This window comes from Gorilla gorilla, chromosome 3, assembly GCF_029281585.2.
Source record: "Gorilla gorilla gorilla isolate KB3781 chromosome 3, NHGRI_mGorGor1-v2.1_pri, whole genome shotgun sequence".
Taxonomy (NCBI): domain Eukaryota; kingdom Metazoa; phylum Chordata; class Mammalia; order Primates; family Hominidae; genus Gorilla; species Gorilla gorilla.
In genome coordinates this window covers 131,335,166-131,407,254 of record NC_073227.2, presented here as the reverse complement: position 1 = coordinate 131,407,254, position 72,089 = coordinate 131,335,166, and the positions used below count along the sequence as shown (strand labels likewise).

At 34.2% G+C, this 72,089-nt stretch overlaps 1 long non-coding RNA gene and 1 pseudogene across 1 annotated transcript; both read left to right on the top strand.

Moving 5' to 3' along the window:
- The first annotated feature begins 15,707 nt into the window (after positions 1–15,707).
- Positions 15,708–48,587, top strand: LOC109026585 (uncharacterized). The gene is made up of 3 exons (XR_002005598.3): positions 15,708–15,824; positions 42,189–42,286; positions 48,303–48,587. It is a non-coding gene; the product is annotated as an uncharacterized lncRNA (long non-coding RNA).
- Positions 48,588–64,830: 16,243 nt separating this feature from the next.
- LOC101124566 (acyl-protein thioesterase 1-like) lies at positions 64,831–65,601 on the top strand (annotated as a pseudogene).
- The last annotated feature ends 6,488 nt before the right edge of the window (positions 65,602–72,089 follow it).

Here is a 72,089-nt window from a genome sequence, read left to right as displayed (position 1 = left end):
AAACCATTAAAATGAAATAATTTTCTTCAACTTCACAAAAACCTTTTAATGGAAAACTGAATTTTGGCATTTATTGTTGAAAGTATTGATGAGTTACTTCTACTTTATTATTTTAAAAAAGTCTCCTTTTTTTTTTCTTTTTAGTATGCCACACTTGGTTGACAAATGCAAATACTTTGAGAGGATATCCCAGCAGACCCCACTGTGGTTTGAGGGTTTTCTCGTCATCTTGCATTAGAGAAAATGATGCTGAATCACATACACTTAACAAATCAAAAAGCAACAAACATATGTAAGTAATGAAAATGTCCCGTAGTAAGTAATCATCATGATGCCACCAAAGGAAAACAAGACTTTTTTTCTTCTCCTTAACACATTTTGCCATGTTCCATAGAGAAAGAAACTTTTATCAAATACTGTGGAACTGAAATCTTGCCCATTCAATTTCATCTTTATACCTATTTTTAATACTAACCATTGTAAACACTGTTTTCTGCATGAAAATGAATTTCCATTAGACTAGCGGTCCCCAACCTTTTTTGGCACCAGGGATGGGATTTGTGGAATACAATTTTCCCATGGACAAGGGGTGCGGGGTGGGGGATGGTCTGGAGATGAAACTGTTCTACCTCATAGGGAGGGCACAACCTAGATCCCTCGCATGTGGAGTTCACAATAGGGTTCACGCTTGTAATGCCTCCACTGATAAGACAGGAAGCGGAGCTCAGATGGTAATGCTGGTTCACCCACTGCTCACCTCCTGCTGTGCAGCCTGGTTCCTAACAGGCTATGGTGGACCAGTGTTAGTCCATGGCCCGGGGTTAGAGACTCCTGCATTAGACACAAGTAACATTGGTATTGTAATTGATATAGATGAAGTGAATAGCCCTTCCAGAATTTGGGAGAAAAAAATTAAGGAAATTTTATGTTCATCAAAATGGAAAACCCACAGAGAAAATATGATGATCTCATTAAATAGCACAAACTCTGCAACAGATGGACAGGTAAAGTTGTTTCTTCCATGTCACTAACCTGGTCATGCCTACTAAGCTGTAGAACTATAAACAATAAAAATAAAAAATTTATAACCAGAAGGAGAAATTAAAGTAAGGAAATTGAGTCGTCAGTAGAGAAAACACTTTAATTCACTTCTGAAAGTAAAAGAAGCATGAAAGCTAATGGATGGCTGAAACTATACAAAACAGTTTAAGTTCAAGATGTGCTGTGAGGGATTATAATGAAGTTATGTCAAGAACAAATGAGGATGAAAAAAAGATGTTAAATGAAGATCTGTATATGGTACAGTTCACCAATCAGTACCCCCAGTTGGCAGCAATGAAAAATCCAGAGTGTTTCTCCTCTGGGTAAAATCCCGAGGGGATTCTTTTCTGAAGAGTTTGAGTAGACCTACTTGGTTAAATCAAGGTTTCTGCTGTGAATGCGTCTGCCAAGAATAAAGCCCTTTGTTTGGAATTCTGGGAGACCTGAGACCTAATAGCTCTCCTCTGCTCATTCAATTTAAAGTTAAGCCTCCCAGTCAATAAACTATGTCCAGCCACACACTGAGCTCCAAGTCTACCATTCATGGGACACACCTAACATTTACCTATTAGCAGAGAAAATGCACACTAGTTAACTAATACTTCTTGATTGACTATAAACAGACAACCAAGATTTTTCAGACAAAAAAGGACAGCATAAAGGAGAAAGATCTATATAAATTAAACCGAAAATTGATCATAGAATAAACAGGCAATTAAAAATAGAAAAAAAAAGAATTCACGAATTCACATTTATGTAGTTTCAAGAAAGCATCATATTTACAAAATGAGAATAGAATGCTATACAAAGAAACTATACAGGTTTCTGAGAAAGCTTGTAGAAAGTGAAACTAAGATCTCTGAAATTAAAATTTTTAATTAATGGACAAGAAAATAAAGCCAAGGAAATATCCAAGATTATAGAGAAAAATACAATGACACCAAATATGAAAGAAACAAAACATGAAGGAACAAGCTAAGATTTCTAGCATCTTACTATTAGAGAGAAGGCAAGAAATTCTCAAAGAAATAATAGAAATGTAAAGCCATTGGGGTTTTAAGCAGGAAAAAAACAGTCTGTGACTTATATTTTAATCGAATATTTTTTGCTTCAAAAAGAGACTATAGAGAAATTGGGGTGGAACAAAGAAAAAAACATGACTTAGACAACTGAAAGCATTCAGGTAAGAGATAACACTACCTTGGACTAAGATACTAGAGATGGAGATAGTGAGAATTGGTGAGATTCTAAACAAAACTTGAAGGTAAAATCAACAGAACTGTGTTAGATTGTGTGAGGGGGAAAAGAAGAGTCAAAAAAGCCTCATTTTTTTTTTTTTTTTGACCCAAGCAACTGGATGAATAGAATTCTGGTTTACTGAGATGGTAGTACTGCAGGAGGAGGAGGTTTTAGCAGTGGGATTTGGGAGAAAATATGTAACTTGGACTTGGACAAGTTAGAGTTGAAGTTCGTATGAGACATCCAACTAGACATGTTAGATAGGCAGTAAGATATTAGAATCTGGAATTCAAAGGAAGTGATTCTGGAAATAGTGTATAAATGACATTTAAAGCTAAACTAACTGAATTAGTTCACCAAAAACTGAGTATAGAAAGAGAGAGTACAGAAGGTACATAGACTGAACCCTGGATATCTACCATGTTCAGATGTGAAGATAAAGAGGAACAAGCCCAGAAGGAGCATCTAATGAGGTAAAAGGATCATGAAAGGAGAGTGGTATTCCAGAGGTCAAGCATGTCTCAAGGAGGAAATCGTCAGCTGTGTCAAAACCTGCTTCCCAGTAAGTGAAATAAGAAAATAAAAGTGCCCACTGGATTTTGCTATATGGAGCCCTTTCACAACATGACAAAAGCTGTGCCTGTGAAGTGGTTGGAGGTGAAACCAGAACGAAGTATGTTAAAGAGAGAATGGGTGTAAAAGTGGAGAGAGATTAAATACAATCTTTTGAGGTCATTTTTTATAAAAGTTAGCAGAAAACTGGGGAGGTATCTGGAAGTATATTGAGGCCAAATGACTTTCTTCTATAATGTGTGATATTAAAGCATAGATGTATAATATTGGGAATGTTCCTGCAGATGGATATAATCTGATACGGGATAGACAAAGCAAACGTAGAAACAGTGTCCCTAAGATATGATGGGGAACACAATGCATGAAAGAGGGGCTAGCCTTAGAGGGAGCAAAGGCAATGTATAGTTTCTACCTGGAGGGAAGGTAGAATGTTTAGGGACTGATGTGCGCAGGTTGCTAGATTTGTTGCAGAAGCACACTGAAATTGCCTTTTGATTGTTTCCATTATTTCAATGAAATAAGAAAAAAGGTCATATTTTGAAAGATGGCAGAAGAAAGACGTGGGAAATTAGAGAGGTTTTTTTTTTTTTTAAGGTGTGAAATAATCTTCTAGGAGAGGAGTACAGAACCTAAGGATAAAGAGGAGTGTTACAGGGCAGCACTAAGAGCTCACCTGAGATTAGTGGTCATGAACTTAATGAGAGACACAAGAACCTGGTTGTATGGTTTTCTTCAGCTCAAGTCAGCTGCTTGGGCAGCTGAATAGTGAGTTAGGAGTTGAATTTAATAAGCTTGAGATTTTTCTAAGCCAAGATAATGGATGAGCAAATAGCTGAGGTGGTATGCAGGAAAGTTAGTATAATGATGGACTCCACAGCATCTAAGCTGGGTGAGAATAAGGATATGATGGACAATGGAAAAATAGGAACTAGAAAGAAAGGCATTTTGGAATTAAAGTACTAGAGAGAGTGAGAATGAAGTAGGCATGCAAAAGTCTGAGACTGGAGTGCTTAAAGTTGAGATTATGAAAAGGTGCAATAATTCATAACACCAAGATCTAAGCATAGCTACAGCGACTAAGGTACACTGGAAGACAAGTTAATCAGATGAGGAGGTCAAGGACCTGAGCAGTCAGGATGCTAGAAAGGTTTGTCTGCATAGATATTGAAATCACAATGATTTATGACAGGAGTTGTGTTGGAGCAGGATAAATGGTAAAGTAGGATCTACTTATGATTGTAAGTTGACGAGATGAGGAAGTAGTGTCTCAGAAATCTGGTGATTATTATGGCAAGAATGAATAGAAGGTAGAATAATCAAGCAGCATATGTTTCTGAGAAGGAATGTTTGAAACGAAAGGATGGTTGTCACAATGGTCTGCAGGCAGCAATGAGATCTAGGAAGACTCTTACCCTTACCTCCAGGCATGGTGATATGAAGGTTGTAGAACGAAAAAATCATCGTTAATGGGGACAACACATAGAGGTGTGCTCAGGGATCAGTGCTTGGGGAGAGCCAGGGTCCACATAAACCAACAGGCGGAAGAGAAAGTTTTGTGAGGAAACTGAAGATACAGAGCAGGGGTCGCCAAGCTGTGGTCAGACAGCCAAACTCCTGTTTTTATGTCCAGGTGCTAAGAATAGGTTTTATATTTTTAAATGGTTACATTTTTAATTGTTATAGAAATACCTCCACGATATCCTTCGTTTTGTCTCTCAGCTCCCAAAGCCTAAAATATTTTCTATCTGGCCCTTTAAAAATAATGTTTTCCACCTCTGACATCGAAGATTTTGCTAATGACTGAAAGTGTTTGGGTGAGTCAAATTATGGAATACACAGAACCATATAGGCATGGAAGTCTAAGGCATAAAAGATGACTTGGGAGTTTTGGGGTATCTTATGTTGACTGAGGTAAACACGGACACAGACCATGACCAAATTACTCCTAAGGGTCTTTTAATCAAACTGCAGTGAAAGACTATGAATCAGATGGTGGGAGGAAGACAAGGACCTTTCCAGGAGAAGATACAATTCCTTATATACATGGTCCAGCCACTACAGTCTAGGCTGTAGAGAGAAGTTTAAGAACACATAGAGCTCTGGTTGTGCTATCTAATGGCTCCCTCGAGTCTATGTTTATATTAGCCCATATTTGCATAGCATTTATTTATCCTTACCACTCTATGACGAAGATAACATAACTTCTATTTTACACATTAGAAAACCAAGGCTTGGGAAAAATAAGTAATTTAATCAGAGTCACACGGATAATACAATCTAAAGGCTGGTCTGGAACCTAGGTCTTCTGAATACTAAGCAAAGTACTTTTTTCTCACAGTTACCCGCATGTTGCCTCAAGACTATTCAGAAGCAGTACATGATAGCCATAGGGAAGTACTTCTTACAAACCAGAAAACATAAAAAGAGGATATTCTCCACAAAGAGCTCGATTATTAAGTAAAAATACTGGTTTATCAGGCAATTCTACCATCTGATGGGCAAGAATGTTTTCTTCAAACATAACGGAAACATGAGTACATCAAAAGAAAAAATACATACGCCATATAAATGAGAAAAGGTGACCCAGCTTGAACATGGACTTCAGATAGTGACGTTGGTGGAAAAGGGAAGAACAGTGATGAATCTAACAAATGCATTCTACCGCTACCTATTATTTAATACAGGACAAAGACATTTCATTACTTCCAACTGGGACCTCAATAAAATGGCCACATGATATGTACTTCTCATTAAAAATCTCAAACAACCAGTTCCAACTGTATGTACTTCCAAGTCCCTGGCTTTTCCTGAATAAGAGTACCAGGAGTAAGGATCATGAACATAGCTATTCTCTTCTATAAATAAATAACTTGGCATCCTCAATCATACTTCAGTTGGTATAACTATAATTCTTTTCAATCTATCAGCCAATAGAAAATTAAACCTAATTTTCTCACATCAAGGGTGAGGGTCAGCCTCAGAAATGTAGTAAATATCCTGAGGTTACCAGCAAAGCTTCCCATTCGAAACCTCCCCTACTTTAGTTTTAAAGTAATTCTTTTCTTGAAAATATGTACAATAAGTGCCGTATTAGGCAGTCTTCAGTAGTGCAAGTTAAAAGTGTGATGCTTTATATTTATAATTTCAACAATATATTTATAGTTTTTAATTGCACACTGTGCCTTCAGATGTCTCATTAAAGAACGCAAGTATCGTTTGTTTTACTATCAGAAACAGATGAATTGATTGATAATTACCATAGACTTGTCAATATGGAAATATTTATGTTAATTGCACTTTCTTTGACATGTTTGATTCACTCACAGTTACTACAATGGAGCATATGTTGAGTCATTCATTCACTGGTTAACCTTGACACATTTTAAAATTCTTTATTTCAGAGGTTTACAGTTTAAATGGTGGATCAAACAACAACAAAAAAATGAGATATTAAAGTTATTCTCAAGGGACATATAATTTAGGTAAATAAGATTTAAAAACACTATATAAAAAATGCAAAGGCCATACAAATATTGACTGACCTCCAAGATAAACAATCATGTCAATGACAATGTATACTTCTCAGCTTAGGCTAAACAATGCCATGATAACAAGCAATCTCAAAAATCTCAGCGACTTACAAAATAAAGGTGGATTTTTCACTCACATTGCATGTCCACCTGGGATCCAACATGATATCTGTTCCAGGTTCTTTTTATTCCCTACCTAAAACTTTGCGGTTTTATGGCAAATGGAAAAGATAACACGGTGGAGCCACAAGAGAGCTCTTAAAGCTATTGTTCAGAAATAGCACATGTTCTTTTCACTCCTTTTCCTTGGACAAGGGAAATTGGGACTGGGAAGAATAGTCTTCTCATAGGAAGAGGCAGCACAGTGATTCTTCATAAATGTTTACTATTTTTAATAGTTTTTAAAAGCTAATGTGCATTTACCAGAGACAGATACTTAGCTAAAATTATTTCAGAAATTGTTTAGGATCCCCTAAAGACCCAAATAGGAATGACACTCCAGGGATAAGGAAGGGCACTTTCTTGATGAATGGATCCATGGTTGAATTATATAATAATATACAGGTGACATATGATTGCTCTTAATTTTTCTCTATTTACTTCTTGTGCTATTTGCCTCTCACTTGGAAACAGATCCTATGTTGACAATGCGTGATCCAGCTCCTGGCCCATTCCTGGCTTCATGCAGCATTCCCACTCATCTCTGGCAATCACACACTTCCAGTCATCAGCTCGCTCTCTCTCTGTCCAAGCCCTAATCCACACTGCTCTGCTCTGCTAAGGAGTCCGAGGACTTCAGCCTCTGTGTCCTCCAAACACCTGTACCACATCTGCTCACATTCACTCAGTCCAAATCCCAGACCTGGCTCTTCTCATCAAATTTGGCAGATCAATGCCACTATTGTCTACTGCTGGTTAATAGTACCCATAAAATAGAAACTGAAGAAACAAATGACGAAGTAAATGCATCTTTGCTAAATAAAATCTGGAAGCATAGGTAGGGTCTACAAAAGGTAAAAATTAACTTGCTTCATAGCAAAATGTTTAGAAACGACTGTTCTTTGAGTTTTTTACAAAAAGGAGACTTCTATGGACTAGACTGGTCAGGAAAGGATGCAAAATAATAGTGAGGCTTGGGCTAGGTAGAGTTTGAAAGAAAGAGAAAGAAATTAAGCTTATCATACTTATTTAGCAACTTTTAAAATATGTGAAAAAATATACACAATTACCACTTAAAGGTCACACATACTTTAAATTTCACTGATTTTGTCTGTAACATTTATACATACAAACCATCAACTTGTAATAAGTTAAAATTAATAACAGCATCGGTATAACTATGAAACACATTCAAAGTCAAAGTGAGAATTACACAAATTTAATTTACACATAAACTGCATGTTGTTAATAAGTGGAGACAGTAAACAAATACTGATTTGGTCACATTTTCATAGTCAACTCTTTACAAAATATTACTGTTTCTTTGATTATTGCACTGCCAAATTGTTTTGTTTCACTTTTAGGATGAAAAGGCAGAAGTGTGGGTTTTGGATAAAGGATCCTATCTATTTAGGCTTTGGGTGCTGCCCAACACAGAAGGAGGCTTAGAGATAAGAGAGATAAATCTCTCCCATTTCTCCCCTTCTCTCTTGGACACAAGTGGCTGAATCTAAACCTGATGGCACTTTACAGAAGCTATGTTTGAAAGCAGCATCTGATGCAACTGATCTTTCTTTTCTGCAAAAATGGGAAACTTTGTTTACAATCTTTCAGTTTAGAGGCAATAAGTAATTTTTCCTGCCTAACATATGAGAGCTATTTTACATAATCTTTTCCAACTTTTCTTAGAGCACCCTCCGGGGATCAGCAATTCAGGTTAGCTGATGAGATTTTGTCTTTCATTATTTTCTTTTTAAATAGGCTGGCCTTGACAGCTCTACCACTGGCTGGTTCCAGCAGGCCCTGGGTTGTGTGTGTTGGGGCTCCTCCCCAGAGAGATGAAGAGATGGACCGACAGTAACAGAAGGCCCTCGAAGCTGATGTGTGATGAAGGTACTTAGCTTTTAGTAGACTTGCCTCAGTTTTCCATGTGGGAATCTGTCCAGGAAAAAAGTTCAAGCACTGAACTCACATTCTCTATTCTTGTTTTAAGGTCTAAGAGGGGATGGAAGGCGATTAATTTTTTGTAGGAATTAAAGATGACTCTAACAATATGTTTCCTTACAAGGTTAATAAACAGGAAAAGGCAAGTGATCAAGATGTAACCATAATTATTACTAGATTTACTTCAGACTGCTACTTAAAGCTACAAGACACTATCATTATAGGCAATCCTTTTTAATGTCAACATCAATTTAAAATTACCCAGGATTTTTCAATAAGTGGTCTAAGCTTATTCAAGTTTAAAATGACATCATAATAGTGGTGACATATTTTTACCATTCAATCATGGTAAAAATAGTAAGATTATAATAAAATGCCTTCTAGTATCCAGCTATTGTTTTGCATAGCTGGTAAACGCCAAAAACCACATAATAGACCAATAATTACAAATGTAAAATCAATTTCAGATTAAAGGTAAAGATTAAGTCATGAAGGAAGTCTGCGATGTGGTGCTGGGTGCTGATTGCAATAATTCTAAAGATTAGCAGAATATTCATTATTGCCCACCAGTAGTAAAGACACATTAATTTACTCAATACTGTATGTTTTGACTTAGGACTGATTTTCTTGGAGATCACTTACTTGTTAAGTGGTATAACCACACACACAAAAATATGTCAATAACATAATTTTCTATAGTTCACTTAGTTTACTAACCTACACATTTATTCAAAAGAAGTTGACCTAAAGGCTCAAAATAATGGAGAGATGAACATCTCAAAGTGCTTGCCTTCTCATATCTTTGTGTCCTTATTTTCCATTGCTTTAATCACAATCCTTTGTTGTTGAGAATAAATCATATCAATAGAATATGTTTAATATCTATATTAATATATCAAAACTATGAAAAACAAAAAAAGACAATATGTTTATATCAATAGCTGTGTTTCAAGGGGTGACACTTAGGTTTTTTATTATTAATTTTCTTATTTTTAATTTTTATGGGTACATAGTAGGTTTATATATTTATAGGGTACATGAGATGTTTTTATACAGGCATACAGTGCTTAATAACCACATCACAGAGAAGTGGGTGCCCATCCGCTCAAGCATTTATCCTTTTGTTACAAACAATCCAGTTATACTCTTTTAGTTATTTTGAAATATACAATTAAGTTATCGTTGACTATAGTCACCCTGTTGTGCTATCAAATAGTAGGTCTTATTCATTCTGTAACTATTTTTTATGTATGCAGACACTTAGGTTTTGACGGCAAAAGCTTGGATTTGGGAGGTAAGGTTTCCTACCTTGGATCTATGGCTCTATAATGTATTCCCATAGCTTCATGGTAAAGAGTACAGATTGTGAGGCCTGAAATCCTAATTTTGAATCCTAATTCTACCATTTACTAGATTTGTGACTTGGGAAAGCAACTTAATCTTTCCAGGCCTCAACTTAATTATCTATAAAAACGAGAATAATCATAGTAATCATAGAACCTACCTCACAGGGTTGCTGTGGGTTTAAACTTTTTAGTATATATTGATCACTTAGCAGTAGGATGCCCTCAGTAAGTTCTGTGCAACTGTTTGCTTTATCATGATAAGTATTCTTATTATTGTCTGCTGAATGATTTTATCAAAGTTATTTAACCTCACCAAACCTATTGGTTAATAGTCTCTATCTCACAGAATTGTGATGAGGATTGAAAGACATACATCATGTCAAGCACTTGGCAAATTTATGGCACATAAGAAGTGCTCAGGATTTGTTGGTGATTTGCAGTCACTGATTTGGGGGATTTCTCAGTTCTCTAGTAGTAGGGCTACAGTGAATTCTCTAGTAACAGGATTCTCATTGATTTTTTAATTGTCTCTAACTCTCTCTGTCCCATTACACATGAGAAGGATGATAAGCTAGAAAGGACCAAACTACTCTGCAAAATACGAGATGTGTATGAAAGAACCTCTTCCGTCATGGCAGCCCCCAAAAATGTGGATGTGCTTATTTTCATCTTATTTTGCCAATTTCCAACAGTCTGGCCTGCTACCTTGTAAAAACAGAGTGTTTGCAATTATGATGGGAAAATGTTATATTAGCAATATTCAAATTCATGATGACACTTGGAGGTAAATATCAGCCCTGTCAAGAATTGGATCTTCCTTACTAACTCCTTATCCTTCACAAATCTCTTCTGTGAGCTTTCTTGTCAACATTGTTGTAATGGGGCATGACCTAAAACATAACATTGCCATATACAGAAATAGCCCCCCAGGATTCTATCCTGAAGAGGATTCTATCTCCAGTATCATGTCCTTTGTTGTAGAGAAAAACTGTTGTATGGCCCATTTTTAAACCAAAGTCCTGTTAGCCAGGACCCAGATGCATACAGAGAACATCTTTATTGTTTGGTTTTAATTATCTCTTCCAATTCAGAAAGAGTCTGAGATGGAGCATAAGGAGAAAGTTAAGTGTGCTTTCCACTCTTCAAATTCTCCAGCTCTCTTCCCCAGTTCATCTGATACAGGTTCCTAAAATTGGGGAGCTGACACTCTCATCTCTTTATCTTCTCCCCAGGATTCCAACAGTCTCCACATTAGGTTGCATCATCAATGGGTGCTTCTGTAATCCGATTCTTGGTGTAGGCTGTGCCCAGGAAAATCACCAGGAAGAAGTGGGGAAAAAAACAAAAAATCACCCTGCCACATTTTTTAAAAAGATAAACTCAATTCACCTTGATGCACAACGGCTTAAAAGATAAAATATTCTTTTGTGGTGTAAACAGATGATTTCTATAACATCAGAAACTCTTTCCTCATCAAGAGAGAAATAGGGTCTTGATTTTTTTTCAGGTAAAAATTCCACTATATGTTCTATTCCTTGCACTGCTAGTTTTATTTAGGTGATCAAATCTTTCCTAAAGTGTCATATTCTCTCATTTTATGTGGTTAGAAGCAGGATGTATAATTTAATTGGGTATTGAGAAAGCTGGTTTGATATCTTGAACTAAACTGTTTTTTTCCCAATGTATCCATGGCATGTTTTCAAAATAAGCCTGTTTCACAATGATATCATGTGCAAAATGACTAGAAGTTTTAGCACATGTACTGTACCAAAACATCCCTGAAAGGCTTTGAACACAAGTAATAAGGGAAAATAGTGGCGCAACAGAACTGAGAAATCAGTAATAGGATCTTGTGTTCAGAGGAAAACATTAATTTTGATTTTAGAAAGGCTGAATTTGAGATAATAACATAGTTTCTAAAGAAAGGTAGTTAGAGGTACAACTGTTGTATATGAAAAACGTCAAAGTTATAATGAACATTTTGGAGACATCAAATAGTACCAATTTTTCAAATTTTAAAAAGAGTATTTTATGATAAACTACCAAGTTGCATATCAGATACATCATTCTAAGTAATGCTTGACATTCTGAGGTAAGCATTAGAAACATTTCTGTATTTGATTATATCTTTGTACACCACACCTACAAAGAGGTAGCACAGAATAACTGTTCATATATATCTGAGCCTGAGACCAGCTCTTGGCTTGTCAGTCTCTGGAATTATGTGCATCTATTACTAAACCATTTGCTGATTGTTGGGTTAAGCATCAGTCATATATCATCAGCCTGGGAATTCCATTATGTTGACATGAATTTGAATTTATCTTTGTCTTTCTGTGTGTCATTTTTTCTTTAGTGTGGCTATATAATGCAGATGACACAAAGAACCAGATGTCATTTTACACCCAAGAGATGATTATACCTCACAGTTGGCTAAATTGATTTCTATATTTAGTTTACACAAAACCCCAGGATGCTTCTGGACCCAAGATGTTGGTAAAATGAATGCAAGACTGGTTACTGAGAATTGTGCAAGGAGAAACAAAAATGTAACTTGACTTCAAAGTCAGTAGCCAGACCAAATATAGAATAAAAACTTAGTTCTTGATTTTATCTTCATTCTTTTTTTTTACATCAAGGAAGGCAAAAATTTATATTTTTATATTATGTATTTATAAAATACATGTCTGAGTTTTCATATTTTAAGGGACATTTTAAGATAAAATTCCCATCTATAAAAAAGTCCTCTTTCCTATGTGATTTTTAAAAATACAGTGGAACTTCAAGTTAATATTCTCACTTAAAAGACCTAGGCAAGGCCAGGTGGTGTGGCTTATGCCTGTAGTCCCAGCACTTTGGGAGGCCAAAGCAGGAAGGTCACTTGAGGCCAGGAGTTCAAGACCAGCCTGGGCAACATAGCATCTCTGCAAAAAAAATTTTAAAATTAACTGAGCATGGTGGCATGTGTCTGTAGTTCTAGCTACTTGGGACACTGAGGCAGGAAGCTTGCCTCAGCCCAGAAGTTAGAGATTATAGTGAACTATCAAAGCAAGGCTTTGTCTCTAAAAAAAAAAAAAGGCAAAAATGAAGATAACTCAAACTATGTAATAACAAATTACATAATTTTGACTTTTTTAAAAGAAATCCCAAGCCCAATGTTTCAACTTATTTTTTAGTAAAATCTCCAATTTTACATATGTGTAACATATTTATATCACATATGTTACACAACCTACACACACACACACACACACACACATATAAAACATAACATGGTCTAACTTGCCAAAACCCTTATTATGAAAATTAAGCTTTGTATTAATTGCCATTCATTATTCTAAATTAATGGTTCCAAATTCTAATGTGTCAAAGAAAAACTTGGAGCTATTTCTAAACCCATAGAGACTCTTACATAATGAGTCTGGGCAAAGGCCTAGGAATCTAACTTTTTCATAAATATATCAAGTGATTCTAAGTCTTGAAATCTTCAGACAACTCTTTGAGAGTTGTATAATAGCTCTAGAGATTTTTTTTTTTCTTGAGATGGAGTCTCACTCTGTTGCCCAGGCTGGAGTGCAGTGGCACGATCTCAGCACACTGAAACCTCCAGCACCTGGGTTCAAGCGATTCTCCTGCCTCAGCCTCCTGAGTAGCTGAGAATACAGGCACGTGCCACCTCACCCAGCTAAGTTTTGTATTTTTAGTAGAGACGGGGTTTCACCATTTTGGCCAGGATGGTCTCAATCTCTTGACCTCATGATCTGCCCGCCTCGGCCTCCCAAAGTGCTGGGATTACAGGCATGAGCTACCACGCCCGGCCCAGCTCTAGAGATCTTTAAAAAACTAGAGGAAATGTTATAGCATTATGGCAATAACCATATCATAGTAGTCACTTTAGGCTGTTCCTTGCAAGGAGTCATAGCATGTCTTCATAAATACAAATAATTTTTTGTAGCCTTATACAGATTCTTATACCAAATGATATATAAGGTATATATCTAACTAGGGCCCAGGTGCGGTGGCTCATGCTTGTAGTTCCAGCCGTTTAGGAGGCCAAGGCATGCAATCACTTGAGCCCAGGGATTCGAGACCAGCCTGGACAACATGGCCAAACCATGTATCTACTAAAAATACAAAAATAAGCTGGGCATGGTGGCGTGTGCCTGTAATCCCAGCCACTCGGAAGGCTAAGGCACAAGAATCACTTGAACCTGGGAGGTGGAAGTTGCAGTGAGCTGAGATAGCACCACTGCTCTCCAGCCTGGGTGACAGACTGAGACTCTGTCTCACAAAACCAACCAACCAACCAACCAACCAACCAAACAAACAAACAAAAACCGAGATATTTATCTAATTGGAAGAGTTTGAACTTTGGGAGTCCTGGCACTCTTACATAAGTTTTATATCAAATATAATCACCAAGAAATAATCTTTTTGAGGTACAACTCTAAGACCCTACAAATGCATATTGAGATTTAGAATACTCTGTTATGAACAATGAAAATACTATATAATATGAAGCAAACAAAACAGAATCTTCACTGCAGCCTATCAAAAGACGCTAAGCATTTAAGAGCCTAAATCCTTTGGGAAAAGCTGTGTTGCAAGAAGAGGGGATCTTGAGTAGGAGGTGACAGACCCAAAGAGTGGGGTTTTAAGGACTTTCTTCTTTCTTCCTACTTTCCTTCTTACAACTCTCATCTCTGTAAAAATGTAATTATTTATGGAAAACCCTAGAATTTACAGATTCAAGGGGTGTCCTGGGACTTCTGTGGTACTGAAAACTGATCTATAAAAGATAAGCCATCATCTTGAATGAATATTTAGAACTCAAGGTAAGAACGCTTGTGTACAAACAACATTTTTTATGTCAAGATAGCTTTATTTTGGATGGCAATTGTTCTGGACACTTTCTCCAAGCAAGCATGACAAATGTCTTAAATAGCTCACATGTAATTTCACTGTGAACAAAATTAATCTTATAAAATTATTGTTTCAATTAATGCAAGAAAATACTGCATGAAACTAAATTACCAAGAAAATCAATTACCAATAAACTGACAGCATATTTGTATTATAATTCGTCCTTTAAATAACCAAATGTTCCTTCATAAGCTTTAGCTTATTTCCCCAAAAGGGTTGACACGGCATTTTGTCTCATATTTGAAAGCTATCTTTTGCTGTTAATTTGCATTAAACAAACAACAAAAAGACAAGAAAATCAAAGGAAGTACCCCTATATGGTTCTCCCACACATATTCAGCTATGTGAGCAAGCAGTTAAAACATGCAAATCCAGTTTGGAGGAAATTCGACATCTCTATTATAGATGAAAGGTAAACAAAGCAGATGAAGGATTAGTGCAATTCCAAATTTAAGATATTGCTCTCAGTGACTTATAATAAAGTGGTGTTGCATACGGTGGCATGTTTTAGATGACATTTCAATTGTACGAGCAATTTGCATTCTATCTGACATTAAATAACGTTCTTAGTATTATGAATTCCAGCAGCATCCTCATCTCCACAGCATAAAGATATGAACTATGAGGCACATCTTAATGAAGGGAGTAAGTTTTCCTGTCAATCTGAAATGCGAGACAAGGCAGTACCTCGGCTAAAACGCCAGCAACATTATTGTGAGTTGCCCACTCCTGGCATAGTACAAATCTTCAGCTAAGGCATTCTTCTTATTAAATAAAGATCTATAACTGAACACATGTATCTGTAATATCACTACAATCCAAAGAAAATTAAAAGACAGATTATGTCCAGGATATTACATGCACCACCACAGAGCACTGCTAGAATCTGGTATGGTCTTGTTGCTAAGATACCTGGCTAATGCCACGGAAACGAGCCCCTCTTACTAATCTAGTACAATCCATGCATGCTTCCACATATTTTGGCAGGAGAAAGTAGGAGTCCACTGACAATGGTTTGGGATATTACTAGCCAGTGTTCCTGAATTTATACATTTTTTATCTCTTTCTGGTAAGCTTCAACAATCTTAGTGAAATAAGAAATGTAACACTCTGTTAATGGCATTTGGTTGCTTTATGCCATTTAAAACAAGTAAGATTACTTTTTATCCTGCTGCATAGTCAATAAAAGTTGCTTAAAAAGGTAATTATTTAAGTGCTTTTAGTTGCAAAATTGTGATCCTCCCCAAAATGATTCCCCTTAATCTTTACAATTTATATTGTTATATGCACATAAATGACTACCTGCATTTTCTCTCTCTATGGCTTTCTTCAAGGAGAATGCAATATACCAGTTTCCCTGAGTGCAAACTGAATAAGAAATCAGGACACTAAAATGAAATAGTTTATCAGAAATTACTCACAAACCTATGATGCACAAAGCTGGGTTTCAGTGTTCATGTTCCGAAGATTTTTGTTTTATTCATTTAAGAAAAAGTAGACAGAGATAGAGAAGATTAAAAGCTGTTTCCTGCATAACAGTAATATATAAAATTCCAGAATGAAAAATAGAGACTTTGAGACTTCCCCTGTACAGAATGCAAATTCACTTCCCACCTTCAGGTAACATTTTCAAAAAAAAATTTGAAACAGTCTACCTTTGTTAAAGCAAACTAAGCAAAGATTCCCACTGAAAAATCAAATAAATTTTTAATGTAAGTGTGTTCATACTCTGCAGTGCAATATGATCTTTAGAGCATCAGTGACGGTAGTTCCATTGAGCTCAAGTTATGATAACAATAACTTTTGCAGATGTTCATAGCTGTCAAATATTATTCACTAAAATGTCAGAAAATGTGATAAAAAGTTAAACCAGAAAAATTATTCTAAAGTAATTGGTTCAAGTCAAGAAGGCAAGGAGAGGTCAAACATTAATCCCTATCCATAAACAGTGAATGAACTATAGCGGAATCACAGCCATATTGATTTTTTTTTTGGAGGAAACAATTGTATACTGTATAGGTGAACACACAGAGTAAAGTGGATGTTTATACATGCACTAGTGGGAAAATTTATAGATGCATATCTCAAAGATATTTATTGATTTAAACAAAAGTTTTTCTTCAGGTTTACTAGATTTTTTCACTCAGATTTGCTTTCTTATCAACAGAGACTTAGCCAATCTCTGATAGTAATAAATTATAACCCGAGTACGCTAAGCTTATGTTATTCACACTCTTTTCTGTTTTCCAGTCCATGGATTCCCAAGGTCATATTGGAGGGTTTATTTGACCAAAAGCCATGGGGACTTCATGGATTTAGAATTCCATTTGCGATGTTATGACAATAGCTCATCATGATATTGTGTCTTTTATTAGTGCTAAAAACAAATATTGCAAATATCAATGTACTAAAAACACCTAGATAACACCTAGAAAAGGTTTACACATGTTTATTCTTTTATTCATATACTTCCAATATTTTGAGCCCCTCAGGACATTGTTGCAATGAAAATTATTTCTAAATTACTGCCTAGGAACAGTATACAAGAGTAACTGTATTATAAAACAGGAGATGGTTCACGACAAAGAAGAAATAAATCAATAACAAGTGCAAGTACCTCACAAACTGTTACTTCAACATAAATTGTCCCTGTAAGAAGGACAGAAAAATGTTTTTACCAACCTTTTACTTTTTTCAATTCTCACTGGAATCCCATGTCAGAAGAGAAAATGGCTGTTTGCTTAGAATAAAGTGTCTTAGCTATCTGCGTGGACCTGACAGTAATGGCAAAGGATGGTGCCGATCAATATCCATCTTCTTCATTCCTGAAGTAATAACTTTCAATAGGAAAATCTATTTACTTTTACTTACCTTTATTTTATTTCATTTTGCTTTAAAGAAGTTCATTCCAGAGGGAGGGTTTACCTTGCAAACAGCAGTTAACAAACTGATGATTTAACTAAGGACTCTGGGCCAGTCGGCGTGTTACCATTTGCTGTACCTGTGTGTTAATGCTAAGAAAAAACATATTTCTCTAGATTCTACATTTATTATTCAAATAACAGTCACTAGAAGCCTTGCAAGGCCCACAGCTACTTTATATGGAAGGCATATCAGCAAGGTCAGTCAGAAATAAGGGTCAACATTCACATTCTTATATGTAGGGCTTCTTGAATTTTTTACATTCTGTTTGCTGAAGACACCATATGATATTGTACTGTATGATAAGTAAAACATCACTGGATGAGGATTTAAAAAGGAAACCCCAAACTCTTTCTTGGGAAGACCTGTAATAAAAACTATAGCTAGGAAAGGCCCATGTATCCTCTGTCCAGGTATACAATACAGAAGGAACTTTCACCCCAAGTTGTCACAACAGTTAGTATTTTAAATTGCACTTCAAAATGAAGCACTCTACATATACGATTATAAGCACTAAAATAAAGCATTTTTCAATGTTCGAAACATTTTTACTTCTCTTTACCTCTTCTGTCTCCCTTCCAGCACTGTGACTGTTTTATAATCATAATAGATTTTATTCCTATTGAGCTAGAATTGGTTTAAAAGTTACAGTTTTTTTCTTTTCTGTTTCCTAAACAGACTTGTTTTACAAATTATCTTTTTCAAGGGGATGACAATTGATATTTCAAATGTCAGATGTCTAATAACATTCAATGACAATTCTTGTCAGTGAATCTATTGAGTGATTTTTATCTTATTAATTTTTATTTGTGAAACTGTAATTAAAAGTCACTATTTTAATATACACAAAAATTCATGTAACTGTCTTTATAGAACTCTGGAAGTAACATCATGAAAAACAAATATTTTTATAAATATTTAGATTTTAATTTTCCACATAAATTTTTTTTAATTCTTCACATACATATATATACACACAGTGATTTCAGACTATGAATATTAGAGAACCTGTTTACCCTAGAAATGTTGCTCAAAAATGCTAATATTAATATCAATAATTTAAAGTTTAAAATAACAGGAATGAATTAAATAGCAATCTGAGACTACTAATTCTCAATGTGAATTTTTAAGCTAATAATTGGTAATTTATTTTAAATCAAAAGGAATAATAAAAACCCATTTCTGAATTCTGGGTTCATACACAAATCTCAGAACACTCACTATGTGTATTTGTTACTAAGAAAGGAGATCACTGGTATTAAACCCCTGCTTAAATTAACTGCAAGATGGGAAATAAATTAAAGTCAGTACTCTCCTTAGAATTTGTAAGAAAACATATATTAACATAGATGTAATATAGCAAGAGAATTAATTGCAAATAAAGTAAAATATACACAATGATGAAGATAAATTACATTTCATTTCTACTATCTAAGCATTCATTAGTAAGAGGATATCAGCAAAGAAAAATGCATGTACGCTTTATTCGTCTGATATTTGCACCAGACATAAAGGATCACATTTTACATGAAGGTGATCAGCATTTCACTTTGGTGAACTTCTCTGCATGCATTTTCATGTGTGAGCATGTGTACTAGGAAAATAATACATGAGAAAGCTTTTTATACTGTTAAAACACAAAAGACAGTTACTCTAGCTAAATGGGGCTCCCAATAAATCTGAAAAAACAGCCATTGACAATCTTATTTTAAAAAAAATAGTTTCACTTGTTAAAAGGCACGAAGGGATTAGAAAAAAATATCCAAGGTCTTAAATATTTTAGAAAGCTTTTGGTTGTTGTTGTTCAGTGACAGTAATTTTTATTCATTGGTTTGTACCTGCAACATATTTTGTGGTAGAAATTCATCCACTATCTTATGTTCTATATATTGTCATTAAACTATATATAATATACTTTTCAAAAATTATTACATTTATTTTAGGAAAATCACAATACATAATAAATATTGCTCTTTATGCATATACATTATAAAGGAATCTTTTTTATACCATTAATTCTCCTATAAGGAAGAATAGATATTATTGAAAATATACACAAATATTAGGGAAGACAAAATTTAAGGCATAATAAGTTGAAATCTCAAATTTAGAGATAATAAACACCACTATTTGTCCCTCAGAGAGTACCCATTTTAATACTCTAATTAAAATTGAGTAACTGCAAACTTACATTGTCAATAACTATTCAATACATGTTAATTGAATACGTAAAAAAGAGAAGTCAGCTTACACTTAATAACATTTTCGGCTTTGAAGCTTTACTACAGGCATAAATAGTAAAGCTGCACCTGGCCTTACCTAGGTCTTTTAAGTGCGAATATTAACTTGAAGTCCCACTGTATTTTTAAAAATTATATGGGAAGGAAGACTTTTTTTTATAGATGGGAATTTTATCTTAAAACGTCCCTTAAAATATGAATGTCCCTTCAAAAGAAGACAAACTTATTTCTATCACCTGTTCATCAGGTTTTACAAAATCAGAACTCAAAATCTTGAATACTTTTATAATTACATGATTTAAAAAAAACTTGGTACCAATATGTTAGATGCATTGCATTTGTGAGTTAATTTTCATATCTTCCTGTGAAGAACTGCAGACTACCAGATATTCATAGTGCACTAGACTGAGGCATATAGGAAAAAGCAAGATAAAGAAACTCGCACAGGCCACTCCTTCTACACACATTCTACAAATGGAAATTTAGAATTATATTTTATTTGGTGAATTACATTTTAAAATGTTCTCAGCAGGAAATTGTTATTATGTACAAAACTTCAGATTATCATTTTTTTCTAAATGACATCAAATAAAACACTCATCTATTAAAATTATCATTAAGTGGAATAGTGATTGCCAGGGTTTGGGGGTAGGGGAAATGGGGAGATGTTGTTCAGGGAGTATTGATAAGATTTTAAAAATATAGCCATTAAAAATAAATATTTAGGGCACCTAGAAAGCTATAACCATCATAAAGTCATAGAGCCCATGGAAGAAGCTCAATAAATATTTTCCTGATATATTTGCTTATTATAGATATGTGCGTGCATTTATCTATGTTTATATCTGTGTGTGTATATATATATATACGTATATATAACAATTATACAACTAGCTAGATACATGTGCAGTTCCAGACAAGTGCTTATACTCTGTTACTCCTCTGTGTCACTCTACTGATTTCCTCCTCAAATATTTATTTTCTAAGGTTTTAAAGAAGTGAACATTTGCATGGTTTATGATCATATTTTAGATCCCAACAAAGGACATGGCCATAATAAGGCATCTAGGCCATAATCTTAGGATCAAAATTACACACAGTTGTAATAACTGGAACACAAGGCAATTTGCCTTGCTCAGATTTCTCCATAGTTGCATTATTTGTTTTTATGTTTAACCAGACAGATATACCTCATCTCTATTTTAGAAGATTCTCAGGCTTTATACCTGAATTCCCTCAAATCTGGACCCCAAAAAACAAAATTAGTTTACAAACACACTTAAATTGTTCAATAACTGATTACAGCTTTGGCACTGCAAGAATAATACAGTCACAACAATAGAGTTGCTAATCTGTAGGAAGTAATTGTACAAATGCCTTTTTATATGACACAGCACTAGTGGAGGCCTACATATCATAGTCACTGGTGTTCATCTACATCAAAACTTTCTATCACTCTGTATTTATTTGATTTTGACATATTTATAAAAAGTCCATGTATGTGTGCGCAGTGAATTTCTAAATTATTAAACTCACTTGTATCAATGACTTTTTTAACAAACAAAAATAATTCTGCCTACTTCAATGTTACAGTAAGAGATAATTTCAGAAATGTAAAACAGCCAGCAAATGATGGAGTGAATAGTACAAGAGTAGCTACATTAGTCTCCCCTTCTTACGTGCAGGAGCTCTAAAAATGCTGTTGGACACAGAGCTTTATTCGAAGAGGTTTCACACATGCATTTTTAATCAGGATTATATTTCACAGAGATCTGTCACCGCTCACAAGTGCAGCTGGCCAGTCCTCCTTGAAATGTATCAGCTCTCAGTCTCAGCCCTGAACTAGTTTTTCTTTGTACAAATCTGGACGTGGTGATCCACAGGGCGGTGTTTTTCTTAAAAGGAAATAATAATCCCCTAGAATTGCATAGGACTCCTATGCACATTGTTTTTAGTTCAAACATACAACTACTTTAACCTGAAACTGTCTTCAGAGCCACTATCTCCACAAAGTTAACAGTCTAAACATTTGCCTTTCAGGTATTTGCTAAACGTAGAAGATCTAGTAAGTGGTTATTTTAAATTCAGTCATTTACATGAATGTTTGTGTTGAATTAATCCTATGCTACTCTTCTTGATCTATTATATTATTAACCTATTCTCTCTCCTATAATAACTAAGACCACATAATAAACAAAATACAGTGAAAAAATGTTTACATGGATATGTTTCTCGAATGTGCTTCATATGTTGGACATATAATGTGGTGATACTATAAAAGTATGTTTTTACTATGTATAAACTATGTATAAAACTATGTATAAACTATGTATAAAATATCCTACAGAAATTTATAAATGCAGAAGAATGACTCATGTGTGTATGTATAGCTATATTCCCAATACTGCCTAAATTGGCAAAATTTATTTAAGTATCAACAGAGGAGATTAAAGGTTGTAATTACTATAAAAGTATATGTTGTTTTGAAATTATATTCTTTCACTAAAAATATATTTTAGAATAATTATATTTTGAACTTTTCAGGTTGTAGCAACAAAATTTACTCTTAGATATTCAAATTGATACAAAAATGGAAGGTTTTTTAAGAGCTTAATTTTATACATAGTATGTTTAATGTCTAATGAATACCGAATGGCTATTAAAGCACACCCAGCACACATTATATATCTAGTAACTAATACTTGTCTCAAAATATGTTTCCAAAAGCATGTGTGGAGAAATATTTTTCAGTTACAAAAGTTTCTAAATCTGTAACAATGCAAAGCACTAGAGCCAGTTTAGAATCTATAAGTCGGGAACTACTGTACAACAGCATATGTCCAGAAAAATACACTAACGCCAACAGCACAGGAACACTCACATGAAGTAACTATATCTATATGTTGTCAAGCAACTGGTCATAAAAGCACTGAATAAAAGGGCATTTGAAATTGGATACTTCTGAAAATACCACAGCTGATTTTTTATATTCTCTGACAGTTAAGAACAAAAAGACCTTCAGACAAAAATTTTAGATACTCCCTGTGATATTTGACTTCCTCAAAGTTTATGCATAAGATTACCAAAGGTCCGGGAGTCCCAAATAAAAGTCAATATTAAGCCACTTGATTCTTGATTCTCAATTGCTTCATGTTCATAAAATTACTCTCCAACATCATCATAAACACTATACATTTTAACATCCGTAATAGCATTTCAAAACCCAGAGCTTACATCTACAACACTGGGATGAAGAAGGCAGCTTAGGATATTACAGTGTCCTTTTTAGAAATTTTATATTTTTCATAGTTAACATTCTCTTTAATTTTACCACAATCAAAAGGTTTGGAAATTACATTTCAAAATTCTATTACATGTAATTAGCAGCAATACCAATGACTCAACATTTTCCGGAGCTTAAAAGATAAAATTGTCTTACAGATCCGAATTGTTGTCTAGTTTAAGTACAAGTAAAAAGGCGGGATTAAAGAAATCATACTTTTTTTATCTATTGCTTTAGCATTTAGTTAACAAGAAATCCTGGCTTTTGAGTTGCTTAGCCAACAACCTTGAATAGCACAATTATATTCCCCAAATGGTTTCATGTTTCCAAAATGAAATTTTACAAGGTATTAGTTTAAAATATTTATTTCTGTTTAGGAAAATCTCTGTCTGTAGTCTCAAAAAACCATTGAATAAACAACTTTCTCTGAGCAAATATTAATATTTAACATAAAATATGGAATAACAGTAGTAAAATAAAATCATTTAAAACATGATATTAAAACACATAATTTCTCACAACCTAATAGAATGTCATTACAGAAGACTGACTGATAATATAAAGATTTACATTTTTCCCAAAAATGTAGTTAACATCCACTATAAACTAACAATTATATTTACAAAAAAAAAAAGTGCAAACCTAATCTTCCTGGATCCTGTTGAAATCTAAGAGATTCTAACTCCTGCATGTTTATAATTGTATTTGTTTTTGAATATATAGGATGATTTTTGAAAAGAATTATAAGCATTTTCAATTTATTGTACATGCATTTTTCTGGTATCATAAAGAAAGCAGTAAACTCAAAGCCAAAACATCTGTATTTCAATATTCCTTTTACAACTTGATGCCCAAAATCCTTGAATCTGCATTTTCTCATCTGAAAAGTGGGAATGATTTCTGTCTTGTTCCACCTGTCTCACAAATTTGTGAGGGTGAGAGATAATTACTCTCAGTGATCAGAACACATTCCGTTTCTGGAGCATATAGGCCTCATATGTAACAAATTTCAATCTCAAAGGAATGAGGTCAGTGTCTTTATCACATCTCCCTATTTTTTTAATGACAAGCGTCACCAGAAAATGTCTTATTTATTTATTCATCTTTCTATCCATCATCTCCCTCCATTAGAATGTAAGACCCTTACTGGAAGCGACTTTGTCTTTTTCATCACTGTATTCCCAGTGCCCAAGTCAGTGCTTGGCTCATCAAAGATGCTTCAATATTTGTTGCTGGTCTAGTTAAATAAAAGGTATGTGTTCAGATAAGTATGTGGGAATATAGGCCCCTGCTGCCTTCCCCATCAGTGTCTGAGGTCCACATGCTAATAGATCTGTCAGATGTAGGTGACACAACCATCTCATTCAGTAAAAGTGACTCAACTAAATAGAAGCCTTTATGTTTATAAGCAGTTTCACATTTACAAAGGGCTTTCCCATGGCCTACCTGACCTAATACTCTGAACAGCAGGTATACAGGATTGGTATTATTCTTTCTATTTATGCCAGACATAAGTGATGTCATTGTCATATCAAAGGCCAAACTATTCATTGTAATTTTTTCACCTTTCTACCTATCTTGTTTCTGCAACTGTTCCTTTCTCTCGCACATCATGGCTTCTCCCCACTCTACTGGATCATTCCACCAGCACACAAACCTTCTGTAATGTTATCTATCTAAAAACAAAACAAACCCTCTTTTGATCCCTCATTGAGCTGTAGCTACCCCTCCCTTTCTCTGCCCCTCTTTCTAACAAACCTACTCTAAAGGATGTCTATTCACTCTCTCTACTTCCTATCTTCCATTCCCCCATGAACCAACTTCAATCAAGCTTTCACCTCTACCACTCCACTGAAACCTTTTCATCGAAGTCACCAAGGACATCCACATTTGTCAATTCTGGTAGTATCCAGTTCTCAGTTTTTAATCTAATGAAGCTTCTTAGCGGCATTTAACAACTAATCACGTTCACCTTTTTTGAGACATATCCTTCCTTTAGCTTTCAGGACATCACTGGACACACCTTCTCAGCCTCCATTGATAGATACTTTTCATTTCCCATTCTCTAGCTGCTGGAGTAACCCAAGGCTCAGTTCATTGACCTATCTCCTTTTCTCTATCTCCCCACTCCCTAGGTGCTCAACTGCAATCACTTGACTTTAAATACCAACTATAAACTAACAACTTCCATATTTACATGTGTGTGTGCTAGACTCATCTAGCTCAAATAGAATGTTTACTAGGCATTTCAAACTTAATATATCAAAAGTTGGACTCTTGATTTTTTTTCTTCAATTCTGCTCTTCCTGTTTTGTTTTGGATCACAGTAAATGACACCAGGGTTCTGCACTAGATAACAAGCAAACAAACAAACAAACAAACAAACCTGGACACAATCTTTGATGCCTTTTTTTTTGCATAGCTTTCCTCTAATCCTTGAGCAAAATTTTCAGCTCAATTTTGAAATTATAACCAGAATCCAATCATGTCTCATCATATCCACCTCTACTTAGTAAAAGCATCTATCATCTCTTGCCTGGACTACTATTATAGTTTTCTAACTCATCTGCTGGCTTCCACTTTTGTATCCCTAAGGTCTATCTATATTTAGAACCAAAATCAAATTGTATCACTTATCTGGTCAGAACCATCCAATGACTTTTCCTTCCACTTAGAATAAAACCTAAAGACCCAAGATCCCACATCATCTGCCCCTAACCACAACTTTCCTAATGTTGCCTCCTATTAATTTTCCAGTATCTCTTTGGGCTTCTGCTTTTCCTCAAGCCTGCCTATCACACTCTTGCTTCAGGGTCTTTACATTCATTATGCCCTCTACATGCAACACCCTTTACTGGATATTCTCATGACATGCTCTTGCTATTCACTTAGTCTTGGCTCAAAGTAATTAACTTTATTCTCTGACACTAGAATGTAAACTCCATGCAGGCAATGATTGTTTCTTTCTTTTTAACTGGTATATCCCAGTTACTTAGAGCAGTGCCTGGCATAGATTATGGTCTTGATATTGGTGGGAGGATGGGAGGAAAGAAGGAAAGAGGGAAGAAAGGAAGAAAGGAAGGAAGGGAAGGAGGAAGGAAGAGAGGTAGTAAAAGAGGAAGCAATTAGAAGAGAAAGAAGAATTAAGATGTTTTGGAGGTTGATTTTTCTGTAATATAATTCTAAAGATTCCTGTAATGTATCAAAAATGAGTATCATTGTGGATAAATTAAATGGACTGAACTGAATAGGGTACGAAAAGGAAGCGGTTTATTTTTCTCTTACCATTGTGTTAAAGATGCCCTCTTAAATCTCTCTTACTATGACTATATTTCTAGTCTATGCCAGTAGCTTTGCAGATGTTTCCAGCTAAAAAAAATATCTGTTCCAGCTAAAACAATAGTTGTTTTGGAAATTAAGACTCACCTTAGGTTTTCTAAAATTTTAAGTGAACTTAATTTAAAATTCTAACATCTATTCCAAATTATCTCCCCTCCCTGCCCTCAGGCTTGAGCCTGGCTCTGGGGAAAGAAGATGGCAGCTATCTGCATTGCCTTGCCTTCTCTCTTTCCCATTTCTAAGACTGGGCAGAGAATAGGGATTTTTAGGGAAGTGGAGGCAGTGTATTTTCACTTAAGTAGTACAGTTTGTAGTCTTTGCTAATAGTGGCCAGCACTGCCATGTCAGGGATCCATGAGCTGGTCTTTCAATAAGTGCATTTGTCACCTTTTTTGGGAGGCTCCCACAAGAACATTTACATTGAATTTCTCAGGAATACAGAAGCGTATCTTCTAAGAGTGCAGAGAAGTGATTGTAGGATTGAAAGCCTGAAAACTAAGGAGATGGCTTGAATCAACTACTTTTGGAAATAGACCATAGACTAGCATAAGAGGAATAAAAGTACTCAAACTTCATTTGAGGCTATGCCAACTTAATAGGATATTATCACAACCAAAGTATATATTAAAAATGTGCCAAGTAACTATATGTGTTTTTAAATCACATTTAAAATGTAATTAACACTTAAGTGTATATCTAAGTTTAGTAAATTACTCAGTTGACATATATAATATTACAAAGTGAATTCAGATAGTTGAATATGTACTAGAAACCTGTGAAGGAACAGCAAAAATTAATGAGTTAGTACAGGCACCAAAGGAGATTGATTGTAGCAAGTTACAGGAACTGGAATTAGATCTATACTCATTCAACAATTTTCTAATTACCTAGAATGATGTATTTTGTGTTAATTCAATTCTCTGGTGATACTAAATAATTGCCAGTTAAAACAAAGAAATCATTGCAAAGATACATGCAGTGGTTACACATCATGGCAAACATTTTTAAAATTTTTTAATTGAAATTTTAAAATGGCAAAAACATCAATTGTCCAGGCCAATCATTACATATACAGAAGGAGCATGTAATCAGTTACATTGAAAGAGAGCTCTGAGATTCACACTCCCTGCTAGGGTTGGTGCTCAGATATTACCTGAAGCTGATTACACTAATAACTGCATGTTAAAGGGAAAAAGCAAATATTTCAATAATTTTATATTTTATGCCAGCATGTGGGGAAAAGTGCGAAATTCAATCTTTTCGTGGTTTCCCACTTACTAAAGAAGAAAGTTTAAACTCTATTTTTTCCCTTTATGAGCTTCCACAACATGCCAACCTTCTCAGGCTTTTCTCAACTCTTGACCACAAGAACCTATTTGCTCCAGCTGAATAACTAGCTTGTCACTCTCTCCCAGTTTTGCCCTGTGCTTTTCCACTCCACTATTGCCACTCTCAGAAAACACCCTCTTCCTAAATCTCCCTATTAAAACTTGCATCATCCTGCAGGGTTAAGTTTTGAAATATTTGGTTTCTCTATGTGCTGCCCATCTCAGCTGAATGTTCTATCACCCTTTTTTAAGCTGCATAAAAAATGTGTGTTCTTTCTACAACCCTTTTTACTCCAAGCATTTGCTGTCCTTTATCACAATATTTTGTAAATCTCTCTTTCCAATTAGAAATTCTGCCCTAGAGATGAAATGTTATCATATACTCCATTAGATTTCCCACCGGATCCATCAGGCCACAGAGAGTGCATGTGCGTGCAGAAGCACGTGCGTGCAGGTTTGTGTGTCTGTATTTCTACTCATTTATGGAATCAAGATTGATTATGCTCCTATCTGATCTTTATGCCAGTTGCTATTGGAGGCTATGGGACCCTGGAGATAAATCAGTAAAACAATTGACAAAAGCCTTAGCCTTATGTAGTTGATACTTTAGTGAGAAATTTAGACAAACAGGTAATAAAGATACAGTGAAAAAATGTCATGTAAGGAGTTTTGAGGGAATAAATGGGAGTAACAACTTTCCCAGACTTGACAAAACAGAGAAAGGGATGTGGAAGGGAAGAATTAGAGAATAGATTAGAGTCATCACAGTGAGGAGGGAAGAAAGAGTTCTAGAGAGATGCAAGTGCTTATGTGATGGCCCAGATGAAAAAAACTGCCAGTGCCACTGAAAGCACTGACCTATGTGTCCTGAGGCCAGAATAAGAAGTAAAATGGCACATGGGGGAGAGCCAAGCCTGACGCTTAAGTAAGAAGTAAGTATTTCAGGGCAGATGAAAAGGTCAATATTATCACATGCTGCCAAGATAACAAATAATATAATGACTGAGATGTGTCTATTGGATTTAGCATGAAGAAACCTTTGGTGACTGGCAAAACAGTGTCAATGGTATGGTTGCCTGGAAATCAAATTATAGTGGGTCAGGAAAAATGTGAAGAATGAGTAAATGAGACAAGATTGTAGATAATGCTTGTATTACATTGTACCATTAAGGAAAAGAGAGATAGAGGAGGGGTGATGGAGGAATTTGGTTTCAGAAACGATGAGGAAGGTTTCAGCATGGTAAAAATTGGAGGAAAAGGAGCCAATGAGAAGAAGAAATTGATAATCCAGGATGTAGGGATGACCAATAAATCACAGTCACTTAGAGAGTAGGAAGCAATGGGATCTAGGGCACTGGTGTCGTGAAGGGAGCAGGCAGTGTCACCTCTTCCATTTTAAGGAGAGGAAATGAGAAAAGAATGAGCGTAGATGCACATGAACATCTAGCTTGGCTGGCAAGAAGAGGAACTAATATATTGTCTATAGTATTACCACTTTAATATCTTCACTCTCTTTCCTCAGAGAAAGTACTATATTTTTTTCCCAAAGCCAATATGGGGTAGACCCAGAGCATTCTGATGACTCCCCATGTGAACTAGAAGACACTCATAAGGAATGAGCCAAAATACATCAAGTTGGAGACCCCGGCAAAGTAACTGTAATCGAAAGGCTGCCCTGCTAGCTTCATCCTCCCTTCACCCCAGAGAGGCCTCAGATGTCATTTATTATGAAGCTCAAGACAACTTAGCCAACTCCAGGCCAATCTAGGACAATCTTGCTATTCAAGATTTTTTATCCAGGGATTAACTGGAGTCTAAGTGTCTGTGCTAATGATCCAGTACAGTTTTGTGGTCAAAAGGAAAATTTGTAAAAGCAGTATCAGGCTCTTTCCAGAGGTATTGTCCAGTTTAGTGTTCTTCACTTTAACATGCACAAGAGTCACCCAGGGAATTTGTTAAAACACATTTTTCCTGGCCCTACAACCAGACATACTGATCAAGAAGATCTATGGCAGGGCCCAGGAACATCGACTATTTACAGCCACCCCCGAGTGATTCAGGTGCAGATGGTTCACTCTAAAGCACAATGCAGGAGTAAGGAACAGAAAAAAGTGGGAAGAAATCAGGGCAACTTATCCCACTCTGAGCCTGCCTCTCTAGTCCTAGTCTAGGTTCTAATTATTCGCAAAACCAAGAGCCAGCAGAAAGAAAACATAAATAAAAGACTCTGCAGACCCAAGTTGCTGAGCCAATAGACTAGCAATCCTAGAAGTTTAAGGAAAAATGGAAACTAATCTACAAAATGATGTTCTTCTTAATACATGGTTCTTTGTTCTCCTCATTAGACACTGGCAACCCTCACCAACTAAACTGGTTCCATATGTCATATGTTCATGAGAAAGAAGCCAATAATAACCCACCAAACTGCTTTCTCACTGGTTCCAAGACTGAGAAGCCTGAGCATGTAGATAATGGGATCGCTACTGTGCGGTGGGACAAGCAGGCTGGGACAAGCAGGGGCTCGAGAATATATATCTGATTATATATCTTCCCAACTCCACTTGGAATTCTCTGTTCCATTTTCTCATTTATAAATCTTTTTTTCCATTCAACTCTTCTTTGCCTATAAATTTACTCAAATATACTCATTCCTAAAAAACCAAAACAACATTTTACTCTGTTCTGTTCCCTAAGCTCTCACCCTATCTTTTGCCAAGAAGCTGGTTGGCAACATGGTGTGAGGTAGTTATCTTTGTTACTTAGCTTCTCATTTTCTCTGTAATCTAGCATTTCTCAAAATGGGGTTTGCCTCACACTATTTTGAGATGCTTGTTAAACATGAAGATATTTGCGCCTCATTTCAGACCTACCAGATCAGATCTTTTTCTGTTTTGACAAGCCTCTTAGGTTACTTACAGAAACTAAAGCTTGAGAACAACTGCTATGATCCATTATATTCCAGATTCCACTCCCTATAACTCTAAAGAAACTGCTCTCTCTGGGGTTATTAATGACCTTTCAACAGCCAAATCCCTTAACTGCATCTCATTCCTAGATTGGACTGACACATCTCTACTTTTTTTGTTTTCTAAGATATGTTCCCTTTGGAAACAAGTTTCTGGGACAGATTTTCTCCATCAACTTTTGGGGCCATTCTCCTGATGTTTTCTTTCCTGGCTCTCATGGATCTGTTCTTCCTTGTTAAACTCCTTCTGGGTGATGCCCTTCACTCTCAAATTCACATCAGCTCCCATGGCACTACTATCCCAGTTGTTCAAAAGGAACACACACACACACACACACACACACACACACATTTTTATTAACCTCTATTAATCTTTTGCCTGCTCCACTACTCTAAGAGAACCAGAGCTATAATGATCATAACAATAAACCAAGTACTCAATGTTGTCTCAGGAAGCGAGCCTATGCTAAATTCTTCTATGAAAAGACCACACGGCTACTTGGTGTACACGAATGAATTCTAAGTGACTCAATAGCAGGTTTTCCCTCAAAGTGGAAGAGAGACCCCTCAAAAAACCATATAAGAGTGTAAACCCCTTCCACATTGCATATGGCTGACTCTATGACTCATTTTGAGAATAGAATGTGGCAGAAGCATATAGTAACTTCCAATGCTAGGCTTTAAGAGATCTTCAAATTCTGTTTTGTTTTTTGTTTTTTCTTTCTTTTTTTGGCTTGAAACATTTCTTATAAACCTAGCTCCCATTATATGAGAAAGCAAGTACCACTGTGGACTGTTCTCTGTCTGGGTTGATTTCTCAAGCCAGGCTCTAAGAATTTCACAACAGAATGTTAACTACCTTTTGACCCTGTGGAATCTAAAATACACAAACCCATCTTTAATCACCAACGTGGAAGAGCCATCTCTTCAAATATCCATTAGAGAATTCAACCAAGAATTGATTGCCATCCATCAGTTGCCAAATGCTCACTTGAGACCCAGGATATTTAAGTAATAGATGACACCCCTTTGTTCACTCATTCCAAATGTATGAGACACATAATATCTAGCCCCTCACCTAGACCATGCAGAACAAAAGAAAGAAAGCATGGCCCTTGACCTAAAGTAACTCATTGACTTGTAGGAAGTAAGAATAGAAATAAAAATTACAATATAATATTATATCTGCAATTCAGAAGTAGCACAAAGAAGGATTTGATTAATACTGTCAGGGATGGAGATATGAATAGGGGTTAGAGAAGTCTTTACATAGAAGACAATGCATTAGCAATGTTTCAAAGGCAAAAAGTGAAAAAGAAAATTCCAGAAACAGGGCACAGCATTTCCATTTCCATTTCTAGGGACGCACAGAAAGAAGCCCCACTAGAGGAGCAGGCAGGCATCGTGAAAGGCCTCATAGACCATTCTAAGGGATCTAGAATCCTGCCTGGACTACTAGTCTTAAGTCAGATGAATTGGAATTAAATCTCCACTTTATTTCTTACTTGTCTATAACATCAGTAAGTAACTGAAACTTCCTGGCCTCAGTTTTCCCATCCATTAAAATATTATAATAATGATTTGTCCCACTATTAACTCAGGGCACATAGTTGTGAATAAGACAGACACAGTTCCTGCCCTCAGAAAGCTTATAGGTAACACTGCTCTGAAAATTAAAGCTGTTGACGTGCCTAGCATAGTACCCAGCACACAGTAGATACTCGACTATCATTAATACTTAAAGGAGAGTAATTTTAACGAGGTAGTGTCCAAGAAAGGCTAATGAATTCATCTTTGAGCAATAAAGTTAATTTTGCAAATTTTGGCCAACTATAGTCACCTCAGTGTCCCACTATAAATATCATGATATCATAGCTATAATGCTCTTTGGAATAATTAACAAACCTGTTATCATTTCACTTATCTAGTTTTGTTTTAAACACTTATTTGACTAGAAGACTTTTGTTTCAAGTAACGCTACTAAAATCTTGTGAAACTAATGTTCTACCATGGAAAAGAGTCATGATTAAGAGCATTCTTTTGTCTCCCAGCACTTAAAACCACTGAGCTGAGGAAAGTTGCTTAAGCTCTCTATAACTTGATTTCCTCATCTAGAAAACAAAGAGATAAAACACCTACCTCACAGGTTGCTGTAAGAACTTAAAGAAAAAAGTCTCAAAGCATATTAACTACTCATAAATAGCAGTGACAACTAAAGGTTTTCATTGTACTCTTTTAGGGGAAAAGAGTAACATTAAAATACTTCAAGAACTACATAAATATTTATAGTAAATTGTATGCCAATTTGAACACTAGAATCAAGGGCATTATTTGGTACTATTTGTATCCTGAAATGGCTGAAAGTAACATTCACGGTACATTTTTTAAAACAAAATATATTGTCTTCTGTTCGGAACAGTATAACAGTGGTCCATCTAAAAACAGAGCTAAATAATCTCTAGTGGTTTCCTGTAAACTATAAATTATAAGAATTATTTCATGTTTAACCTACTAAATAATACAGAAATATTATTTTCTCTTGTGTCTTATAAAAGCAAATAACTAGAAAAGTAGCATCTAGAATCAAATCTATGCCTGCTTTAAGTCAACAAGCAAGTAGCCATGAGTATATTTATAGCTATGAATGCCATAGACATATTCTATTTCTGCACAAGCATGAGACTTATCTTTTCCAGCAAAATTCTCTATGTAAGGACGAAAACATACTTCTGCTCTGTTCCTAAACCTCACTATACTAATTTTATTCTCATCTTCGTTTCATTGCCATCAATATCAACCTCATCAGCTCATCAAAAAACACTATTAATACCTGAGCTTGGGACTGTGCTGTGCAGCATACAAAGTGCACTGAGCTTCCAGATTAAACAAGTAATTATACAAATGTCCTTTAGTGCACATTTACCAGCATAAAATCTGCATGAGGGGAAAATAGCCAAGCAAGCCAAAGTTATACATTTCTAAACATAAATACACCACCTGAGTTAAAAAGAACAGGCTTAAAAAAAAATAAACAGCTTTTAAAGAGAGATTTAAAGCCTAAATGCAGCTTAGGACAAGTTGTGACTTTTCTATATATCACATAGACATTACATCAAAAAGGAGTGCACTCTACCAAATGGACTAGAAGGGATCCTCTTGGGATCCATGTGGAAATAGTCCTCTCTCCTTAAGAAATATATTTCAAGTGAGAAAGTCAGCATCATTTCCACAGCATAAAAATCCTAAATATTTTCTACGTTTTATTTCCCTTACAGTATTTACTTTCATTTTTTTAGGAAGGGCCTGCAGAATATTGGTTAAAAAGAGGGAGATGAAGAGAATGTAGCAAAACCCTGAAATGCCTAACCTTTACCCTTGGGTAAACAGAAATAACCCAAAATAAAGACTGTCAAAAATAACGACTCTGAAAAGCAAAAACATGTGAAAAATAAACTCTGAAAAACAAAGTAATAAAAATTAAGAATAATAATAAAATCTCACAGGTCAGTTTATTTCAGCTTCCACCTTGACACAAGTATCCCTTGGGTAACATCTCACTATGACTACATGTAGGGAAGCATTTATAGACAAGAATGCGGGCAACTCTATCAAATGTTCTCCTTGAGAAATACATGCAGAATATTCAAGCGAAGCAGGATCCTAGCAAACATCTAGTCTAGAGGCCCAGAGCATTTTTCTACCTAAGATATCTGATGGACCACCCTCTTATCATTATCACCACCAAATTCCTATATTGCCTTCCACAGCAAGACAGACTTGATTAGCAAAACGTTGCAGATAAAGATTAGCAGAAGATAACACATAATGTGCACAATATAAATTATACCAGCCACTTTTTTTTGTTTTTGTTTTTGAGACAGAGACGGAGTTTCACTCTTGTTGCCCAGACTGGAGTGAAATGGTACAATCTCGGCTCACTGCAAACTCCGCCTCCCGGGTTCAAGCAATTCTCTTGCCTCAGCCTCCCAGTAGCTGGGATTACAGGCACCACCACGCCCAGGTAATTTTGTATTTTTAGAGACTGGGTTTCACCATGTTGGTCAGGCTGGTCTCGAACTCCTGACCTCAGGCGATCTGCCCGCTTTGGCGTCCCAAAGTGCTGGGATTACAGGCGTGAGCCACCACACCAAATTTTAATATTTACATTTTTGTTCCCCTGTACAATTTTATAATGAGTAAATGTACAATTTTCATGATGCTTTTGAAATCCTGAATATATGCCCTCTGTAGAAACGACTCTGCCTTTGCATGTACTATAAATATCAGCATTCCAGGATCTTACTGGAGAATATAACTAGTGATTTCATCATCAATTTTCAGAAGTCTGGGATTCTGTTGTTTTTCAGTGCCTGCCAAAATGCTGATTTTGTGTGCGTGTGTGTGTGTGTGTGCAGGAGTGTTACTTTTGGTATTTAAAAATTGCCTCAAATCAGAATAATTTTTGCTTAAGATATACCTACAGAATAAAATCTCCTTAGAGTCTAACAAAGTTCCACTCATTTAAAAAGTATTCCAACCACTTCCCTGTAGGTTTGAGACCATTCCAAGAGTTTTATTGCCATTTTAATTATTTTTTCTTAACTTGCTAGTAAATTTGAACTTGTTTTCTATGTTTATTAGTCATTTGTATTTTCTCCAAAACCAGTTTGGGCACCTATGAACTTCCCAAAGGTCCTGATGGAGTCATTGTAGAATTGGAGGAAGGGAGTAAAATTTTTCAGGAGAAGAGGAGAATAATAGGAAAGGGAAATTAAAGGACATAAGTAGAGAGCAAAGTGAGTGGGTCATTAGCAGGCCCAATTTCCTGCCCGCCCCTTGATCTGGTTTCCTTTCTCTCTCTTTGCCCTTATTTATTCCAGGACCAATTCTTTCTCTTAGGCCTTTGCCTCTTTTCCCTAGGATAATATATTTTATCCAGAACCTTTTCCTCCAGCTCAGTGGGCTCTCAGACCTGGCATTTTCTCTGTCTCTCTCAACTGGAGCAGCATCTAAAGAAAAAGTATATAAAAACGATAATCATCTCTTCCTTAAAAAAGAAAAGGGGAACAAAAGCATTGGAATTTAATACTGACACATTAGTACTGTCATTTTGCTCCATTATTGCAACCACTAAATATAAAACTGAATTCTCCCATGTTCAGTTCTAATTGTGGAGCATTACCAGAGCAATATAATGCAAACCCATTTTTTTCACCCATTCTTATAGTTCTAATATCTAAATTCTTTCCTTGGATTAAGCCAAACCATATGAAATATGAGCATGTTTCTCACACAGATTCCATGCTTTGTATTAATTGCTGTACCTGAGGTATCTTTTCCTGTTCTGCCCTAGATTTTCACTGAAGGTTGAAAATCTTCATTAGAAACAATTACTTAAATAATGGTATTCTATGAATATATCCATAAGTGGTAAAACTAAAAAAACCTATGTGGGAACAATGCTCCCCAGTCATACAAGAATAATTACCTCCAAGAAGGGAGGCAAGAGATGGTGACAGGAGAAAATATGTAACTGTGTCTATGTTTTATTTCTTTATTAAAGGAGAGATTTGAAACATACTTGGAATACTGTTAAAAATACTTGGAATAATATTAAAAATATGTTAAATCTGGAAACTGAATTGTATTTTCTATAATACTTTTTTGTATATTTGGAATTTAAAATCCAAAACTTAAACATATAAAGAAACCATCATATAAAGCTTACAAATGTATTTGAGTGAAATTATTGCAAACATCGTCCTCTACAGAAGCTTTTCTCAAAATTTAATGTGCATACAAATCACCTGGGGGTATTGTTCAAATGTGGATTTGACTTTAGTAGGTTTGGGTGAAGGCTGAGATTCCACATGTCTAACAAGCTCCCAAGTGAAATTGGTCCAAGAACCATAATTTGAGTAGCAAGTCTTCAAAGTACACCATAGTGTCACTTTGTGATTAATGCATCTAATAAGTCTCTCAAAAGACACAGTTCCAGGAAAAGTTATGCTTATCCTTAGTAGTTGGTTGATTTTTACCTTGTAGATGCTGTAAGTTTTGTTTCCCACTTTGTCTTGGCCACTAGGAAGCTCAAAGGCAAATCATTTATCTATCCTAGAAACTGCACAAGACTACATGGCACAAATTTTTATGAATTCACTTACTCTCGGTTTATATCCATATTTTCCTTTTGTTACAATTTTAATACCTATGCACTTTATTGTTATAAATCTCTTTTTATAAAGTGTTTCAAGTCCTCTTAGCAATGAAGGTGGGCATATTCAAACCAATTCATAACAATGAGGTCACTGTTTCAAAGGAGTTCACAGTCTTACGGTGAAGAGCGACATACAAAATGAATATGTCCTACATAGCTCTATTTGGGATCTATAAGGCAAAGTATCTAATTCTGCATTAGAGTACCTGGAATATTACTGTTACTAGTATCATTCTTAACATTAATATTTACAGGCATCATAACGATAGCAACCACTGATTGAATGTCTACCATGTTGCCTGGCACTGGACAGGATATTTCATCTCATTTTATCTCATTTACTCTTTTATCATTTATTGCAAGTAATCCCACCTATTAAATCTGTGAGATTTATATTATCATCACATTGTCAAGGCTCATCAAGATTACTTACACAGCTATATCAGGGTACAGCCAGGTTTAAAGCCCATGTATGGATATCACCAAAACCCATGTTCTCATTGTTAAACACGATGCCTCCAGAAGCTTCACAGAGAAGAAAATGCTTAGTCTGAGACTTATATGTTGAGAAGAAAAGTTTAAAGCTGCCAAAGAGACTAAGTAGGATGAAGAGGGAGGAGGAAGAAGTTATTCCAGATGAAGGGAGTATCATGTGCAAACACAGAGAAATGTGAAAATACAGAATATGCTTAGAGATTTGTAAGAGGTTCAGAATAGCAGCAATATAGACCCAGCATGGGAAAGAAAGACAGATGAGGCAGGGGTCAGATTCCAAAGAGACCTGGGCACCTTATCGAGGAAGTAGATATTTATTCTGTAGGCAATGAACAACTATAAGAAGTCATCAGGCAAGAAAGCGAGAAGGTTAGATTCTGGTTTTTAAAATATCCCTTTCATGACTGTATAGAGGATATATTAGAAAAGCATGAGGATCAAGGTGGGGAGATAACTTTGATGGCACTTGCCCCAATTCCAATGAGTGTCCAACATGGTGAAACCCCATCTCTACTGAAAATACAAAACTTAGCTGGGCGTGGTGGCACGTGCCTGTAGTCCCAGCTTCTTGGGAGGCTGAAGCAGGACAATCACTTGAACCCGGGAGGTGGAGGTTGCAGTGAGCCGAGATCATGCCACTGCACTCCTGGGCAACAGATCAAGAGCCTGTCTCAAAAATAAATAAATATGCAGAATGAGGGAGAGGGAAAGGTTGAAATTTAATCCAATACCCATATTCCTGGCTTGATAAACTGAGTGGACAGCAATAAGAGACTGAGTGGGATAGGTCAGGAGACAGGAAGATGACAGCTGTATTTTAAGTGCTTTAAGATATTAGTGTAGAGGGTTGGAGCTAGGAGAGATAGAAGAGGCATCAATTGTGTGTTTGTGGTTACAGAAACTACAGGAATGAAAGGTAACACTCAGTAGTAAAGCATACAAGATGAAAAAGAGCCATAAAATGCCAACACTTAAGATGCAGCCTAAAAACTAAAAACTTGAAAAGTGTGCTGAAAAGGAAGAGCAGGATGTAGGGAGAAGATCTGAAGAAATCATATCACAGAAACCAAATGTGGATAGAGTTTGAAGGAGGGAAAACTCAACAGTCTTCAATATCTTAAGAGACTAAGTATGATAAATATTGAAAACTTTTCACTGATTCTAAAATTATAATGCCATCTTTAACCTTAAACAAAGGCAGATTCAGCAAAGCAATAGATAGACTGCAGTGGGTAGAGATGAAGACGTGGAAATAGCAAAAGCAGACTATACTTTCAAGACTCTTGGCTGAAAAAGGTAGAATCTGGAGTGGCCCCAGCAGCCTTCCTGGTACGGGAGCAAAGAATCTAGATCTCTTCACTAAAAATCCAGGAGTGCTGATCTACATCTATAATGAGAGAGTAAGGCAGAGGAGAGGAAGCAAAGGTAACTATAACAATATCATTAAAGTGCTGTTCTTACGGTCTAAGGCAAGTAAGGAAAATAGTAAACCCAGAGAAGCATAGGTAGACATGGAGAAAACTGAAGAGTTAGAGGAAGACAGTAGTGATTTCGTGGAGTAAGAAAACAAGCTAAATAGAAGAAAGAGTCTGCGAGAGATAAAAGATCATGTAGTTTTTCTAAAAAAGCAGAGAACATGCAATGAATATTTGACAATAGGAGGGTGTTCAGGAATCACAAAATCAAAGGTGAGACCACAGAGCTGGGTTGCTTTTGTGAAGCTGGATTGGAGGAGTTGGAGTCCACGAGATGGAGGAGCTGAGAAGCTGGGTCTCTCATGGGCTTTCACATGGACACTGTTATCCCTCCAGATCATGGCAGGGGTTGAAGTACAGAGAAAGGCTGAGTTACTTGCCAAAGTTTTTGTGGGGTGGGGAATGAAATGTGTGGAAGACCCAAACAAAATAAAATAAAGGATTTATTAATAAACACGAGCTTACATGGGGTAGAAGTGAAATTGCCTGCAAGGAAGCAGCAGGAAGAGAGGCTAGAAGAATGCTGACTTCTTGCAGAACCATATTAGATGGCTCGTGGAAGAACAAGCATCCTCTATTCTTTACCATTATGAAGTGATATTCTGGAGGTTGGGATAGACAGGAGGTTCTGTGAAGTGACTGAGAAATATACTAAGTTACTAAGGTACTCAGCTTTAAAACCATGCTCTCTACTCTGTTTTGTGATTCTAGGGTGTGATTCTGAAAACTCTTAAGACTTATTTCTGCTTTGCCAGCTGCTCCCTGTTATGCTCTGACGTTAGGGGGCACCAGAGGGAGACTGAAAGACAGGAGAAGGCACTGGGTCCTTCCTGTTTCTCTAGGATGACCTCAGAAATGTTGCTTCAACCTGGTAGTGGCTGTTTATTCCAGTAGTAGCAAGCGACTCCCATTTGTGGTTCTCATATTCCCATTCCAGCCTCATGATTCCCCCTCAGAAACATCACTCCAGTCGTCCAGGGTCCCCTTCCTGGGGGTCTGATTCCACCTCTGCTGGGCTGCTCCTCTCAGCCTCTAAATTTTAACAACCTCAACTTCTTAATACTGCATAATCCATTTGATTACAAGTTTACAAAATTTAATGTTTAGTAATTTTTAATAAACATGAAAATCTAATGGTTGACTAAAAAATTTTTGAAAATTTAAATATTTCAAGCAAACAAAAAATGCATAGAATATGATGAGCTTCACGAACTCTTAACATGTTGCTGTGTTTTCTTTTTAAAAGAGGAAATATTACAAGTAGAGTCGAATCACCTTTGAACCCACCCCAGGCCACATTTCTCTTTTCTTCCCTCTACAGACTTGACCAATATCCTGAAATTGGCATGTATATTTCACATGTATATGTTTTACTAAGTATATATTTATCTAAAAACAGTATACAGTATGTTTTAAATTTTGTAAAATGATATCATTCTCTGTATGATTATGCATCTTACATTTTCACTTATCATTGGGTTTTCTAGATGTATACCTGTTGATACATATGCCTCTACTTCATTTAGTATCTTTCTTTATTGCCTTGTATAGAACAGCCAGGATAGAGTATTTCTTTTATCCACTAATCATCATCTCCATTTTCTAACCTTTCCTGGAATGTGACTTAGAATATGTGCCTTCTACAATTTACTAGAATGCTAAAATATTCCCTAAGGTTATTGCACCAAATTATGTTCACACAAGCAGTGCATGAAAGTTCCCACTGCTCCACATACTCAGCAACACTTGATATTTTCCAGACTTTCAATTTCTGCCAACCCAATAGATGTAAAATAATATCTTATCATTGCTTAATCTAAATTTCATGGTTCTAAGCATCTCTTGATCTGTTTACTTGCTATATTAGTTTGCCTCTTCTGTGAAGTCCCTGTTCATATCCTTTACCTATTTTATTGGTTCATATATCCTTTTCTTCTCAATCTGTAGAAATCCTTCATTTGTTGTACATTAATTCTTTATCACTTATATGCATCCCAAATATCTGGGATAGTTTTTCTTTATATTTTCCTATTTTTATATAACTTTTTGATATACAGAGATTTTTATTATTTTGACATAATTAAATATCTCAGTGTTTTTCTTCATGATGTGTGGGTTTTTTTTGGTTTTAAGAAATGCTCTTCTAAGAGCCAGATGCAGGGCCAGGGAGGCCGAGGCATGAGGATCACTTGAGGCCAGGAGTTTGAGGCCAGGAGTTTGATACCAAGCTGTGCAACATAGCAAACCTTCTCCCTCTCAAAAAAAAAAAAAAATTAATTAGCTGGGCACAGTGGCACTTTCCCACAGTCCCAGCTACTTGAGAGGCTAAGGCAGGAGGATCGCTTGAGTTCAGGAGTTTGAGATTACAGTGAGGCATACTCACATCACTGTACTCTAGCCTGGGTGACAGAGCAAGACCCTATCTCAAAAAAAAAGAAAGAAAGCAAGAAAGAAAAGAAAGAAATGTTCTTCTGCCCTCATATTCTGATATTATATTTTCTCTTATATTTACTCTGAAAACTTTAAACTTTTGGTTTTCACACCAAGATATTTTATTGATCTAGGATTGTATGTGGATTTTTTTCCATGTGTCTAAACTACTGTCCTAGTATCATTTGTTGAGTAGTTTCCCAACACACCCATGTATCTGTTCCAGTTTTCATTTATGAAGAATTCTTTATCAGGAGTCTCCATTCTAGTCTATTTGTCTACCTCTATTTCTGTAACACTTAACCTTGATTACTATAACCTAAAGTCACTAATGCTTCCTTATTCTTCATCTTCAGAAAGTTGTTTCAGTTATTCTTTGTCCTTTTTCCTCCATAAAAATTTTAGAATTTGCTTGTAATCTCCCTACAAACCCCTATTGGAATTGTCAATGAAACATAAATTTTACGTTCTTTATCAGACATTTTCCGATCTCATCCTCCCAACAAGCCCAAAAGGTAATTGGGTTACTATTCTATTACTATTTTATGAGAGACAGAGAGAGAGAGAGAGAAAGGAATAGATGATAGATAGATATAGATGTGAAATGTTTAGTAATGTGCCTAATTTCACAGGGCAGGGCTCATATAAGAACTTAGATTTCTAAATGGTGCTGACTTTTGTGTGTTTGGCTGGTCTGTTTATTTTTAAGATTGTGACTATCGCTTTTTTCTATCAACAGCCTTTCACACTTTTTGCTACAGTAATCTACACACAAGACTTGCTCAATGCTTTCATGATTTTAACCACAAAGAGGAAGAGAAAAACAAGAAGGGCATGGTGAGTAGTGAAAAAAAGGAAAACCTCCATTGTTTTCTTTACCTGAACATGCGGTCTTTTTCAGAGTCATAGTTTCTCTGACCTGCAATGTGCCAGTCTTTTATTTATATAAAATGAATCTCTATTACATAGATCAGAGCAATGAAGGAACTGGCTTCTTTGCTCTTGCCCTGTGTTTTTGGTTAACTTGTGTGGGGTTCTGTGGTAACAACATAAAATTCTCTAAATTGACTCTGCTACTGTTTTTGGAAGACATGCTTAGAAATATTTGAAGAATTTCCTTTTTAGAAAGACTTCAATAGAATGAATTTTTATAAATGAATATCCAATTATGAACAGTAGAAAATGACCAAGAAAGGAGAGATTCTAAAAACACATGCTATTTTAAGTATCTTGGTTAGTAGAAATATTTTCTAACTACAATCTGAAGTTTTCAATGTGTATTTTACAAAGATTTCTTAGAAACTATACTTAGATTTTACTTTGCTTTAATGTTATTTTTTTCTATCTTTATCTAAAATCCATCCCAAGCCAAAAAATATTTTTTAAAAATTTGAAATAAATACATATTAAATTATAATGTCATTAACCAATCAACTGTAAAATGTAAAAAAAAATTAATTAATTAAAAATTCCACTGACTTAACCCACTCAAAAACTTTAATAGTATATAATATAAAGTCTTGTAGTATTAAAAGGTGTTCATTAATTTGATTTTCTAAAATTATATTTTGTTTACTTTCATCTGTGAATCAGTACTGCTCTTTAAAATTGTATGATCTTTTGTTGAAACAGAAAACAAATCTGCAAAGATATTATTGTTATTACTGATAGATAAATAGTTTGTAATTTGAAAGGTAGGTAGGAATTATTATGGTGTAAATGCATGTCAACCAGAAAGACAAATGACTGAAGTATTACCTGTTCTCCCCACCACCTCCCCCAAACAAAACCCTAGCTTCACTGTGTGGGAACACTTCCAAGAGGCAATATTCATTCTACTAAACATCTCCCACAGTATGTAGCTATTGGTACCTCAGGACAGACTGAAAAAAGAGAAAGGGAAACAGGAAAAGGGGCAGACAGCTGGATTAGACTGTGCTGTGTATATTAGTGATGGGTAGACTTCAAAAGACTTAGAGGTTCATTTTGGACAGGTGCCCAGAGATTCTCAGGCTTACCCCGAAACCTTCCATAACTTCTGATTTTAAAATTGAGCTAGAATTATTTTGAGACCAAACTTTTGGTCTTCAGTCATATTCCATACCCATGGTCCTTACAATAAATGTAAGCTAAGAGATTTAAAACTTTCTGAATCCTGAAAAATGAGATATCTATTTATATGTATATATATTTTATTATACTTTAAGATATCTATTTTAAATACTTACCTAACAAAATAGTATGTTTTAAAGTTTTGAAAAAAAAGTCAACATTTTTTCCAGAGAGGTAGAAATGTCTTAAAAACATTTAACTCTTGAGTCCAGTTTTAAACAATGTTAACAATAACGCTTTTGAGCATGTTTTGGGAGACAGGTGAAACCTTCATTTGAGTTCCAACTCATCTGTGAAGACTGGTAACTTTACGTCTCTGATTAAAGTGTATCCTCATCCACAAACTCCCAGTAAGTGGTGGCCTGAGAGGCAGCCTCTCAGGGTAATACGCCATTGATATAGGTCTTGTATATGAATGAGAGCCTGTCTGGAAGAGTTGAGAAGGAATTTGTCCATCACTCCTTTGCAGGACCTCCTTTTAGCTGAGCACAGCAAGGGTTATCCTTTAAATAATGTGATCATTCTTTAGTCTGATGATCATGTGTCTAATTAAATGTGCCTCTTAAATGGCTCATGTAAGATTTATTATTACTAACAAAGCCTACTATGGGAAAAGCTACTTTCACTAGATGTTGAAAATTATTTTTTGATCCAAAGAATAAATTTCTGATATTAGCTTTGAACCAAAATAAACTACTTCTGTATTTGTTAGTATGATTCTGAGGAAGGCATGGTTTTCAACTTCTCTAGAAAAGAAGACATAGGATGTGGACTGAATAAGCAGTAATGCAATAGACACAAACTAGTTTTTAGGGCATTCACCACTAGAATCTCCTTAAATAGAACTTATACAGTGATCTCAGGAAAGGACTGTTTTCATTACTTGATTTATGAATATGTCCCTTCCTATATTCCACACTCAGCAACAGGTGCTCCAATGCCCAATCTTCATGGTATTGTATTAGGCTCTCCATTATGTATGAATAACAATGACTCTCCAAGAGAATTAGATGTATTAGCAAGGAAATCTGCATCTGGGACAAATAAATTTACAATTTATTATATGCATAATTTTACATCCAAAGGCTTTTAAGCAATAATGGCTAGAGAACAACTAGTTATATTTATAGTTCGAAGTGCCCCAATCTCTGAAAAGCCATTACCATAACCATATTTTGATGTCAATCCACATTTTACTTGAAAATATACAGTTCCTGCCAAAATAGCAGTAGCTTATTTAGATATGCATGCTCTACTATAATAAAAGTGTAAAAATTAGTAACAGTTGTTCCATGTCAATCGCATGCTGAAAGCGGATACTCAACAGATATGAAATCTGGAATAAGACCTACATCTCTTTATAGTTCTTTTCTAGGATTTTTCTAAAGCAGACCTCATTTGATATTTCAAACCATTTCTAACCAAGACAGCACTTGTAATTTGAACCATTTTGTATCGTTTTGCCCATTCTTTTTCAAGCTTCTCCAATCACTCTTCTCTCACTTGATTATTAAATATTCTTAATATTGCAATAAATACTTTAAAAAGAAGACCAAAATTAATAATATCTACCAATTCTACTATTTGTGATATATACCAAATGAGAAACAGGAATAACAAGCAGAAATTAATTTCATTGTTAATTTAACATATAATTTTTTTCTTCCCCCAAACATTTCCCCAAATCCATTCATATATATAATAGTAATCAAATAAACAAATCTGAGCACCAAGATCTATCTTCTACTCTAGCTTTGGAGCCTATGACTGAGAATTAATGTAAAACAAACACTACAAATTGTTCTTCAAACTATTAAGAAAATTAATACTGTATATTCAAGATATTCATTCATTTGTTGGTTAATCATTTCTAGAACACCTACTGTGTTGTGTTTACCTCAGGAGTCTATTATGAGAAAATGTAAATTCAGCTATTCATACATATTCACATAATAAAGAAAAGCAAAATTGTCATATTTTTAAGTATTATAGTATACCATTCTTACATTATGGAGTAAGCAGTGTTTCAGGTAATATGTCGGTAATCCCCACACCTTTAAAACATATTTTAGAGCAGCATTAACACACGCCCACTCAAATACATTAATGTTTCCATCTCCACTGACTCATTTGGCCCAAACGAGCTCATGTGCTTTCTCAAGTAGATAAATGAAAAGGGGATTTGAAGAGGCATTTGATAAATTACAAAGAAATAAACAATTAGAACCTCATACTTTTACCCAAAAGAACCTTAAAACAAGGAATGTCATAGTATCTATTTGCTTTTATTTGAAGGATGCATAATATACATCATAATATACTTACGCTGTACTTAATAGTGTTTATCTCTGAAAATTTTTTCTAAAGACCACCATAACTGAAATAATAAGTAGAAAATCATCAGAATCTACACCCCTTCCATCAGTATTTAACTTATTGAACAACTTTCAAAAATCACATACACAATATACTTATTTTAAAACATAACCATATAAACTGCTTTGGAAATTGTATATTGACAAGTTCATAATTTCTTACTTCTATATATTTAAATTAAGACTTCAATAAATACACCAGTAAATGCATTTATTATTAAATAGAAATTTCTTTAAAAATTCAAATCTTAACATATTAAAAAATATAATAAAAGACTATTTTGTTCTTTAGTATGCAAGAGTTAGATTGCTTGACCTCTCTTTTAATGACTTAATTAGCTGTACTAAAGCCCAGCTGGGCCTCTGCTGACAACATAGCTAGATATTTCAATCAAGCAGTGTTATGGAGAATAAGTAATAAATGCTACCTTGTCGCCATACAGTCCCAAACCATAGAGCATGCTGGTAATGCTAAATTTGATCAGTATGCCTCGTATTTCAATTAGTCGTGGTCTGAATCCCTAAAACTGTGTAATGTGTATGAATTCCTGATATCAGATACAGAACCACAGTCTCCCACAGTTAGAAGCCATTGAGTTTGCTTTTATTAGCAGCCAATTAATGGCAAAAATCTGCATCGCTTTTAAAATTTATAACCTCCATTCCAGCTGCATCCACGGCTCCTGCTATACTGTATACAATCAGATCCATATCACTGTCGCAAGTCAGACAGCTGCAAACTGTATTCTGTCCGCAGAAGTAAAAAATCCTTTCATACAGAAGCTTTTTTTAACCTCTTAGAAGTTCTTTTCAAAGCCCAGCAGCACTAGTCACTTTGCGACAATGAGCGATTTAATACAGAAAGAAAGAAATCTACACCAAGGTAACCTCTTGGGATGTGCTAGGTTTTCAAACGGAGTGAAACCCTACCACTCCGGCACTGCACAAGGGCAAGCAAAGCCACTTCTCCTGACCAAGGCTAAGAAAATATAAACATATAAAACCTGACCCTCATCCAAAGTTAACCCATTGAAGTCTCTGTAGTCATTAAAACAAAGTGATATAACACAAGTGCAATATTAAGTAACTTACATAAAATTTTGGTATTCAAATTTGTATGCCTGAACCTTAGATGTTTCCCTCATATTACATCTGTGGAGATCACATTCCCCATCAAGAAGCAGTTTATTACGTACCTCAAGATTTCTAGACATTATTTTTAGGAGCCAGGCTCTTTCTGACATATGATAAGACAGGAAATTTAGATGTGATCAGATTTAGTAACAGAGCATAATTGCTTTGCGTATAGCTAATGCTGTCCTTTCAAGATTATTAAGAGAATAGTTCAGCTTTATGGTATCATATATTTAAGTTGCCTTATACATAGTATTCTGTGAGGCCTGGAATATTTGATATCTGATCATTATAATGTTATTTGGGAGAAATAAAGTAGAAAGTTTCTTCCTTTGGTCTTCTACAAAATGGCATTAAATTTTAAAATACATAATAGAGATGTTTATATTAATACATATGTATACGTTTCTATGTTTGTTTAACATAGGATTTAAAAGATAGATAAAAGAATTTACCTGGAAAAAGAGGAGCATGAAAAATACATACCAACTCTAATACATAGTAACAAAAATGTTGTACTAGGATAATACAAACTGCTGCCATGGCTATTTAAAGACAATAAAATCCTATTTTACAAATTTCAGCTGCTAATAACCAGCATTCTTTCTAACTGCTTAAATACTGCAGTAAGACTTATAATGCCACTGTGAAATCATAAGCTAGTACTTCAAAGGTGTTGTATCTGTTACAAATTTAATCTTCACTGCTTTGTCACAACTGATTTCATCCCAGCAGCTTGGAGATGCAGCATAACAACATTCTTGTTGTCCTAGACAACCTGAACCAAACTGTTAAATACCTGCCTGATGCCCATGAATGATTGTAATATCGCCTATGGAATCTCCCAACAACCACCCTCAAAATGTGCAATTAGTCTGTTCCAGTTAATACGAGGAAAAATGTATGCTTTACGACGTTCACAAATTGTAGGCATTTTAATGGCAGAGACAGAAATTCTGTGCTGTATTTCATAAATGGCACAGTATTGTGTTCATTGTATTAAAAATATTCTGCTTTTAATACTTTATATTAGGACATTTCACAACTGTGTAAAGTAAGTTAACATAGGTTTGAATCTAAAGTAATTTTCTTCCCACATGAGGAAATATACTATTTCATTAACTATAATGGATATTAGAAGTCCGTTTAGTTTTTAAATACCAAACATTTTTGTCTTTGAAATATGTTTCTGAAAAAACAGCTGTAAAGCAAATGTTTTTGCTTCCTCCCAGGTATACAGTGACACACCGTTTGCGGTAGAAGCGAGGGGAAATGATCTGAACAACTGAAAGAATTTGTGTTCATGAAGTTGCTCAGACAAGGAGCTGATGGAGCAGGGCATTGAAATCTCCTTGCATATTGGAGTTTAATTATAAAGCATTAGGTTAAATTTAACTCCTCAGAATCATTATGAAAATTTGTAACTCTCTGGGACAATTTTAGATCCATCAACTGGCACATAAATTTAGCACTCATACACTATATGTAGAAGTGTGTAAATATGCAAGCAGCCACCCCCACCCCATAACAATGCTGTGTTATTATTCCACAAGACAGCACTTTTGAATCTGAAATCTTTTAAAATTACTAATCTGTTGCTCTTCTCATGGAACATCTTAACTACTTCACTTGAATGTACTACTTAAGTAATACTAGGAAGTAGTTCTCAATGAATATTTAATTACTGAGTACTATGGTTTAAATCTTCCAACCAAGAAAAATAATGCATAGAAAATTATATTTATTATATATCTCAAAAACTGTTGAAAATTCTGAAGTTCTAGCAAAGATCACTCTTCTTTACGAAATACACATCATCATTACAATGTCTGTGTCAGACATAGTATGAATATGATCTGTATGTCTTCAGTGAATTCAATAACTTAGAAGATGTCACAATGTAACTTCCAAAAAAAATGAGAACACAATTTTGTTTATACGAAGACCTGGCATAAAATAAATATGAATGAATCATTTTTAACACAAGATACGAAAACTCAGTTTGCAGGCAAATTAAGCAAAAACAAAATGTGCTTATTGTAAATATCCTATCCTTATTAGGAAACAATTACATTGTTTTCAGTAGATTTTTAATTCCTCTTGATGTGCCACTTAAAATGATTTGATTCCAAACTACTAGTGATGCAAGTTTAAACACATCCTTTAACTAGCATGGTAGTGACATATATTAAGTTGCCCATATGCAATTCACACTTGTGACTTTTCTCTGCCATTCATGAATTATGCAATTATCCCTAACTCATGGAAATGAAAGTGCATTAACTGCCCACTGTCATGTATTGTCTCTTTCTATCTCTTTCTATGTCCTTGCGCACATATTTCCACAGCTCATTATTCATGGATGCATCTATGCAAGTGTAAATGTACACACATAATATGGAAATAGTCACACATGGATAAATAGCAACCAGACACTTGTTTGTAAAGATCTATGTACTTCATTCCAAACAACAAAATTTAATGAGGAACACCTCTATCCTTGTTATGGATGCCGCAAGGTAAACAAAACGGATGCCATTGTTATAAAGTAATAGAGGGATTTTCTCATGCAGGAAGGAATGAAGTTGTTGGTGTACAAACCTGAAACAGCACCCTTTCATCTCTGACAACTGTTTTTCTAGCTTTTTCCCCCATTAAGAAATATGCTTTTCAGCACTGATTGAAATCTCACTGGAACACTATTCAAAAAATACTGACTGTACCTTGTGTTCCTAATCCTTATCTTTTCTCCATGAATGTTAAGATAGACTTGTAATGATGGCATTTCATTCCTAGAGAAAACAATTGTTTAAAATAAAGAGCTTTGGGGAAATTAAAATATTGCGTTTTCTCCATTGAATGTTATGGTCATGTAGGTGATTCCAAATTTTGAATTGAGCATCGAAACAATTTGCTCCTGGCGTGATGTATTCCTCAGGAAAGTTCTCTGATTTTAGTCTAATAAGCACTAGTGAGCACACACGTGCAACGATCTGTGATAAGGGGAATCATGAGGATTCCTTCTGATTTACATTATTTCTAACATAAACAGGTTGTCTCCATTGAGGTAATTATTTCTAACTAAATAGAATGAATTTTATCAGATATTCAGGTTTTAATTTGCATATAATAAAGTTTTTTAAAATGTTGCCTCAGGCAATAAAAGCAATATTTATTGACTTAAACAAAAGTAAAATATTTTTTCCACAGCACAGATTCTTTATTGCAGATAGTAAAAATTTCATGTTCAGAATTTCTTAAAAATGTTATTTCAGCAAGATAGCCCACTCAGTGTAAACCATATCTACATAAAATTAATTGGAACATGCTTTTTTTGAAAAACAATTATTTTATAATCATCTAAGTACTTTATTAAATATTATTTAAAATTAAACTGAAATCATATAGATTCATAAAGAGATTTCAGTGGTATCTTTATTATATATTAAGAAAGAATGAAATACTTGATGTCAATATTTTGCTGAAAAATGCAGCTTTTCTTCATGATTATACATGCTTCTCTTTTTAATTATTTGATTCTTTTTCTAAGCAAATTTAAAATCAACCATCTTTGTTATACCTAGATAGTTAGACAAACCTTAAATCATTCTCACTAAATATTGTTAAATATTTTGTTAGTTAAGTTATATTTCAAATTCTGCTGCATTTCTCAAGTTACAAATAAATTTCATGATTCTTACATTTTATAAATATTGATAATATGTAAGAAATCTACTCATTTTAATTAGACACAGTGTGACTGAAAAGCTAAAAAGAAAAATGCCGGTAAGTAAAAGATCAATTTCAAAATCGGAAAGACAATAAAATAAACAGGTGAAAATATTCCCCATTTTAAGTTGCAGTATGTAGGAAATGCTTTTCTCTTTAGGAGAAACTTTTTAACAGGTCCTATTACTGCTAAAGTACAAAAGAAATCAAATGTGTTAATCTCTAACACACTATATTTTTTATGTATGTAAGTTGTGATTCACAGAAATACTTTTGCCAAGGCAATAAAAATACCCAAGAATAATTTAGGATAAACACAAGTTTTCATTACTTTTCAGTAATTTCACTGACATCATAGATAATGTGTGACCAGTAGAAGGCACTGTTACAATAAATATATACATACAGCTGCTCATTTACAAACTGGTTGGACATTCTGATGAGAGTTTTACCAACTTTTTACAGCACAAATATTCTTTTCATGTAGACATTAAGTTATAAATTTGTCCTGTAAATGTGAAGAAAAAACTCATTGTGTAACTCTTTCTTGTGTAATTTTCAGTTGGATTTCAGCCCATTTACAATTTTATTACTCTCATTTTTAATTTAATTCATAAAAGAATTATGTGGTCACACTTACCACCCTTAGCACTGCATTTAAGGAATGTTGCTCTCTTGAGAAAGAACTCAGACTGTTGCAGGATTAGACATAGATTCATGTAGACCTTGCTTCAAAACAAGCTTCTGATTTCATTCTTTTTAACCTTTAGAGGTTTGATCATAATTTGCTGGAGCATGCAGGCATGGTCTTTTAATGGAACTGCTTGGATGTACAAAAACACCTCTAATTAAATCTCTGTGAAACATACCACTAACAATGTTGTTTAGTTTGTGTTCGTATACAAAAGCTCTTGAATACCTCTCCAAGTTTACAAAATCCACGTTAAAGGAGCCAGCATTGCAAAAAAATGTTACGGCATATGTTTGGATTTTTGTATTTCAGAGTCCTGACTACTTTATCTGAATTACAGATTTAGAGCTTTGTTATGTGTGATAGTTATGATAATATGATCACTAAAGGCACAGAGACAGGGAGACTCAAATCCCTTTGAAAATCCCTTTCTCTATTTCCTACAGCTGCTGCAGGAGTTTAATATCTGATAGAATGATGAAAAAGAACAGGCCGAACTCCAGTTTTAATAAAAATTTTAACAGGTCTACATATAGTTATGAAAAATGTTATTTGCAATGCCGATTTTTAATAAAATTTTCTTAAACCAAAGAAAAAATCCTCAAGGGGAACCTGATATGAATGTGTTTTTCATATGTACTATTTAAGGCTCTTTAAAGGTTATGAAAGTGATTGATAAAATAAGTTCTATTCTATACAACACAAACCTAAACGCACTTGCACTTTTGCATTTTAATCAAATAAATAAGCAAAGCTTTCATTTTGTGTGTTGGATCAGAAACAAATATTATCATATTGTGTAGTCAATTTTTATTCTTAGCAAGAAAAATTCATATTATTAAATGATAGCATTTTTAAACAAGTCAAAGCACTGCTAACACACACATTAAAGTAGTCTATCATCTATGAATGTATGATACTAAGAAATAATACATTCTCATGAAATTGGAATTGTGCTTCTTGTGTTTTTTGAATTTAAGAAATCATATGAAGTTTGAAGACTTTTTCTTCACAAGAGAAAATAAACACATTAGGTACGACAAAATGAAATTTAATTTAACCCAAGAGCTTCAGAACTTATAAAGAATCTCTCTATAAAGTAAAAACGTCCTAAATGAAGGGTCTCATATGCAGTGGCCTGTGTGGGTGCCCTGTACTGTAATTACCCATTCATCATGATAACACAGCCTGGAAAACAGTCATGAGATAACAAGGCCGGGTCCCCAAAGTATCTAAGTTCACAAAAAATAGAAACAAAGTGTTTCTAGGAAATCAGAAAGACATTTTCATTTACCGATCTAATCTACAGCAACTACAAAATAGGAGCTCCTTGTAACTTCCAATATGCTAAACACAATCAAAGAGTTCAGTTTTAAGCCTTAAAATGTGTGAGTTGTTATTATTTCCATTAAAACCATTGCATTCTAGTAAAACACTGATTCTCTAGCAACACTGACCTTGTCATTGTTTCTGAAACATTTTGAATATCATAGAAAGACTTTTTAACACAATATGCCATGTGTAATATATTAACATTTTCTTTAAAAACTTGATAGACTTTTTGAATTTAAAACTAGCTATACTAACACAAGACAGCCACTATATTCTTTACAGAGGAGCATGCAAACTGTAACCATAAAGCACAGTCTTTATTTTATCCCTAAATAAATATTCACTTTCGAAAACATTAAATTTATTATGCACTGAAATAAGGAAAGGAAAGCATTACCAATCTTATTATAATACTAAGAATTCCAAGGCTAGAATAATAAGCAATATTCTAAACCTTTGGCCCTCTTGTACATTTTACAACAGGAAATTGACAGTTGTGGATTCGTGTCTTATTCATAATCCTACCATTTAACCATTTTTTAAAAACAACTTTTACAACTCTAGAACCAAAATTATTGATGTATTTTGTTTACTTGATATTTTTCTGTATTTTTAGTTAAAAGACATTTTTTGAATGGGGCAAAACGGGGGGCAGGTGATCTTAATCAGGGGATTTGAGAAAAACTGGTGGACTCAAGGTAACGAGAATGAAAGAAAGAATAATTCATTGCTGGGACCATTTTCCCCCTTGATTTCTGTATTGGGATTACAGCAGATTACCTCCAACCAAATACGATTTATCAGATACTTGTAGACACCCTTGATAAATTACACAACTAGGAGTGCAAGTTTCTGATATCATATATCTGAAATGTAAACACTTGCTTATAAAACCTATGATGCACAAAAAAAGATGAGACAAAACCAAACATCACTAAAATAATGCTTCAGCTTTAAGTGTATCTTAAATTTCCTACATAAAGTATTTTCATGCTATTTTAAGAAAGACAATTGGATGTTTAATAAGAGCATTTGCTTTCAAATTGTAAACCAAACTACAATATGCTAGTTTAAACATGCTTTGACCAATTTCACTTTTTAAGATATTACAAGGCTCTATAAAATAAAAACTGGAGATGTTTTAGTTTTTCCAGGAAATTTCCACAAACTATACAAATGTCCATATAAAATAAGAAGTCATTTCATTTTAAGATATATATTCAAGCTTTTAATGGAAGCTCTCATAAAAAAACTTAAATCTTACAGCCCCATGTGGCCATGTCAAACGACATGGATTTTCTGTGCATCAAAATAGACATTTTTTGTATCTATTTTAGGCATTTTTGTGCTCTAAAATAGACATTTTTATTCAAATAAAACGAGACGTTAGATATTAGTTAATGTAACTTATTTTACTCTCATAGAGCAAGAAACTATATTATATAAGCAAGTTTCTTCCCCCCAAAATCAAATACACATAAATAAAATTAACTTTGATCAGAAGCCATATAAAATTACATGCTTTTATTTACTAATAAGTAATTTAATATCTTAAGAAATTCTGAATTTTTTCCTCCAAGTTTTACTACAGAGTGCTGCCAGTTTATTTGAGATTTCAGATATACACAGCCCCTGAACAAAACTGTCTATATATAGGTGAAGAAATAAGAGGTGGTCTCTTTTCTTCACAGATACTGTACATAGTAATTTTAATCCATGTTTTCATCTACATATTTCAAAGGGTTTAAGAATGCAGCATTTGGGGGGGGGGGAAATTATAACAACCTGAAAAGTTTAGGTTTCTATTTTTATTATTGAGGAAGTAGATGATATATTAAATATTATCTAAAATTATCTCTCTGCTTAACTTTCATGTTTCCATAGAAACCACTTGAGGTATTTCAAAGCCACAGTAACTCTAACCACTGGTCTTTATAAAAGCTTTTGTAAGCCTGACTGATAATCATTTTCCCCTCTAAAATTTAATGGTGGGATAAATCACACTGAATACATATATTTAGGTTTCCAATATACAATATTTTTTAAAATAAGTGCATTTTTATAAATACAGAGACATGGAGAATAAGAAATTCTCAAATAATACTGACTTTATTTTACTAAGAAACAGAGTATTACCCATTTTTCTGTATCTTCAAAACAAATTATCATGAGTTATAAGAATTGCTATAGATTACTGCATATTAAGCAGATTCTAGCTTTGAATTTCTTTATTGGCCTTGATATTTATGGTCCTAACTGAGGATTCCATTTAGCCATTAATTACATATTTCTTGCTTAAGACCAGGAGTACCTAAGAGATCAATTTTTAAAAATTTCATATTCTAAAATAATATCACCAGACAGCCTCTTTAAGAAAGTTAGATAACTTGAAAAACAGATAAATTAGAATGTGGTTATTCATATCACAAAAGAATTCACAGATGGTTTCACGGAAATAGGGAGTTCCCTATTTAAGTGTTTGTTGACAGATCATTAACTACTTGACAAAGAAGCTATGGGGGCAGAAAAACTTAGAGCTCAAGTGCTGGGAGACACTGCCAATGGGAGATCAATCAGATATGAAGAAAATAAAGCATCCTTGCAACGACCATGTGAATCAGAAAATATGACTTACTTTATATTCATGTGTGTATGTGTCTCTGTGTGTGTAAAGAAAGAGCATATATACTGTATATCTACGTGTACATATAAAATGTGTACATACATATATACACACAGACACACAGACCCCTACACATACCTAAAGAGTCAACTTTAACCTAGAATAAGACACTTAACAAGCTAGCTGGATTTCCTTTGTTTATTTTAGAAACTTAAAAATGGTTCATAGATGTTTAAGTGTATATTGTTTTAAAGCACGTCCACTGATAGAATATATGAAATGTCTACTTTCAAGCTTTGTAGTGGATCAATTATCACAAACTTAATTTTCTTGTATGAAGTAATTACATCCTTCTTACTATTACAAACTTACTAAATTCTTACTGTGTACAAGGCATTTTGCTAGACAATTCATTATACAGGCAAAATAGAATTTTAGGTTTTTTTCCAATGATGTAACTGATATGTTTAGAGATTTGCTCTTAGAAAATGTTAAATTATAATGGATTATTTACAAAAATAATATCTTTGGGTTTTTTGTTGTTGTTGTTGTTGTTCTTGTTTTTAAGATCATAGACCTGTGTTTCAAACCACTAAAGAGGCATCCTTATCAATCAGGGTGGTTAGTGTAAATAAAAAAAAATAAAAAAAATAAAGCTTGTAGAAAGTTTTGTCTTCAATAAGTATTCCATCTTTTTTACATTTTTAAAGAAAAGAAAACAACATATGAGGTAAAGGGAATAAAGATGAAAACATACAAATTCATACTAAATATCCTCTTGGTTTATTGTCAAGACAAGCATTGCCTTTGATGCATTAACTGTTAACGACAATCTCTTGAGGATTGCTAAATGAAAATTAACATTTTACTGAAAAATGAATAGCAAATAAGTTTCCAACTTTAGATTCTCTAACATTTCTTTAATACAACAAAAACATATCGTAAGACGTGAGAATTTTTGCAGTGATTGATACCCATTCACATTATTTGGCTTTCTCAACTACCCTCAGTCTCCAACTCAATGCAATTCCAGAAGCCTGTATTGATGGCTTCCTGCCTGCCTAATAGTGGAACTAGGCAGTCGGGCAATAAAATGTGTACACAAACTGTGCTTTCCAAGAGTTTACCCACATTATCTCAGATTTTACCCTATAAAATGATTATTCATTCTTTAAAAAGTATCCTGATAAGAACCTTAAGAACCTTGTTAGATTTCTGAAATCAGTCCAAAAACTTTTAGTGCTTTATTTTTATAACAAACTTTGAGCACAGCCCCAAGTTTTATATAGGGCCCCTAAACATTCTAGATAAACTAGAATAAAGTGAACTTTTAATGCACCATTAATTTTAAAGTATTTTAAATCAATTTTCCACCCGCATTTTTGAAATAAATTCAAATTGCCAAAGCATTTTATTTAGAAGACAAAATCGTACAGGGCATAGAAGAGAGTTACCCCTTCTTTCAAGTGAGTAACGAAACTTAAAAAATTGCTTTGAAGTCTAAATTGTGACACTTCATTTGGATTTGGGGAGGAGGAGTTAAAGAATAAAGCAAAGTTGTGCAGAAAGGGGGAAAGTGTAAAAGGGAGAAAAGAAAACAAGCTTCTTATTACAACTAAATCAAGGAGAGACGGATTTGGCAGTAACCACTGAGTTGAAGTATAATACACTAGAAAGACAATATAAGACAAACACATGTATTAAAGGTAGCACACTTCAAAGGCTGAAAACAATTCATAACATTCTAAATCTTTCTTACCACTCTTTTGGAGTAGTTTCCTTTATTTCAATCCCACCCTATCTCAACATTCCATCACAATCCCAGCATTCCATACAAGTGTGTGTCACTAAATTCAAAAATAAGCACTACATATTTAAGAAATCACAAACTCTACAAATCATGTATAATATATGGCATCTTAAATGAAATTTTATTTTAGTTTCACAATAATAAAACAACTATGTTTTAGGTACATAAATCAACTGTAGCCTTTAAATATATTTGTTTCTTAACCTAATACCTAGGCATACACATGTAGAGTATTGATACATCTTGATTATTTGGGAAGTGCTTGAATTTAGATGACAAATTTCATTTTAAAAAATGTTGACTGATGCATTAATAAGGATTTGCTTTTTTTGAAAGATGAGTAATTTGTCTGGTTATATTGCATGAGAAACACAGTTTAGTGCTCGTTTTAAAGATGAGCAACTTATTAAGGGGCACACACTATTTTGGTTTGTCTTGATTTCACTCTTTGTTTTAGTATAAATTTGCAATGGCTGCTTTGTACAGTATATTATTCAAGAATGCTCACAATTAATATTAAAGATCCTGGGGTCCCCTGAGATCTTCATTTCTGGGAATCCTGAATTTCCTGAGGTGGGTTCATGTACATGAAAAAAATTCCCAGGACCTGCAAGTTTATAACTACATGCCCTTCTGCCAGAGACCGCAAAGCCTGGGTACTCTGGGTGTCAGCTCAAAACTACCAAAGTAATTTGATAGAGAGATTATTTATTCTTTGGCATTTTGACAAAGAAATCTTTTTAAATGAGCAGCTCTAAAGACATAAAGAATTTTATTTAATTTGATAACGTCATGATTTTTCTACAAAATACTAGTCTCACATAATAACTGGTTCCCTTGTTAAATAAAAATATTTAAAAAGATATATTTACTGTTTACAAAACAAAATAATTTCATCTAGTTTTAAATTATGTAATATATATGTCTGAAATTGAACTCATTGAAAGGTATAGAAACATTTTCAAGTAAATTTTAATACCTTAAAAAATAAACACGGCATTTTTAAAGAGTACTTATGTTTCAGAAAAACTATTTCCAACAGCCTTGAACTACCTCCTTCATTAAATTGTGCAAAATTAATCATGTCATTAAGTGTGCTTCTTTCTACATGTCTCTAGCTAAGAACCAACTTCAAAAAGTGGTAATGCAGCCTTTAATAAGAGAAGAAGGTATTTTAGTGGTCGTTTTAGTACCAGTCGCTCTATGTCACATCAAAACTCTTGGATTTTGTTCCAAACCATTCTCTAACAGCAATATATGCTATGTTAAAGGTACATTAAAATTTGTGTGTATCTCTGGATTGGTGGCACAAGCAATAAGAAACTGAGGCATCAGTGACAACTGAAATAAGCAATTATGATAGGTTTTTCTAGACAATACTTGACATTTTCATTCATAAAAATATGCCTTCTACTTGTCTATTTAGTACAAGCAATGCAAGGAAAATACATTTTACATAAGAAAAAATGGTGGTATTATTTATGTTTTAATCAATATATCAATCATCTGATGAATACTGATGTTTATTTTGAAGGAAACAAGAAGAGTATGACTATTTCAATCAAGAAACTTTTAGGGGGATGTTATTCCTAAATTAAATATAAAATTCCATCATACCAAAAATAATTACCATAAATATTTCTAATGCTTAGTAATAAATCACTAGTTTTTAACCCAGTGATGATGTATTTACTTTAAGAAGCAAAAGAAATATGTGGTAAACTAAGGGATTTGTAAAATATCATGATTTAATTCCTTCCTAAAAATATTACCTGTTTTGAAAACCAAATACCACATGTTCTCACTTGTAAGTGGGAGCTAAATGATGAGAATACATGGACACATAGAGGGGAATAACACACACTGTGACCTATCGGCGGGTAGAGGGTGGGAGGAGGGAGAGAATCAGGAAAAATCACTAATGGGTACTAGGCTTAATACCTGCATGATGAAATAATCTGTACAACGAACTTCCATGACACAAGTTTACTACCTGTGTAACAAAACTATACATGTACCCCTGAACTTAAAATAAGTTTTTAAAATTAACTTAAAAAGATAAAAATATATTACCAGTTTTTATTCCAAAATATTCAATATTTTAACTAAAATACTTCCATGGATATTTTGAATATTGAACTTTGGATCTTTCCTGGAAAAACATCTGCTATGCAATTTACATAACTATTCAGTATCTGGGAAAATTTGTTCTTAATGAACAGTCAAGACTCACTAATGTCAATTGGCTCAATATTTAAACAAATGTTGGCAGAATAATTTTAGATTTAAAAAATGGCTGGAATAGAAAGGTCTAGGTAATTTAACTGCTTCTAAATTACTGCAATTCTGCCTATAAACTTAAAATGTCTTACTTGGGAAGCGTTTTCAGAAAATGAGTTAGAGAAACAATTGGTAAGTGAGCCAAGTGAGGATCAACTAGGAGAAACCACAATATTCAATGCAACCGAGCTTGGTTAGAATGCATCACATCTTTTTTTTTTTTTTTTTCCCCCTGCATACAAGGATTTGGAAAGCGGTAACTACAACAAGCCCTGTAACACTATCTGTTAACAGGAGACAGAATCATTCCAATTGAAGCAGAATTAAAAGAGAGCTTTTAAAATGTAATTGACAGATAGATAGATGGATTAGATAGATGGATATACAGATGATTGATCGATAGATAGCTGCATAGATAGATGGTAGGATAGCGATAAGTGATAAATAGATATATGTTTAAAGTTCTCTAATATGTCAAGCCATTATGTTTTCCTCTTTCATTGCTTTTCTATTCTTTCTCTTCGCACAGAACCATCTCCTCCTCCATCATGCCTTCTTTCCAAAAGTTTTGGTGGTAGGTGTAGAGAAGAAACTAGGCCAAGCAGAAATACATGTCTCAAGCAATGGCCTACTATCTAATACTGGAAATGAAGGGAAGTGCTATCCGTATTTTTGTAAGGGATCTCGATGAGATCTAAGCCATGATTAAGGCTGAGTTTAATCTATCACAAATTGTTGGTTCACAGAATTTTTACTTTTTAGCTAGTTATTAGAGAATTCTCTCTAAACTCATTTGTTCCTTTACCGATCTCAACTCTAAGAGTAATATTACTGTGCTTGGGTTATAAATGTTTTATGAAAATAAACTTTTACAAAATATTCCAAAAATTAAAAGTTTCAGAAATGACTTTTTTAACCCCAACTCTCATTTAATATAGGGAAAAACTTGAAATTGCTTATGTATTGATACAGTGATACTATGCACCACATTTGTCTAACCTTTAGTTCATTGACTTCTTTTGCAGACCTGCCAAGATTTTGAGAAAATAAATGCTATCATCACATGATGGCCAGATGACGGACCTATACAAATTCACTTTATAGTATCAAATCCTTTTATCAAAATCATCACCATGATTTGAAACTCAACATTGCCTTGGGGAAATAGCTTCAGGGACATGCTTACAATGAATATTCTTGAACATTTTATTCTAATGTTTAAGGAAGAACAGTAACAGAGAAGGCAAAACATCAGCAAGTCATAACATTTTGAGTTTTTCATCTTCAAATAAATGAACCAAGGAGGACTAAAAGACAAGTGGTAAATGACGATGCCAAGAGACTCTCCTAAGAAGTTTATGAGACACAAAATCTCTCAGCTTTACTTTGTTAAATACACAAACACTGGATTACTGTGAAGAAAAAAATGTGCTACAAGAAATTACAGTTAGCCTTACCAAATGGCGAAATATTTACACAAATCATATCCTCATTTTGTGTGTGTTTTTTGTAAGATGATGATTCTTTTGCCAATATTTTTTCTCAACATTTAAGATTAAGAAACACTTGGATTTACTAATGAATATTTGTCTACATAGAGACATGAAAAATGATTAAAATAGTAGAAAACTTATATTTTCTATCATGTAAAATTAAATTACTTGTACTTTAAAGATGAACACATCACCAAATATCTGTTGATTTTGAAAGAGTGACCCTATAATTTAGATATTAAGTATTAATTAAAACATATTCTGGATTATATGTTTTATATACATATGTTTAAATAATGGCACACTAAAATGAATATCAGGCATTCTTAAGGCAGAAGTCAACAAAAATTTTCAGAATATTTCTATTATGTATGTTATCTATCCCTCTCTTTATATGAGACTATATTAGATATGCATGGCATGGAGGTATTTGGTGGGTGATGAGCTATCTCAATAGATATTCTTTGCCCTTGCTTCTCTACTCCTCCAAGGAAGCATTCTGGACTTACAAATGAGGATAAGTAGTGTTTCTTGGTATAGGGAAGACTTTGTATTAGAAATATGTTTTAGCAATAAGTTTCTGAAAATAGGTAATATATAGGATTAATAAAATGCTAAAGTAGAAAGGAAATTTATCATAGAGACTTATATAATGAATTCTAGAATCAAAATTTAGTGTGTTTATATATTTTAACCCTTTTAAGTTGCATAGCATCATAGCACTACATATTTGCAGGATTAGTTATTCCATTTATTTAGAGACACTATGAGTCAATGTCAACTTATCCCTTGAAATGAAACTATAGTAGTTTTCCTTTACCTGTAGTTTCTGTGATTTGTTACCTGTGGTCAGTCAGTTTGAAAATATTAAATAGAAAATTTCAGAAACAAATAATTCATAAGTTTACAATTACACATCATTCTGTTCCACTCTGTCCCCCCCAGGATGTGAATCCACCCTTTGTCTAGTGTATCCAAACTGTATATGCTACCTACTCATCAGTCACTTACTAACCAGCTCTATTATCAAATCTACTGTTGCAGTATCACAGCGCTTGTGACCAAATAACCCTTATTTTACTTAATAATGGCTTCAAAGTGCAAGAATACTGTGTCCAATTTACAAATTAAACTTCACCATAGGTAAGTATATATAGAAAAAACATAGTACACATATGATTGTTTACTATATGTGATCTCAAATATCCACTAGGGGTTTTGGAATGTATCCCTTATGAATAAGGGGGACTACTATATATAAAAACCTCACCACCTTGGGTAGCCAAAAGGTTTTAGTCACAATTACCAATATGTACATTATAAATAGCAAACAATTTATTAAAAAAAACTTTCAAAAGCAATGTCCTCTATATTTTAGTAACAGTTGGGCTTAAGATTCATTCCAGAAATTTTTGAATTGAACGTCATATACAGCATTTTTTGTCATTGTAAAAGTATTTAATAAAATGTTTAAGCATGTATTACATGTGCATAATTTTATGCACTGTTTCCTTCAGAAAAGGGATTCATGCTTTTTGTTGGTGTTATTAAAAATTATTCTAATATAATCTTATTTTCTGATTCAAACTGTATATTATAGCAATGTTAAACTTACACTCCTCATGTTTGATAATAATCACCACTTATATACCACTTCTCATCTTCAAAGCTCTTTATAAAAATTAATTAACGTCAGCCAATGACATTTCTTGGAAAGGAAATGATTTATTTAAATTGCATCTATATAAAAAATAGCCAATATATTTACATAACAAGTGCTATATATACCCTTTAAATCAAGCCCCAGAATCATAGAAGTCATTCACTTTGAGTACACTACAAAGTAGAATTATTTATCTACTATAGCTTAAAGAGATATAGAGATCATCTACTTCAAACCTTCCCCCATATTTTCAAATGAAGAAAATGAGGGCCTAAAAGATAAATGACTGACCAAAGATGACACAATAAATTAGTGGCAACGCGAAACTGGTTTACTAATAATAAATTATTCCTAACATTTATTGAGCTCGAACAATGTGCTAGGAAATGTATCAAGTACTTGACTTGGATTACCATATATAATCCTTCACTCTATAATACTAGAATCATCTCAGTTATTATTTCCTAATATTTTTAATCAGTGAATTACTAAAGAATAAGGATAAAAACTGAAAAATTAAAGAAGTTATTTTCTTCAACAAGAACAGCAATCTAATAATGAGGAAACATTTAGCCATATTTACTTTAAATGTTACATTTGTGCCTATGTTTCTATACAATTACTTAACAAAAATCTATAATATTCAGTATAGCAGATAACATCCCAAGTGAAGGTATTTGTTATATATCTATAACCATGAAAATTATTTTTTAAATTATAATTTTCCATTTTCTTGCGATGAAGAATGTTTCTTTAAATAAGATCATAAAATCTATAGTAATGCCAAGTCTCTCCTAATTCTAACACTTAAAGATACTGATGAGGCAGTAGTCTTCAAATTGTTTTGAACTTTTTCCAGAGGCCTTTCAAACGTGAAGCAATATTTTTGTTTCTTGCTTATGACCATTTTGTTCTTGCAGGCAAAAAACAACAAAAAGTGGACTTCGTAATCATTTCAATTGTTTTCACTGAAAATAATTCTCTGTTCCATAAACGTTTTCTTCTTTTAATCTGGACTACAGGTATTTCTTGTCATCAAAGTAGTCTTCACCAAAGGAAAACAATAGAAGTTTCCATTTTTACTGGTGCTAAAAATTCCTAAAGCCAAAGGATACTCTTATAGACAGATTTGCTGAGCTTTTCTTGCCTTTGAATGAACATGTAACAGGCAACAACAGAAGTCAGTATGGAAAATGTTATGTTGGCAGAAAGTGATGTATAAATATCTTTATCCCTGAAAGAATGGGCTACACTACAAAATCTTGTCACTGTATTGCTTTAACCAAGAAAATATCTGCAGCTTATTTAAATGGCAGGAATAATAACACTGATCATTGATTTCAGAAATAAAAATTCTCCTGAAATAAGACAGTCTGTTAAAACAAAGTATAAAGAAATAATTACTTACTGTCTGGCAAATGACTGCCTTGACATCCTTCATATAGTCTCACTTCTAGAATCAAGATACTCAAAATTATCAAACATAAATATTTGAATTTATCTAACAAAACATGTTTATGATAGACTAATATTTTTGCTCATTTTCACACAGTTCTACTTTATCCATTAAATTCTTTCTCTGGTAGAAAATAGTCTTTCAGACTAAGCATTATGCATACATTTTAGGGTAAAACCTTATTTATACGTAACTTTGGGGTGTGTGTGTGTGTTCAAAATCACAAATCAGTATGAGGAAATTAACTATTGCCTTCGAGAACTACATGATGTTTATATTGATATGAACCACATTATTATGGAGTATGTAAAAATAAAAACTACTTCCCTGTATATAAAACCATTCTTTGAAGCCCAAGCAACAAAACCAACTAATTTAAAGCAACCATAGCAAAGAGTATTTTTAAGCAAACTCCTTTATGGGACATGGAACTCATCCAGACAGTTGTAGTTTTCTTCCCACTTAGTTTTATTATTTATTTCATAATTTCATACTCATTACATATATCAGCTTACATGCTTAGAAATAATATCTAACCAATTGTAAAGTTTTCTTTATTTATACATAAATATTTAAATAAATAAATAAACTACATAACACTAGGTCAGTGAAAGCAACTACAGAAACAATCTGGCCCTTTGCACGCCCTCGGGCCGCGGCCGGGCACCAGCTCTTCCTTCCGTTTGCGCTGTGAGCTGAGCCGGTGTATGTGCAGCAATAACATGTCAGCCCCGCTGCCAGCCATCGTGCCTGCCGCCTGGAAGGCCACCGCGGAGGTGATTTTCCTTCATGGATTGGGAGATACTGGGCACCGATGGATAGAAGCCTTTGCAGGTATCAGAAGTTCACATATCAAATATATCTGCCTGCATGCTCCTGTTATGCCTTTACATTAAATATGAACATGGCTGTGCCTTCATGGTTTGATATTATTGGGCTTTCACCAGATTCACAGGAGGACGAACCTGGGATTAAACAGGCAGCAGAAAATATAAAAGCTTTGATCGATCAAGAAGTGAAGAATGGCATTCCTTCTAACCGAATTATTGTAGGAGGATTTTCTCAGGGAGGAGCTTTATCTTTATATACTGCCCTTACCACGTAGCAGAAACTGGCGGGTGTCACTGCGCTCAGTTGCTGGCTTCCACTTCGGGCTTTATTTCCACAGGGTCCTATCAGGGGCGCTAACAGAGATATTTCTATTCTCCAGTGCCACGGAGATTGTGACCCGTTAGTTCCCCTGATGTTTGGTTCTCTTACGGTTGAAAAACTAAAAACTTTGGCGATCCAGCCAATGTGACCTTTAAAACCTATGAAGGTATGATGCATAGCTCATGTCAACAGGAAATGATGGATGTCAAGCAATTCATTGATAAACTCCTACCTCCAATTGATTGACGTCACTGAGGCCTTGTGTAGAAGTACACCAGCATCACTGTAGTAGAGTATAAACCTTTTCCCATGCCCAATCTTCAAATTTCTAATGCTTACAGTGTTAAAATGTTTTGCAAATACACGCCAATGACACAGATCAAATAATGTCTCCTCATAAGAAATTTATGACCTTTTAAGTTTCTATACATGTATTCTTATAAGAAGATCCAGGATATACTATGTTAAAATAGATGAAGCAGGTAGCTTCTTTTTTCTCAAATGTAATTCAGCAAAATAATACAATACTGCCACCAGATTTTTTATTACATCATTTGAAAATTAGCAGTATGCTTACTGAAAATTTGTTCGGGTATAAATGAGCAGTTAAGATGTAAACAATTTATGCATGCTGTGACTTGGTCTATGGATTTATTCCAAAATTGCTTAGTCACGATGCAGTGTCTGTATTTTTATATATGTATTCATATATACATGATTGTAATACATAATAAGAATGAAGTGGTATTACATTATTCCTAATAATACAGATAATGCTATTCATTGTCAAAAAAGAGTAAAATTGTTGTCTTCATTTAATGACCTTTTTATTTTGGGACCAGGATTTTCTTTTCCCTGATATTATTTCTATTTAATATTCTTTTCTCTCAAGGAAAAAAAAGTTCATTCTTTCTTTATTGTCCTTCATAGTAGACCAAATATTGCCTCTCTGCCATAGACAGCTACTGTCAATACATGCCGTAATTTGACATTCTGAGTCACAGATATAAGGTATTTAAAATCTATTTATGCTTTATAGAGAAACCAGACATTATGCACTACTTATTTCCAATTATATTCAAATTTACACCTATTTAGTTATTAGGATCTTCAGCCCAGGTAACAGGAATAATTCTGTGTTTTTATTTTTCTGTAAACAACTGAAAGAATAATTAGATCATATTCTAGTATGTTCTGAAATATCTTTAAGACTGATCTTAAAAACTAATTTCTAAGATGATTTCATCTCCTTATAGCATAGAATTTACTTTGTACACATGTTTGAAACCAACTACTGTAGAAGATGAGAAATCTATTGTAATTGTTTGCTTTATTTTCATCTGCCAGTGGACTTATTTGAAATTTTCACTTTAGTCAAATTATTTTTTGTATTAGTTTTTCATGCAAACATAAAAATAGCAATCATTTTAAATTGTCAAAATTTCCAGGTTACTGGTAAAAATTATTTGAAAACAAACTTATGGGTAATAAAGACTAGTCAGAGCCCTATACATAAAGTGTATTTACCATACAGATTAATATTTAGCAAAAATGTATGCTTGATATTTCTGAACTGTGTTAATTTTTCTACTGTATTCCAGCTGAACAACATTAAGAATGCATTTTTATAAACTGGTGCTAATCAATAATGAAAATAATTTAGTAATGGAATATATAGGATGTTAATAATGAAGCCATATGTTTTTGTCTGGATTTAAAAATTTTAAACATGTCATTTTTCTTTACCTTAAAGAATATAAACTGTTGTTTCAGTTCTGCAGATCAGCAAGATATTACTTATGGCAAGAAATATTCCATTGAAATGTTGTGCTGTAATGTGGGAAAATGTAAATGTTTTTCATGGTTTTATCAGTGTAAAATAAATTTAATTCTGAAAAAAATCTGAAATTTTTTCTAAGTCTTCCTTGTATCAATCCAAATATTTTTAATACATGCTTAATTGTGCAAAATGTAACTAAAGTTTTCCTGGAACAAGAGGAAAGAATAATTGTCATATGTCACTTTTATAATCAGTACTTTATTTCAAAGCTCTAAGATTTACCTGAATGCATTAAAAGGAAGGAAAAGGGAAATCATAACTGTAACTGTGGTGAACTTCTAGATGTCATGCACTGAATTAGGTCTTTCTATATTATTATATTTAATCCATATTGTGGCAGATTGTAATGCTGGTCCCAAGCACGGTTCCCCTCTTATCTGTAAGAAAATCATCCTAGACCACTGCCTTGCGACTTGATGGGTTTCCTTGTGAAAGGAGGACACGCTGTCATCGAGGATGGCCACATGACTTGCTACCACCAGTTAAAATGTGAACAGTGTAATACCGCACCAATTCTAAGAAGAAATTTAGAAACCATTGTATGTTTCTGCCAGCTCTTTCTCTTTCCCTCTGCCCTGAAAATGTGTCCTAGATAGGATCAGCTCCATAGCCTAATCTCTAGAGTAAGATATGAGAGCCAAAGCCACCAACACACAAAAACAAGAAAAAAACCTCACTTGTAAATCATTGAGATTTGGGGATTATTTGGAATCATAACATAACCAAACAAAAGCTGATTGATATGTGTGCTGTATGAGATTGCTTACATTATACTCATTTTATAGAAACTCAAGCTGAGGCTAAGAGAGATCGAGCAATTTTTCCCAAAATATCAATGTTTACCGTAGAAACCTCTTTAAGAGAAAATTTCTGTGTCTTGGTTTTCTCATCTGAAAAAAAAAAAAGTAGTCTTTCTTATCTCTTAGAGTTATATATTAAAGTTGTTTTGGAGATTAAATGAGTTAATACATGTAAAATACTCAGAACACTGCCTGGCAATAAGTGTTCATTATTGTTTTAATTATTATTTTTATTTTTAAAGCTTATTATGAAATTACTTAATTCTTCTGAGCATCAGTTTACCTATCTGTAGAATAGGGATAATCACACCTTTTTAAATGTACAGGATGTCCTCAAAATAATGTTATATCGTTCAACATGATTTTGTTATAACACTAATAAAAAAAAATCAATTCCTGGTCAGGGCCACTGTCTGTGGAGTTTGCACGTTCCCTGCATATCTGTGTGGGTTTTCTCCGGGTACTGTGGTTTCCTCCCACATCCTAAAAAGTACAAGTGAGGTGAATTGACATGTCTGCATGGTCCCAGACTGAGTGATGGTGGGTATGAGTGTGAGTGTGCCTTGCAGTGGGGTGGTTTCTGTCCAGGGTGAGTTTCTGCCTTAGGCCCTGAGCTGCCAGGAGAGGCTCCAGCCATCCACAGCCCTGAATTGTATTAAGCTGGTTGGAAAATGAATTAACAAATATGAAGTATTATAAAATAAAAGTGTATAAAGTATTCAATTTCATACAAATGCACAGTAATAAATAATGTGGTAGAAAAATGCTCAGTGAACCTGTTGTATTGTGATTGATTTCGAATTGTGTGGTGGGAAGTGCTCCTTACAATTTTTGCTTTATAAACATTTACTCCTTGATTGAACTCCACCACCACTAGAGCTGCTATCACTTGCTAATTTACCAAAAATTGGGAAAATACTTATCTTACTTGTTTTTATTAAGCTTTCTTAAATGGATATATAGCTCACATTTATTTCATTGTTTAATAGTATAAGTGTTTTGGTCTTCATTTAGAAGTTTGGTGATGTTTTTGTGACCAGAAATATGTCATAGGAACCTAATTCTTGTTTAAATCAATTAGCCTATGGTAATATAGGTTTTGTTATATGTTATAGATGTCCAAGAACCTATTGACAATGATCAATGAGGACTTACTGTACAGGATTGCTGATTTAAATAAAATAACATATGTGACATTGCTTTTAAATATATTATTAACATATAAGGCTAATTGTATTATTAAGCTATCTGATCACAACTATTTGTAACAAGACAATAGGCCATTGTCATGAAAATATATAGCCATCATTATGAATATACCAAGAACTTGCAAAAAAAAAGTTCTTTAAGAATCTATAATCATCACTGTAGTTAATCAGATGACAAATAACAAGCTTATCTGTGCAAAGACAGTGAAGAATCTCTAGATCTGTGCTATCCAATAGAACTTTCGGTGATACTGGAAATGTTCTATATCTGTATTGTACACCAAATAGCCACTAGCTACGTGTAGCTATTGAGCACTTGAAATATGGTGAGTACAACAGAGGAACTGATTTTTAGTTTTATTCACGTTTAACTCATTTATATTTAAATAGTTTCATGTAGCTAATTGCAACCATATTGGACAGCTCAACTCTAGAACTTAACACGGGAAATCTTGAGAGAAAAACAGTACTCTAATATTCAGAATAAGGCAATGGAATCTTCTTCCATTAAATAAGAAAATTTGAGGAGGACAAAATCTGGGCAATTGAAGATTTAGGTGATTGTTATTCTGGAGAAAAATCGAAAAGATGACTTGTACATTATGATGCGTTTGCCCTGGCCTAGTGGCCTAGTATTCCACAAACTGTCAATAGCAACAAAACAAATAAATTAAAGGTGGCCATGATAACACTGTTTTCATAAGGCTAAGCGCCTGAAGGGAGGAAAGAAAACCTTGATGATAACATAGCAGCAGACCTCTTAGAGCTAGGAACTCATTTTGAAGCCTGATTAATGAAAAGCAACACTATTTTAAACATCATCTCCAGTGATACCATCCTAGCCGAAATCATAATCAACCCTCAACTGGACCACATCAATAGCTTAAAAATAGGTCTGGTTTTTGTTCTTATCTCATACATTCTATTCTGAACATTGCTACCCATTGGAGTAAAATGTCAAAATCACAAATCTTATCATGTCATACTCTGCTTGAGACTGATCAATGTTGTACCATTACTGTTACAATAAAATCCAACCTTTATTATGACCTATAGGTCTGGTCCTGCCTCGGACTATGCCCTCATCTGATGGCTCTATCCCCTTCATTCATGACACCCCAACCACTCTGTCCTTTCAGTTCCATGACATACCATGTTTTCTTTCCCCGGGGCCTTTTCCCCTACTACCCCTTCTTCCTGGGATACTCTTTTCACCCCTTCCCCTTCTATTGACTTGATTAACTTCTACATCTTTTTAATCTTAGCTCAAATCTCCTGTCATAGAGATGTCTCCCTAATTGGCATTTTTTTGTTTCTCTCTCTTTCAATACCTTATACATTTCCTACATATTCCTGAATCCAATTTGCTTTTGTATCCATTTGCATAACCTCTCTCTCCCACAGTAGACTACATGGTCAGTGAAGGCAGGAAGTATTCTGCATTATATGTGCTTTGTTTACTGTAGCATTTTCAGCACTTAGCATACTCAGTAAATGTGTTGAATTATTGAATGAATGAACAATTTCTTGTCTTAACTATATTTTGTTTCCTTAGAGTACCCACTATTATCTTTCTCTCTGGCATCCTCAAACTTTTTTTGTCTGCACTGGCCTTTTCCCCCTAAGCTTTCAAGCATGCAGTTCCCTGCATTGATCAGCCCTTTACTATAATCTGTCTCCTGTCTTTAATACAACCTACTTCCTATTAGAACGCCAATTCTTTCATTTATAGCCATGTTTCTACAACAAGACATTTTCCCGAAGTTCCTGTTTCTTCTTTATCCATGCACAACTTCTCCTTTAAGCTTTGCTTTCTGCCTCATGATATATAAAAAAATTACAGTTGCAAATTTGAACAATTTTCTGTAATTGCCAAATCAAATAGCATATTCTGTAATGGAAATTACCCAGAATCCCACCATATTTGGAATGAACTGTTTTCATTTTTCTCTCTTCATTTTCAGTTCTTATCGACATACATCCATAAAGTTTTAATTAATGGTGATATTTAATACTTTAATATCAAAAGTGGCTACATTTTCTCTATAATATCTCTATAATTTTTATATACAAGGATGTCCTTTTTTGTGATGTGTTACAATTAAGCTATTTTTTATAATTAGATTGATGTGGGTTTTCATATTCTCACCATTTGAAGACCAATTGGAAATAATGTCTTTATGAAACTTAATATTTCTCCTTTTTAGACTCTATCCTTAAATTTCCAGGAGTAGGAATATTGGGTCAAAGGATATGACTATGTTTATTGCTCTTGAAATGTACTGTCAGATCGCCTTATGAAATATACTACCAATTTTTATTGAAAACCATTAAAATATGAACATACTAGCTTCACTATATCTTTGCCAGTGAGCTTTTCTCATTCCTAACTCTACTTGATCTATTGATTCCTTTGTCTCCCCACATTGAAAGCTCCTCCTCAGTTTACGCTATGTTATCATGGTTCTTTCTCAGTTTGCCTTTATTTTCTTTACCGCAATTCTGTTTTCTCCCTGGCCTTATATCTTTTTACCCTTTTACCTGCATCTGCTCTTAAGGCTTCAAATATTTATTACTGAGGTGGACTTTGAGAAATTTGCAAAATTTTTTTTGTTTTGTTTTGTTCTTGTTTGTTTGAAGTACTTGTGATAGCGGAGTAAATTTTTTAACTTAATTTAAAATTAATGAGAAGTGAATTGTAGCTAGAAGTGAAACTAGGGATACTAAACATAAGAAAAGGTACAGTTAATGACATAATATTAAAATTCATAATTCAGCATCCTGAACGATGCTCTGTGAGATTTCTCTGCATCACTACCATGAATCCTACTTTCCCTAACCTAGCTTGACTCTGTTTCTGTTCCTAGAATTCAAACAACTCCAAAGAAGGGTACAAGTCAGACATATTCATCCACTGAAATATTTTTAAAAAATCATGCTCT